General features: G+C 38.4%; 1 pseudogene; it reads left to right on the forward strand.

The window, feature by feature from the left end:
• The first annotated feature begins 26,027 nt into the window (after positions 1 to 26,027).
• LOC118238171 lies at positions 26,028 to 45,778 on the forward strand (annotated as a pseudogene).
• Positions 45,779 to 72,089: the final 26,311 nt, after the last annotated feature.

Here is a 72,089-nt window from a genome sequence, read left to right on the forward strand (position 1 = left end):
AACAAAATAACAGCAATCCACAAACACTGCTCACTGATATCTCTAAACATCATTGGTTTCACTATCATAAAAACACACAAACTAACAGAACGGATCTGAAAAACGGGATCCATCCTTCTGCTGTATCCAAGAAATACATTAACATCAAGGATATCAGAAGATGAAAAGTTCTCCCATGTTCATGGATTGGTAGGATGCCAGTAAAAATGACCATCCTACCAAACATAATTTGCAGATTCATTGCATTGTCCTTCAAAATTCCATTATAATTCTTCAAACATCTTGAAGGATGAATTTCAGCTTCATATGGAAACACAAGTAATCAAGGACAGCTAAAATAATCCTGAACAATAAAAGAACTGCTGGAGGTGTCACCATCCCTCACCTCAAATTGTACTATACAGGTATAGCAATAAAAATAGCATGATATTGAGAAAACACAGACATGCTGGTCAATGAATGATTGAAGACCCAGAAATAAGTTCACACATCTATATACGCATAATTTTTGATAAAAGCCACAAATATACACTGGAAAAAGATAGCATCTTCATGGTCAAAGTGGATGGCTGAATGTAGTAGATGAGTGCAAATAGATTGTTATGATAAATCTTTCGACAAAAGCCGCTGAGCCCCACTGCCATTTGTATGCTTTATGCCAGCTGCCTGCCTGAGTTAGGGCCCAAATGAATACACAGAAACTTGTATTAGGTTCAAAGCTGCTTGGCCAATGACTAGGATTCTCATCTGCTAACTCAGTCTTAACTATCATAAATCTATATATGTCATAAGACTTACCTTATCAAACGCCTTATTGGCATCCCTCCTTGCTGTGGATCACATCGTGCCGTTGGAGCAGGAGGGGAGGGGAAAAGAGGGCACTTCCTGTTTCTCCTTTGCTTAAATATGAGTCTCCTTGCTATGTCACTTCCTTCCTGGATCAGCACTTCTCTACTACATTTCCCAGAATCCTCTTTGACTCCTAGTCCCATCTACTTTCTGTCTCATTGGCCAAACAGCATTTTATTTAACAATGAAAAAGATAAACATACACAGAAGTACTTCCCCCATCAATAGATCTATATTTATCACACTCCACAAAACTCTACTCCAAATGGATCAATACCTCAACATAAAACCAGATCCACTGAATCTGATAGAAGGAAAAGTGGGAAATAGCCTTAAACTCATTGGTACAGGAAAAGACTTTCTTATCAGAGCAGTGCTTGCACATGCTCTAAGATGAACTATAAATGGGACCTCATGAACCTGAAAAGCAAAGTACACCATCATTCTGACAAAGCAGCAGGCTACAGAATGGAAAAAGATTTTCACTAACTACACATCTGGTAGAAAGCCAATATCAAAAATATATAAAAACTAGATATTAAGAAAATAAATAATCCAATTTAAAAATGGGGGTCAGATCTCAACAGAGAATTAATAGAGGAAACCCAAATAGAGGAAACACAAAATAGCTGAGAAGCACATAGAGAAATGTTCAATATTCTTAGCCACCAGGGAAATGCAAATCAAAACTCCTTTGAGATTTCATCTTATACCTGTCAGAATGGATAAGATTAATAAACTAAATGACTTCTCATGCTGGTGAGGATGTGGTGTAAGGGAACCACTCATCCATTGCTGGTAGGAATGGAAACTTTTATAGACACTATGGAAATCAGTGTGATGGATCCTCAGTAAGATGGGAATTTACTACCTCAAGATTTAGCCATACAATTCTTGGCCATACACACAAAAGACTTTCTATCCTACTATATAGACACTTGTTCACACATGATCATTGCTGCTCTATTCATAATACCCAGAAATTGGAAAAAGACTAAATGTCTGCCAATGAATGAATGGATAAAAATAGAATATTACTTAGCTCTTAAAAATTAAGTAATGAAATTCATAAGTAAATGGATGGAGCTAGAACAGAATCATCCAGAGTGAACTCAAATGACCAAAATGACAAATATGCTACAAATTTGCTTAAATGCGGAGATTATCTATTGAATATTTTATAAGCAGGCTACAACACACATGACCACAGAGGTTAGGTATAGAATAAGTAACTGGGGGCAGGGTTGGATCTCCCTAGGAAGGGGAAATAAAATAGATAATTTTGGATGGATGGGAGGAGAAGCACTGGGATGAGAGGTTCAAACAGGGAAGGGAAGGGAAAAAGGGGATGAAAGAAGGAAATTTGAGGAATGACAGGTAAAACTTAGGGCCATTTGAGAATTTGTATGGAAATTTAATATAGTAGAAGCTTCCTAAAATGTATGCATATGTGATCTAAAGGGAACTGATAAATCATAGGGGAGATAGAGGCCCAATTGAACATCTTTCATCACCAGATGAACCCTCTGGTTCTAGGAATGGGTTACAAATAGCACAGGGTCTTACTAAAACCATTGTTTGCTCTCCCCAAACTAATGGTAAGGCCCTTTTGCTTAATACAGCACCTACAAAACTCATTGAACACAGATCAATTGAGTTGGTGACTACCTAGAGCCTTCGCTTCTACTGACTAGGATTCATGGTACTGGAAGGTACTCTGCATGCTATCGGACGAGAAAGTTAAATACAAAGCCAACTACAAGTCCTTCATTCTACACTGGTGACCTGCCTGCAGGATACACTGGTACAATAATGTCACAACATTTATGTCACTAATCAACTGATAATTGGATTTAAGGCACATTCCACGAGATGGAACCCATATTTCATACTGCTTGGGTAGCTAAGAGCCTAAGACTAGCTAGGCCAGGAACATGGGGGCCAACCAAAATACTACTATTCTGCCAAAGGAATGTAGCAATAAAATGACTTGTAAAGCCATTCTGTTACACTCATAGATCAGGGTCTTGCTCAGCTGTTGTCAGATAAGCTTCCTTCTGCAATAGATGGGAACAAATATAGAAACGGTCAATGTGCAGAGTCAGACCTCAAAACACTCAATCCCAAATGGGATGTCTCCATCAACTCTCTCCCCTAAGGGCTCAGGGAACCCTTGCAGAAGAGGAGGCAAAAGAATGTAAGAGCCAGAGGGATAGAGGACACAAAAGAAACAAGGTCTTCAGAGCAAAGCAGGACAGATGAACATAGGGACTCACTGAGACTGTGACAGTGTGCAGAGTCTGCACCAGTCTGGGTGAGATGGGGTTGCAACACTGAGAGGGGAAGTGAACACAAGTGCATTTCATTAACCCAGGAGCTATATCCAACTGATAAGCACTAGGAAATACAAAATTAATTTTCTCCATAATTCCTCACCAGGTATACAGACTGCTATTGAGTGCAGGCTGTATGCGCAGCAGTTCATAGCCAGTACAAAACAAATTCAGTGGCATTTTTGGAGGTTCTTTGTCTCATAATGTTTTGGGATTTCTGTGAGAACATGGGTGTCTTTGTGTATATATGTGTATCTTGATTTCTCCCTTTGGTTCTCTTTCTTCTGTTTGCTTATTTTGTCCTATTCTTGTTTGTTTTTATGAATTATAATTATTATTTAGATGCCTGTTTGTATTCTAATAAGAAAGAGAAAGAAAGAGTGTGGGAAAGTGGGGAGGATTTGTGGGAAGGGAAACCATAATCAGAATTTATTGTATGAAAAACACATCTATTTTTAATGAAGAAAAAAAAACCTTATTAGGTCCTACATTACCGGATAATATAATTTACCTTTAATAATCTCTGAAGAAATGTCAAGTTTAAACTGCAGCTCCATAACAAAAATATTACATGCCTCTACTTTTACCTTTAATAAAATATATGAAATCATTTTGAAAGTGTACAATAAATTAGATTAAAATATTTATACCAATTGCCATTAAAATCTGAAGATTAAGCACTCATGCACAGTGTCAATCAGGAGAGAGTGCTTGATCACCTTCAGGAAACAATTTTCACATCGTGACCTTTGAGACAGTAAAAGGTCAGACATGATTACGGATGTATTATAGATTCAGGTATCTGCAAAATATGTTCTATGAGATGTGCCTTCTGAAATGAAGGCAGAATTATTTGTATTTCTTTTTCGGTTTTAAATATAAAGGACACATTTATTTTGTTAAATCATATTTGAAAGATAGAATGCCTGTATTCATGTTTAAAATAGCTTTTAAATAGGAATCTACCAAAGTATTTCCCCTTCACATACTATATGAAATGTATGGTATGCCAAAAGCATTTCCTGGGAGTGTAAGGTGCTGGTCTGGGCTGCACCTATACAGGTCTGTGATGGAATGCCTGATTTCAGGGTGAGGGTCCCTAGTTACCCTAACACTTAAGAATGTTTCCATGGAAGCAGTGATGAGTCTTCAGTGGTAGTAAATTAAAACTGCGTGATGTTAGCTATTTTGCCAATAGTAGTCACCAAAGTGTTTAAGCTTAAATTACTGTAAAAAATCAGGGACAATTTTTTATTACTTTAAAGGTACATATACCAATAATTTAAAATATTTAAATGTCTGAAGACATTTTCTAGTTGATCTTTTGGTAGCCTGGTAAGATAGCCCAGTAGTAAAGGCTCTCGCTTTCAAGCCTGACATGCTGAGTCTGATCCTTGGGGTCTCCAGGGTGGAAGGAGAGAAACTATTCCCTCTAGTTGTCCTCTGGCTTACACATCACACACATCCACACACACAGACTCAGACACATAAATGTAATAAAATTGTTTTTTGGTGATTTGTAATTATGATGAGCTATATAATGCATGCGTGGTTATCTCCTTTTTATTTTTTTATTTTTTCCACTTTTTATTTGAATTAGAAACAAGATTGGTTTTACATGTCAATCCCAGTTCCCTCTCCTTCTCCTCCTTCGCTGTCACTCTCCCCCCCCCAACTAAAACCCTATCTATCACATACCCTTTCTGCTCCCCCAGGGAGGGTGAGACCTTCTACAGGGAGTCTTCAGAGTCTGTCATATCCTTTGGGATAGGGCCTAGGCCCACCTCCTTGTGTCTAGGCTGAGAGAGTATCCATCCATGTGTTGTGGGCCCCCAAAGTCCATTCCTATGTTAGGGATAAGTACTGATCCACTACAATGGGCCCCATAGATTTCCAGGGTCTCCTCACTGACACCCACATTCATGGGGTCTGGATCACTTCCATGCTGGTTTTCCAGCTATCAGTCTGGGAACCAAGAGCTCCCCCTTGGTCAGGTCAGCAGTTTCTTTGGTTTTCCCAGCCTGGTATGGACCCCTTTGCTCAGCACTCCTCCTTCTTTGCAACAGGATTCCAGTTCAGTTCAGTGTTTAGCTGTGGGTGTGTGCTTCTACTTCCACCAGCTGCTGGATGAGGGCTATCAGGTGGCATATAAGTCAGTCATCAATCAATCTCATTATCAAGGGAGAGTATTTAAGGTAGCCTCTCCTCTGTTGCTTAGATTGTTAGTTGGTGTCATCTTTGTAGCTCTCCAGACATTTCTCTAGTGCCTGATTTCTCTTTAAACCTATAATGGCTCCCTCTATTATGGTACATCTTATCTTGCTCTCCTCTATTCTTCCCCTGATTCAACCTTCCTGCTCCCTCATGTCCTCCTCACCCCTCCTCTTCTCCCCTTCTCATTCTCCTAGCTCCCTCTCCCCCCTTTTACAGTATGAAAACTAAAGATCATTTTACCTGAACACCCCTCATGCCAACTATCTCCGTCCTCACTGCATGGACACCCTGCTGGCAACTCACCTTGTGAGCAGTCTTGGCCAAGTCTCCTGCTCACAAGAATTCAGTCCCTTTATACTTTAGCCTTTTCCTTATCATAGACATCCCTTGCTTCATACTCCTGAAGGAAGCCCCACTGCATGGAAGAGAGAGATAGCTCTGGCTTGAGTAGCTCCTCAGCCTGCCCAGCTATGCAGCTCCAGTCACATGATCTGCTCTGCTCCCAATTTCTCACTTACTCTTCTTCCTTGCCACAGGGAGCTTTAAATTTAGTGCCTCTCATCCACCTCTCAGTTCCTAGCTTAAGTCACATCTCTCCAATCTCCTCACTTTCATGTGATAGCATACAGTATTTGCACTCCTGAGTCTAGTATTTTCAAATCTATCTATTCTTCTGTACTGTGAACTCCATGAGGCTAAGGAGTAGAACTATTTTGAGTTTGACAAGACTTTGCATGTAGCTAGTGTTCAATAGATGCTTTCAAAATAAGCTAATGAATTGATAAAAATATAAATCAGTAAAATTATTAATTTTATGTTATCAATTTTTAAAGTTTCAATTTCAATTAATTAACAGAAAATTCCCTTCTGTTTTTTTTATCATTTTATCTCAGAAGGAAAAGAAAGGTAAATATTTAAGTTTCTCCTGATATAGAGAAGAAAACTGAAATTCATGAGAGGGCAACTGAAGCTGGTCTATTGTCGGGAGCCGAGAACAATTCCATGCCTGGCCACCACAGTCTATTTGGGCCTGCTCCCTGCCAAGTGATTTTGTGACATTTAATCATTTCTTTTCAGCCCCAGAAATCCACCATGAATGCTTGTGAAAGACAATGGCAAATATAGTGTGATCTATATTGAAATATGATACTTATTTATAAATGAAATTCTTACAGGAAACAAATTAAGATTCCTATATTAACACATAGGGAAAACATTGTGTCCTAAAAGTGATGTTTTACAGAAGACACATTTTTTAGATGTAAACACTTTCTCAGATCATATGTAATAGGCTTTTTAGGCCCAATCTCTGCTTTCATTAGTGCATGCTGAACATTGCCAATTAAGTCAGTCAGTTCCGTTCCAAATGCTTTCTAATTTGCTTTGGATTGATGTCTTAATTATACCTATTTCCAATTTCCTTAATGCTTAGATGGTGTTTGTGTATTTCCTTTAAAATGTATCACCTTTGTCCTGAAGTTTCAGAGATATTATATAAAGAACATGACTGTCTTACTGAATATGAGGTGACTTACGCTGAGGTATCCAGATAAAGGTGTTAGGTAGGAATGAATCTTTATCTTCTACAGTGGGGTACCACCTTGTCTGAACATCCTTCAGAATTGGTGCCTTTCTCCCCACCAAGAATCCCATGGCATCCATAACCTTCATGAGGGCAGACACACTTCCCCTTCAGTTCTATTGGCCATTTTCATCAACTCCATCTTCTGCAGCTAAATCTGACTCATGAATGCTATGAGGTTGGATTCATACCTAAAGAAGCTAGATTCTGACTGTTACTCATTTAACAGTTCTCAATTATCATTTAACCTAATAATTTCTCATATAGAAACCAAATTAATTCTCCATGCTATAGAAATGTGCCATAGACAAATCTACCATGAGCATTCTTTTAATAAATACTCTTAAGAAGGGAAAAGCAGCAACAGGATGTGCGGGAAGAGTCCTAGTGATGGCCCATTGTCGATGGTGTAGTAGACACCGGGAGCCTCCAACCAGAGCAATGATTCCTAGAGATGCACGCCTACATGTAAAAATCTAGGTTAAAGGGGTTTACTGTGGAGCCAGGTGTTGGTAGTGCACACCTTTAATCCCAGCACTCGGGAGGCAGAGCAGAGGCAGGTGGATCTCTGTGAGTTTGAGGCCAGCCTGGTCTCCAGAGCGAGTGCCAGGATAGGCTCCAAAGCTACACAGAGAAACTCTGTCTCAAAAAACCAAAAAAAAAAAAGGGTTTACTGCGTGACTCACTGTGCCACACTGCAGCTTCCATGACGAGATTCTCCCTTTCTCCCCTTTTACCCCATTTCTTCTCTTAAATTTTATTTTGTTTCATTTTGGGGGAGTATGGGTGAGAACAGGAGACATGATGTGAATGACACAAAGAATAAATAAAAAGATAGTTTTAAACGAGGGCACAGGAACATCTTGTGCTATGTGGTGATTAGACTTGAATTCAGTCCTACCCCTGAAGTTTCAGTGACACTGAACTTGTCAACAACCCTCTGAATCTTTACTAGCTATGATGCCAGAGAGTTGTTTTAAGCCACACTAAAAGAGGAAACTGCTTGCAATAGGTTCTCTTCTTTCATGTATCAATATCCTAATGTGTGAAATACAATGTGCTTCCAATTCTCACATTATGTTACCCAAGCTCAGCATTAAAGCTATTTAAAAGTGAAAAAAATATTCCCATCTCCACATTTAGCCACACCTCATTGGTATGGGATATATATTACAATCATTTTGTCTTATATCTTTGATGTGTGTTGTAACTGGCATGTCTGTGTATATTAATTTTTCCCTGTTGTCATAAAATGGTTATAGATATAATTTCCATGAGCTCTCAAAAGTGTTCATATTTCTGTGACAAATTAGAGTCCATTTCAAACATGAAATTATAGCTAAAAGAAGGGGTTGAGTTATTTAGTGTATAGTCTAGCATTTTTCTTTCCTGATAGTAGAGGGGAAATGTTGACTCATTGGCAAAGAGGCAGAATCTGGTGATTTGCTTGCCATTAGCAAGAATATTTTATACTCCCAGGCAGTGGTTCTCAACCTTCCTAATGCTGCATCCCCTTAATACAGCTCCTCATGCTGTGATGACCCACAACCAGAAAATTATTTTGTTGCTACTTCATGACTGCAATTTTGCTACTGTTATGAATAATAATGCATATGTCTGATAGGGACCCCCTGAGGGTCACAACCCACAGATTGAGAACCTTTGCTTTATGGGATCTGAGGAGAAGCAGGGAAGGCACAGAGGGCTGGTTGTTTGCTCAATGCCTTCCCTATGTCTGACTAGATCTGAGTACAAGTGATTGAGATCTCACACAAAACTCTCCTGGTTCCTTGAACATCCCAGATTGAGTATGAGGAAGGTAATGAAGGGAAGCATCAATTCTTCAAAGACTTACTTTCTGAATTTACCATGAACAGGGTCCTTTGCATCTTTGACGCAATTAGTTTTCTGTCAACTGTCTGGTCATGGGTATTTTGTTCATGTTGGTTTTCATCTTAGCTTAGAGGGACAATTTTTCCATGAGCAGTGACAACACACATAAGTAAAATAGCATTAGAGCACTTAATTTATTACTATGAGGTCTGCATGGGGGGATAAGATAAGGATGCTATTCATGTGTAAGTGGCCACACAGAAGAGCAGCTGCCTCCAAACACTAGGTATGGAATCATGCTAGGTACAAGGCTTCAGTTTCCTTTATATTTCTGAGAATGAGTGTTTTCCTTTCAGAGCTACAACTTGGCTTTTACAGAGGCACCATAATGGAATCATTCCATAAATGTATCTTGATTTGTGTACTCCACAGCATGTTGCTTCTATCAGAAAGACTTCACTACCACATTGGCCCATGTGTCTACTGGCCCATTATTGAATCATTACATCCTTTCTGAAGTCTCATATGGCTGCCCATATCCTATGGTCATGACTTACTGTAGCATCTTTCAAGTTGCATACCGCCTGTAGTTTTTTAAAATAATATTTATAAATAGGAAAGTTAGCACAACTCCACTAGAATGCCAGTTTCTTGTATAGATCCTGCACACAGTATTTACTTTCATATGTTAGTTCACATTAAATATTGAATATTCAGCCTTCATTAATATTTCACCTGTGTGAACATGGTCTACAATGATTTTTGTCTTGATGTACCCTCCTGTGTAAAGAGTAACACTTTGTAAAATTGTTCAGCATTTAGCCATATGCTCATAAAAACAAACAGATACAAAACTCTTTGGCTACATTGGCTGAAGAGACTTTTTACTTAATTGGAGTCTATTGAGATAAAGCAAAAAGAAATTCAGGTGCCTTTATGTTACTGTGCCTTTATGTTACTTTGTTTTATTTTCAATAAGGTTCACCCAAAGCTTAATTAACACTCTTTGGAGGAAAAAAGTAATTCCTGACATGATTCACCTTCTATCTGGAGCAAAATTAAAAAAGAAAAATGTAAGGTGTGAAGACATGGAGGCACTCAGAATGCATCAATTATTTATATTAACATTCATTATCTGACTAAAAGGCAGGATAAAGGCTTTGGGGAATTGTAGGATTCATGTATTTTCTCTCTAATTATTCTAATTTACTGTAATTAAGACACTAAAATAATCCTGAGGGAAAGCAGTAATGTCTTTTAATATCAACTAAGAGGGGAGAAAAGCTATTCTGTATTTTGGTCTTTATTTACCATAGCTTTTCTATGTGACAGAAAGATTGATCTTGACTTGTAAAAGTTTTCCAAATTATGGCTTTCAGAACTCCTGATGTGACTCTAGATAAACCAGAACTTGAAAAATCTAACATTTAAATCTATAAAGTATTTATGAGTTCATGACCTGTCACATCACTGCTGTATGTGAACTCAGCCAAGGTCATAACTTACGGAAAAGCATCTATGTTCTCAGGATTTCAACAGAAGAGAAAACAAAGGAAGGTGTCCCTCTTCTCTGTGGAAGTTATTTTCAAATGGTGAAAGAGCTTTGCTAGACACAGCCACAAGCATATAAAACAAGGAGTTTATTACTTAATAAATACAGAGATATCAATGTGATGCTATGCTGTACTTCCTCACATAATTAGGAACCAATTTCTAGTATAATTGTTTTATTTATTATTGTTTCTTTTATTAATAGTTTCATATTTTAGAGACAAAGTTTAGCTACTGATTCTAGGCTGGTCTTGAACTTGGTTTGGTAGTGTAGGCCAGCCTCCCCTTTTCAATGCTCCTGCCTTAGACTCTTGAATACAGTGATTGCAAATATGTCCCATCACACTTAGCTGACATATTATTTAGATAAAAAGAAAGAGTTCAAAATGAAAGTGAATACCATTATTACTAGATGTTGGCAACAACTCAAGAAGTTGCTTCTAGGACTCAAGATCTCAAAGGCCAGGAAAAGTTCAGGGGACCCACAAAGTGATGGAGACACAGCAAAGTAATATAACCTTCCAGAGAAAGGTATGTTTAGATTATGTCAGATTCCCAAGCGATTTAAAAAATAATTTCTTATTCACATATATAAGCTTGCAATTTTAGCAATTGTCCTAAACATACCCTCTTAATTGTTCCTAAAATACTCAAAGCAATACTGGAGAGATCAATGTCTACCTTTTGAATTTTTTAAGCTGAGAGTATAATACATATAAAAAATGTAAAACATAAAGGACAATACTGAAACAGTCAACCCCAATACACCTGCTACTTTTGAAATATCCAGTCATCTCCTCCAGTCCTTTACTCTTCAGAGTAGGCATTGTCTAGGATTTTGTGTAACCATTCACTTGCTTTTTCTTTTGTAAGTTCACCAGAAAAGTAGGCAGCCCTCGGTAATCTACTGCTTATAGAAAATGTTTTGAACTTTCAAAAATAGAGATGCAATGTGTATCCAGTGTTTGCTTTTCTTCACTCACCAATGTGGGTGATTTATTCTTATTAATGTGTGTAGCTCGACTTAATTCATTTCCCAGCAACCCACAGCATGAATATAAAAATTCTATCATGTGAACTGTTCACATCACATTATATACCTTTCATTGTGTGGATTTGTTACAGTTTGCTTATTTTATTGCTGCTGAGCATTTGAATTGTTTATGACTTGGAATATCTTTACAAGAATATGGTATCTATGAACATTTCTACATGCATCTCTGACATAGGCAAGTGAGAATTTTCTGGAGTTTAGAGTTGCCTTAGGCAGGAGTGGAATTTCTGAATGGCAAGGTACATGTGTGTTCCATTTTACCACATAATGCCACACTGGTTTTTTAATGCTTTAAAACCTGTTCCTACTGAACAAACAAACAAAAAATGAACTGAAAGCACAAGAAACACTTCCCACATACATACACAGATGCAGACTTACACACATACACACATAATCATACAAATACACACAGATATATAGTCATACACTCAGACACACAGGCACACACACACACACACACACACACACACCATAAAAACACAAAATCAGAGAGCCATGATATATAATCAAGGTAAAAAAGTCCCCCCAAAGCATTATGAGACAACCCCTCCCCAAACCAACAACAACAACAAACAAAGAAAAAAACCCTCTAAAAATACCATTGAATTCATTTTGAGTTGACCATCTACTGTTGGGCATAGGGCCTGCCCTTGAGTGTAGTTTGTATACCCAGTGAAACATTACTTACTCCTTTGCAAGCTTGTTGTATATTTTGCTGGTGACAGCTCTTCTTTCTGGGGTGAATCTTAAAACATGTATGTCTATTTTAATGCACCAATAATAAACTCAGTGTCACCAATAATGCATCAGTGTCACATTAAGGAAAGAAATCAAAGCACTCCCCTTTGGTGTCATTTAACCAAGAGGAAGCCCAGATTTGAATTCTCTATTTCACTCTTCCTTGTCTTCCTTCATCCTTGTCTGATATTGAGACTGAATCTATACCTGATTGAAGGGTGCCCTGTGAATCTGCCCCATCCTCGTCCCTGTGTCTGTCTGAGTTTGTGTGTCCTTAACAAAGAACTTTGATTTCCCATTATTGAAAAATTACAGAAAGTATCACATGGGGAAAGAATGAGGGATACTTGACAAAAAAAAAAAATCTTTGTTAGCAGAGTTTTACAAGGGATTACGTCACTGATTCTAGCTGACTCCAGCTGACCCAGATAACAAACATCATTGTTTATCAACATAAAACAGTATCTGTGTGTTGTGTTCAGTATTTATGGTGGATATTCATTTTATAAGGTCGCTTTCATCTTATGTTTTCTGTTCTCAGCAAATGATTATCATAACACATAATAAACAAATATAATATTTGGTCACTGCATGAAGGACACAACATTTAAGATTACAGCTGTGCATCATCTTAGTTTGTAAATATTGATTACATAGAAATCCTGGGCTAAAGACACACCGGGGTGGGCCGAGGCCCTATCCCAAAGGATATGATAGACTCTGATGACCCCCTATGGAAGGCTTCACCCTCCCTGGGGAACAGAAAGGATATGTGATAGGTAGGGTTTTAGTTGTGGGGGTGCTAGGGAAGGATGGGAGGGAGAGGGAACTGGGATTGACATGTAAAACAATCTTGTTTCTAATTCAAATAAAAAATCTGAGAACAAAAAAGAAACCTTGGGCTAGTAAAATTGTTGCATTGTTATCTTAAAGGCAAGCTAAACAAACCAGCTGAGTACATAATAGGACAGTACTCTTAAATCTTAGGTGACCTCAGGGCCTATTACTAACTCTGTCTTTGAAGTCCAACAAAAGTTATATATTAGAATGTAAGAGATATTTTTATAATAACATCTCATTGCCACATCAAAATAGTTTTAATTTACATTTCTCTGATGCATAATACTAATGCTAAATACTAAAAAAATACCCATTGGCCTTTTGTGTTGAGAATTCTCTGCTCATTTCATTACCACATTTGTTAGCAGCAATTTTTATTATTTGTGTGCTTAATTTGGACAGTTCTGGTGCTATGCAGAAACTTTAATTTTATGTAGTTCCAGTTGTTAATTTTGAGGTAATTTCCAAGTGAAGTACCCAGGAATAAACCTAACTAAAGGAGTAAAAGACCCCTCCAATAAAAACATTAAGATGATATAAAAACAAAATAAAGAGAATTACTAGATGATAGAGAAATCATTTCACGGTCCTAGGTTAGCAGGATTAATATTGTGAAAATGGCTGTATTACCAAAGGTAATGTGTAGATTAAATTCAACCCCATCAAAATTCCAATGACACATTTCATAGAACTAAACAAAACAATCTAAAAATTCATATGGAAATAGAAAAGGCCAGAAACTTTCCAAACAAGCCCAAGCAGACAGAATACTGCTGAAGATATTACAATAATTGACCTCAAATTATACCACAGAACTGTAGTGTTAAAACAGACTGGTACTGGCATGAAACAGACATGCTGACCAGTGAAACAGAGTGGAGAATGGAAAAATAAACCCACACAGCTATGGCTACCTAATTTTTGACAGAGGTCCAAAAAACTTAGAAGGGAATGCCCACCTCCACTGCAATGACCCTGCTCTCTCCCCACCCCCGCCACTTGGGTGGATAAATATTGCTCAGATGCAGGCCATGCTATTCATAAGAATAGGTAAGAGGCCTGTCTGTGGGTGGAACTCCTCTATGCACCCTTGCTTGGATCCCAAAGCCCCAAACTACCACCACCCATTCCTGCCCCACCACTCACTCCATCATTGTGTCCCCACCCCCTACTAAGGCAGGTCTTTGCTGCTCATGTGCAGGACACACCATTCAGAACAAGTGCAGGCCATGCCAGTCAGAAGAACAGGTTTAGAGCAAGTCACTCAAGAACAGCTGCAAGCCAGAAAAACAGGTTCAGGCCACACCAGCCAGTAAAACAGACCACACAGATAGGCAAACTCAGGCAGAGGCACACTGCTGGACCAGAGTCCACACTGGCAGCAAGAACTCCAGATAGGCAGCCCACTCACAGACCTCCTTGACTCTCTCAGTGCCTCCCCCCATGCCAGTGTCCAAATCCCCATTCCCCTCTGCAGCACACCAGTGTGTCCCATCCCCCAACTCCATCAGAGACTCCTTGCTGGACCAAAGGCCATGCTAGCCATAAGAAGTCCAGCCTCAACTTAGAACAAGACTCCCTGCTGAACTAGAAGTCATGGCAGCTGCCAGACTCCTACACTACAAAAAAACAAAACAAAACAAACAAACAAACAAACAAACAACAACAAAAAACCAGAAGACCAGAGAGGCAAAAGAAACCAAGGAAAAAAAATATCCATCTAAAAAAGACAAATTGAGAAACTGTCACCTAGACCTATAATCACCTCAAACCCAGATGACTAGTTGCTAGCATAAAAACACAGTCAACAACAGTCAGGTTAATATGTTACCACCAGAGCCCAGCTATTCTACTATAGCAAACCCTGAATATTCCAACATAGCTGAAGCACAAGAAAATGTCCTTAAAACCAACTTTATGAAGATGATGGAGGTCCTTAATGAGGAAATGAACAAATCTCTTAAAGAAATCAAGGAAAAGTCAAAAAGTTGGAAGAAATGAATAAATCCCTTAAAGCCAAGAAAGCCAAGATAAAAACAAACAGTTGAAGGAAATGAATAAAACTGGTCAAGACCTGAAAAATGTAAATAGAAGCACTAAAGAAAACACAAACAGAGGGAATCCTGGAAATGGAAAATTTATGTAAATGAACAGTAACTATAGATGCAAGCACCAACAGAATAAAAGAGATAGAGGAGAGAATCTTAGGCATTGGAGATATGTAGAAGAAATAGATAAGGTCAAAGAAAATGTTAAATATAAAAAATTCCTGACACAAAACATCTAGGATCTGGGATATTAGGAAAAAAGAAAAACTAAACCTAAGAATAATAAGAATGGAAGAAGGAGAATCCTAGCTCAAAGGCCCAGAAAATATTTTTAACAAAATCATCGAAGAAAATTTTCTTAACCTAAAGAATGACATGCCTACAAAGGTACAAGAAGTTTACAGAACATCAAATAGATTGGACCAGAAAAGAAAATCTGCTCACCACATAATAATCAAAGCACTAAACACATAGAACAAAGAAAAAATTACATGCTGCAAGAGATAAAGACCAAGTAACAAATAAAAGCAACAAATCAGAATTATACCTGACTTTTCATTGGAGACACTAAAAAGTCAGAGGGCCAGGACAGATGTCTTACAGACTCTGACAGTCCACAGATGCCAGCCCAGACTACTATACCCAGCAACACTTTTAATCATCATAAAAGGAGAAAACAGGATATTACATGACAAAATCAAATTTAAGCAATATTTATCCATAAATCTATTCCTAGTGTTTAGTTAGGGTTTCTATTGCTGTGAAGAGACATCATGACCATGACAACTCTTACAAAGAAAAAACATTTAGCTGGGGTGGCTATACTACTCTTGGGCATATACCCAAAGGATGCTCTATTCTTCAACAAGGACACTTGCTCAACCATGCTCATTACAGCATGAAATAGCCAGAAAGTGGAAATTACCTAGATGACCCTCAACTGAGGAATGGATAAAGAAAACATGGTTCATTTACACAACGGTGTATTACTCAGCTATTATAAACAAAGACATCATGAAATTTGCAGGAACATGGATGGAACTAGAAAATACAATCCTTAGTGAGGTAACCCAGACCCAGAAAGAAAAACATGGTATGTATTCAGTTATAAGTGGACATTAGATGTTAAGTAAAGGTCAAATCATGCTACAATTCACAGACCCAGAGAGACTAAATAACAAGGATGGCTCAAGGGGTAAAGCACGGATATGCCTGGGAAGGGAAAATAGATTTTGTGGGTGGACTGGGGGCAGGTGGTGATGGGAAGAGGAGAGATCAGGTGGGAGTGACATAAGATAGAGGGAGAGAGTACTGGGAGATCCCACTGGAATTAGAAACCTATCGCAGTGGAAACTCCCTGTTATCTACAAGGATGACCCTAGTGCAGAGTCCTAGTAATGGGGAATACAGAGACTCAACAAGGCAAGGCTTCCAGTGGAGGGACTGGGACATCAATCCAGTCACAAAACCTTCCACCGATAATTTGTCCTGTCTGCAGAGTGTATGGGGGTAACGATGGTGCAGAAGTTGTGGGAGTGGACAAGCAATGACTAGTCCAACTTGAGACCCAAGCCATGAGAGGGAGCCCATGCCTGATACTGCCTGGATGGTCCAGGACTAGAGACTGGATAGCACAGAGACCTAGGATATAACCAAACATGACTGACAAAAAAAAAACAAAACAAAACAATGAAGTGATTCCCAATGATATTCTGCTATATTCCTAAGCCGGAGCCTAGCATAACTGTCATCAGAGAGGCTCCATCCAACAACTGATAGTACAGATGCAGAAACTCACAGCCAAACATTAGGTGGAGCTTAGAGAATCCTATGGAAGAGGAGGAGAAAGGATGTAGAAGGAGAGAAAGGATAGTGAATGCCACTAGAACACGGCCCACAGAATCAACTAAGCAAGGCTTGTAGGGACTCACAGAGAATGAAGCAACAATCAGGGAGCCATATGGGTTTGATCTATGTCCTCTGCATATATACTATGGTTGTGTAACATGCTGTTCTTGTGAGACTCCTAACAATGGGAGTGGGGACTGTCTCTGACACTTTTGACTGCTTTTGTGAACATTTTCCTGTTACTGGGTTGCCTTGACCAGTATTGATAAGAGGGTATTTTCCTAGTCATATTGTAACTTGTTATTCCATGTTCTGTTGATATACCTGGGAGGCCTGCTCTTTTCTGAAGGGAAATGGAGGAGGAGTGGATCTGAGGAGAGGGGAGGTGGTGGTCAGGGCTGGAGGAGAGGAGGGAGGGAAAACTTTAACATGAGAGAGAAGAATAAATATATAACAAAATATATGGGGGAAAAGAAAACCTAACAAACAGTGCTGGCCAAACTGGATGTCTACCTGAAAAAGAATGAAATTAGATTCTTACCTCCTATTCTGCACAAAATCAACTCAAAGTGCACCACAGACCTTAATTAAAACCCCCAACCTGCTGGAGAAAATCACAGGAAATACACTTCCAAACACAGGTATAGGCAAGAATGTTTTGAACAGGACTCCAACAGCACAAGAAGTAGAGCAAAGGTTTCACTCTTTATCCATTTAGTTGTGGACGGGATCCCAGGCTGTTTTAAACAACTTACCTGTTGTGAATGGTATCACAATAAGCATGGATATGCAGCTAGCTTCATTGTTTTCTTTTTAATGCCATTAGGTCTATATGTAAGAGTGGTATAGCTAAAACATAGGTGAGTCTACTTGTTGTACGTTAGGGGCATCCATGTTTATTTTCCTTTGGACTAATAAGGGTCCCTTTGACACCCTCATGGTTTTTTTTTTTTTTTTTTTTTTTTTTTTTTTTTTACTTTGTTGGTGGAAGGTGTTCCAACTGGGGTGAGATGAATTTCAGTGGAGTTTTAAATTGGATTTCCTTGATAATTAGATGTTGGATGTGTTTTATTTGTCAAGTGTTTATGGTTATCTATACAACTTCATTTTAAATCTGTATTCAATTAATTTGCCTATTTATTGATTAAACTATTGGTTCTCTTAGTGCACATAATAGTGTTTATTGTGGATATTAATCCCCCATCAGATGAATAGCTGGAAAAAGACTTTCCTCCATTCTATAAACTCTATTTTCTGAACAATCTTAAGGGCACATTTCTCATCTTGAAATCTCAGACAGTGGCACTATAGCCAGTAGGGTTTGGTGTGATTTAGCAAGCTTTGTACAAAGTGGTGCTGGACCGTGATAACTGAATTACCCATGTACCCTCTGGGGCCTTCATGGCTCAGAACAACTTTTTCTCCTCGCTGCGAATAGACTTATTTCTATAGGGCAGCTTGGATGTCACCAGACTGTACTGTGCTGACCTCATTACTCTATGTTCCATTGAAAATGAATAGTTGAATTGGTTTCTTCCATCTTTATTTTTTTTGATGAATTACTATTAAAACATTGTATTCAATTGTTAAGTCCCAGTCATTCATATAAGGCCTTGTACTTTTTTTTGAGGTAACATTTTTTAGACTTGATCCTAGGTTTCAAATGAATTTTGTATGCTCCTTAGTTCTGAGACATTTTACTCTGTCAGAATATCTTTTCTGCATTAGAAATTTCACAGGGATATGTTGGATTATTTACCACAGAGCTACATCTCCAGCCTCCAAATTGGCATTTTACACATTATCTGTGCTTGTGCATGGTCACATATATTTTGTAAAATGACTTATCTACAGCAGATGCTCTATTTTAATCTAAAATGTCTGTATTATATATGTGACTGAAAATTTGGATTACTAAATAAAAACAAAACCAATTAGAAATAATAGAAACCTTAGGCCTGGGGTGTGGCTTTATGGTAAAACATTTGCTTAGCACATGTACTTGGTCCTGGGTTCAGTTTTCATAATCACTAGAAAACAAAACAGTAATTATAATTTCAAGAATTCTATCCTTACCAAAAAATAAATTCCCATATATCTAGGTTCCCCTGTGGTTATTGGTTATTTGAATAGTTATTTTGTAAAGTTAAGATGGTTAGGGTTAATATAATTTTGAGTCCTCTATTTTTGTTTTATTTCTATTCCATTGTGTCAAAATATTTCTAAACTGTGATATATTCTTATAATTATAATTTTAATGGTTGCATAATAATCCACAGAGAGAATTAAATGTCATAATTTACATAGCTATTTTTATATTTTCAGGCATTAAAGCTGTTTGTAGCTTTCAGTATTATAAAGAACATCACAATAAGTATCTTCATATTCATAGATTTTTATTTTTAGGTTATTGCTTTGGGATATATATGCAAAAGTATGAGTAAATTTTCATGCAATAGAATTGTGCCAGAATTGTGAAAGTTACTGTAAATGAGCAGAGAACAGGTTTCTCAATCAGAAGTAATGTGTATGCCTGCCTGGCGGACCTACCTCAGAATCATACTGGAGCTGGTGGCAAATAGACCCTCAAGAGGCCCTTTCCTTTGCTCTGCACTATAGAACTCTTGTAACATATTGTGAGCCTGTTACCTGAAGTAGTTCTGGCTCTGTGAAAGTAACATTTGGCTATAAAACCATAGCCTTGCCTGTGTAAAAATCTACGAAGATGAGAAATCTTGGTAGATTCATATACTTATATCTAAACATTGATTATTCTTTGCATGATGATTTTCTGGTGAATGTAAGTAAAATGTTTCCTGTCAGTTTCCATTGGGAAGCAGAGTGTTTTCTGAGTAGTAACATTTGACGGTGTTTAAACAAGGCCCTGGTGATGCCTGAGTGCTGTATTCAGTCACAATTCATCTTCTCACAAGGTCTTTGAGGTAAAGTGTCAGATGAACAAAGATGTAAAGAAAGACAGCATGCAGCAGGAGATTCATGTGTAAATTCCAAACTGCAGTTTTTGCAATCCAGGATGGCCAGTGAGGTACTTCCCAACTCAAACTGCATTGGAATTCTGGAGCCCCTGTTATAAGATGCCTGGTTACTGTCACTTAAGCCAGGTGTGTGCAGAAGAAAACATAGGTATCCACCAATACAGAAGACACCTTTTCCTATCATCACTCTCCCTCTAAAAATAGAAGTATTGATTACACCAGCCTTGGGAATTTAGAGAGCTTACACACACACACACACACACACACACACACACACACACACACACACACACACACACACTCAAGCACTATGGTCTTATTTTAAGTCTCTCTTAAATAAATTGTAGAGATTTTTGAATTTTAATCCATAAGATTTTTACATTATCCTTTTAAGAGTCTAAAAACATTTTGTTGATAGCTATGCTGTTTCTTTCTTTTTAAAAAATTTCCTCTGAGTGATTCATCAAGAAATACTGAAAAGGGGGGATTGGGTTATGTATTTTCTGAACCCTTGTGTGTCTGAAAATGCTATTCTTTTGCCAGTACACACAGATGAAACTTGTCTGAGTATAGCCCCATGGTCACATCATTTATATTTAATGAGGTGACATTGCTCTATTGTTTTCCAGCATTAATCCTGCAGACATAAAAGTAGAGACATCCTACTTCTTTTTATTTTGTAGACAACCCATTTTTTTTTTATTGAAGCTTATGGGATTTTTTTTATCATTGCAATTCATAGGATACAGCTAACTGAACCTTCTACCAATATTTATGACCTACATTCAGAGAAAACTATTTCTCTCTGAAGAGCCAAGCTTGGCATATTTCCCTTTATTGTTTTATTAACAGTAGATGTTCCTTTACATTATTTGTTTCTATTTTGTCTTATCATCTGGGAAACACCCTGTGATTATGAGAGACATAGTCAAGGCCACTGTACTTATTTATTTATTAATAATTTTGTGCTTCTTGGGCTTGTGCTAGGCAAAGACCATCACCAAGCTTTGCCCTAGGTCAATGTAGCTATTGAAATCATTTCTTCGTTCTCTTTGTGTTCATTCTAGCCTCAGATTTCAGGGGCCTTCAAGCACAGAAACAGTTGAAGAGAAATTTAAAAACAAGATTGTACTGAGTACCAGGAAAATTTATGAGGGTAATTTTTAGTTCACTATTTCATTATTTGATCAGTTTTGACCTACAACAAATCGGTAGCTGAATGAAGCAGCAATCTCTCCCTCTTACTTTAAACAAGTGATTATTGCTTCTGTCACTATCAGCAGAAGCTTTATGAGAAGTCACCGTGAGGATGGCAGATTTCTGAGTAAAATAAACCAGCTGCTTGGACAGTGGGTGCTGCTCTAACACTGTAGTGAGTACTTCAAGGCAATCTTTTATATTAGTACAATGATTTACATAAACATTTACTTCTGTGAAGTAATTAATATCTCCTTAGATTTAGTCCTCTCTTGGAGTATATTTTTGCTTTTGTTATTGAAAAGAACATGTTTCTAAGCATTGTCATGCACACTATTTTGTACACATTTTGGATCCATGATGCCCAATGTCCAATTTTTTTTTTTTGCTCAGTGGTCTTACTAGAACAGTTTTAAAGGTACCATTATCTGAGTCACCTCCTAAAACACCTTGGATCTTAGATGTCTCAATGCCTATCCTAGCTGACACTCACTACTGTGATGAAACAGGAAGAGAGTTATTTCTGTCCTTGTTTATCTGGTGATCTTTTGGTGTGATGCCTGGAACTGTTATGGTGGCTGTTTGTTACAGAAACAAATGGGAGATATGGTAAGCCCTGTAATGGATCAAACCATTTCCAAAAAATTGTCAAAAGTTGCCAGGCATTGGTGGAGCATGCCTTTAATCCCAGCACTCAGGAGGCAGAGGCAGGCAGATCTCTGTGTGTTCGAGACCAGCATGGTCTACAAGAGCTAGTTCCAGGACAGCCTCTAAAGCCACAGAGAAACCCTGTCTCGAAAAAACCAAAAAAAAAAAAAAATAGTCAAAAGTCATTCAGAACCATGCAGAGCCCTGAAGAACTATGCAGAACAGTGAAGAACCATGCAGAAGCATGCAAAATCATGTAGAACTGTACAGAGCCATGCATTACCCTGCAGTCATTCAAAATCATTCAAAGCTGTGCATATGAATGGCTAGGCACATTGTAAAATATATCTGAGAACTTGAGCCGCTGTTGTCATTCAGGTAACATGGTGCATTGGAAACCAATGATTACATGTAGTATTTTTCACATATGAAGGAAAATTTATTCTAGAGAACATATTAGACAGTCTGATCTGGTATCTTCAGAAGATCAACTCCTCTTACATATTTTAAGACTGTACAGTTTCTGGGCCTAACATTTTGAAGTCTAAATTAAGATAAGAGCAGTGTATTATTTGCTTAGAAAAGTTCTCATTATTTAATATCAAATGCTACTACTAGGAAAATCACTAGATTATAAACATTTCCAGATTGTATTATAGGATCATTCATGTTACTGCAATAAATTTTATTTCTTATATCTATGTTTTCTAGTATTTAATTCCTAGTACTACATGTAAATCTTTTCATTTCCTCTTCCATATTTATATTGATCTTTTAAGGAAAAGTTTTTGTTTAGCTTTATTATTTTTAATTGTGTGTATGTTAAGTGCCTGTGGGGCCCATGTGTGTTGGATCTTTGGAGCTAGATTGTGAGCCACCAGGTATGGGTGCTGGGACCTGAATTGGCTATCACTCTTAACTGTAGAGCCATCTCTCCAGCTCCCCTTTTAAATTTAGTCTTGTAGCAACTAGATAATAGAAGTAAATGGGAAAATATTATCAAGTTGATACATGCAGATTTCACACTTCAAATGATACTGTCTTAGGAGATAAAAATTCAACAAACACCACAAAGTGTTGGTTAATCTGTGTGGTCTATACATATGCCTTTGTTGCATTAGCACTCTACAGTTGTTCCCATTATCCATGGGGACATTTCTGCACACCAGTGGATTCCAGAACCCCAGATAGTATCAAACAATGCACAGCTATATTTTTCTATGCATATAAATTTATGATAAAACTTATAAATTATGCACAATTTAAAGTGGCTTATACAACAATAGAACAATTGAAACAATATTCTGTAAAAATGATGGGAACTTTTTTTATAAGGCTTTTATCTTAAAGTATACTCAGTGTTTTGGATGGTGAGAGATATTTAAAAGGAGCACTCTGTGCTTCTTTTAGATCTACCCAAATTGCCAACATTCTCATGACCCTCAAGGTCACTTTTAAATAGATTAAAGGTTAGTTGAACAGTGAGCCCAGTGACCCTAGATACAAGTTGATAACTGAGTTTGATACTGAGTGATAATGGGAGTGAATAAAAGGACTGGCAAAGGGATAGTTACAATCTAGAGGAATGGATCAGAATAGTGGAAAATTCACCACACTGTTAAAGATGAATCTCAGTTTGAAAATTGTGAATTGTTAATTTTTTGAGTTTTTTGTTTTATATACTTATTTGTGGTTGGCTGGAAGTAATGAAACTTCGGAAAGTGAAACCAAGGATGGGGTAAAGACAAGAATGTCCACAGACATTTCTTTTTCTTTCTTCTTTCTCATCACTAAAGCTTCCATTACACACTGGGTGTTGGTGGCGCACGCCTTTAATCCCAGCACTTGGGAGGCAGAGGCAGGTGGATCTCTGTGAGTTCGAGGCCAGCCTGGTCTCCAGAGCGAGTGCCAGGATAGGCTCCAAAGCTACACAGAGAAACCCTGTCACGAAATACCAAGATGACATGAACTGACAATCCAGGAAATGGTGGAGAGGATAACCTAAACACCCTTCCCCTAAAATGAGATTGATGACTACTTTCTATGCCATCCTAGAGCCCTCTTCCAGTGGCTGATTGAAGCAGAGGCAAACATCCACAGATATACCCTGAACTGAACTCTGGAACTTAGTTGCAGAGAGGGAGGAATGAAGATCGAAGGGATTGGTACCAGGGTGGTGAAACCCACACAAACAGCTGGCCTGAGCAAGGAGGAACACATGGACCCCAGATGCTGTCTGGGAGGCCAGTACAGGACTGATCCAGACCCCTGAAAATGGATGTCAATGAGGAGGCCTCTGCACTCTAGGGGGCCCCTGGTAGTAGATTAGTATTTTTCCCTGGTGTAAGAAGGGGCTTTGAGAGCCCATCCCACGTGAAGGGATGCATTTTTGGCCTGGACACATGGGGAAGGGCCCAGGCCCGGCCTAGGATGATGTGGTGGACTTTGGGGAGCCCCACGTTGAGGACCCTACACTGCCTGGGGAGTGGAGGGTGTATGGGGTGGGGGTAGGCTGGGGTGGGGGAGGAGGATGGGGGTAAGGGGAGGGAGATGGAGAGGGAGAAGGGATTGATATGTGAAATAAGCTTGTTCCTAATTTGAAATAATAAAAAAATAAAAAAATAGCTTCCATTACTTCTGACAATAAAAGAAACAGTAATGACAACAACAACAACAACAACAACAATAATAATAACAATAATAATAGCAATGCCTGTGTGAGAGACTTTCCTTGGGAAGACACAACACACAAACACATCTATTCACCCTAGAAAAGAAACCCAGGGCAGACTAAAGTAATAATTGCACTAAACTCCACTTTGGTGCCAATAAGCTTTTCCTGGGGTTACTAGCTGGAATATGGATGAGGGGTTTACTTACAGGAGCAGGGAAGACTCAAAGACAGCCGGACCACTGAAAAACCCACCACCATCAGTGGTGACTTACAGAGTCCAAGTCTGTAGCTCTCTGCACGTTTTCTCAGGCAGTTCAGTAGTCTGAGAACAGCTCCTGCAGTTCTCTGGCCAGTCTCTTCCCCCAGCAGTTGTTTACCATGGTGGAGGGACCTTCAAGAATCTTCCGAGTGCCCACTTTCCCATGTCTGTCACCTCTTGTTTACCTCCTGAGTCTCATGACCCTCCTCCTCCTTCCGGGATGGAATACTGTCTTCGGAAACCACTACATGGCACAGACAAAACCTTCTGGAGCACTTATTCTCTGTCAGACATTATTCTAAGCCCTTCGCATCTTAAACTCTCTTTTTTTTGCCTCCATTTTTTATTTAAATTAGAAACAAGATTGTTTTACATGTCAATCCCAGTTCCCTTGCACACACACCCCGCCCCCCAACTAACACCCTACCTTTCCCATACCCTTTTTGCGCCCCAGGGAGGGTGAGGCCTTCCATGGGGGGAGTTCTTCAAAGTCTGTCATATCCTTTGGGATAGGACCTAGGCCCTCTCCCCTGTGTCTAGGCTCAGGGAGTATCCCTCTATGTGGAATGGGCTCCCAAAGTCCATTCCTATGCTAGGGATACATCTTAAACTCTCTTAATCCTCACAATAACCCTATAGGATCGGCTCTTTACTCCCGTCCCTCCTCCCCCACCTCACCGCCCCCCCAGCCATTTTATACCAAAGGGAACAAAGTCATGAGGAGGTCAATGACTGCAAATGTTGAGCACTGGAGTTAGAGTTGAATCTGTACTCTTCATTCTCTGCTATATTTAATTTGTATCTAAGCATATAAAGCCTAGTTAGAAATATAAAATATGATATAATGACCTTGAGATACAGAGTGGAAAAATGTTCTCAAGAAATTTCAACCAAAGCAAATGAAAGAATGACTGCTTGGTGAGGTATGAACTTGAATTTTAAGAAACTAAATTAGATTGCAGCCAAACTCAATACTGGTACCTAGAGGGCAGGATGACAAAAATGCTTTGTTTATTGGATCATAGAATTCAGCAAAACAACTGGCTGAACAAGAAAGGCAACTTTGAATTCTAGGCTATATCTTTAGTATTCTTAACTACAATTAATGTGTTAGGTATTATGCTATAAACAGTAACTTATATAATTTACCACACTAAGTATGGTCAAGAGTGTGAACAAGATTTTCCCACAAACTGTTTTTTTTCAATGTATTACATTTTCCATGTCTACCATTTAATTCATACATTAAAAAATTCCCATCCATTTTTTCTTATGTTCATTTCATTTTACAGTAATTATCTCACTCTCTTTCATGGAACCTTCTAAGCAGTTGACTGTGTCAAGATGAGGTTGAATATCTTTCCCAGCCTCGGGCTGTCAGAAACTCATTGAAGTGGATAATGAATACAAGCTTCATACTTTGAATGAGAAACTCATGGCCACAGAAATAGCTGCTGATGCTCTGGGTGAAGAGTAGAAAGGTTGTGTGGTCCTAATCAGTGGTGGGAATGACAAACAAAGTTTTCTCATAGCAAGGTGTCTTGATCCACTACAGAGTGCACCTGCCATTGCAAAGGGGGCATTCTTGTTATAGAACAAGGAGAACTGGATAGAGGAAGTGCAAGTCTCTGCAGATGCATTCTGGTTGCCGATCTTAGCATTCTCAAATTGGTTATTGTAAGAAAAGGAGAGAAAGATATTCCTGGGTTGACAGACACTACTGTGCTTTGGTGGTTTGGGTCCAAAAGAAACTACCAGAGCCTGAAAGCTTTTTAGTCTTTCTAGGAAGATATTATCTGACAATATGTTGTCAGAAAGCCCTTAAAGAAGGCAAAAATCTTAGGACTAAAGCATCTAAGATTTGGTCTTATTACTCCACATCTCCTGCAATACTAACATCGATGAAATACGTTGAAGAAATAACACACAAAATAAAACAGGGAGGAGACTGCAGAAGATGCTGACCCTTTGGCCGAGTGATGAAGGAAGCTAAAGAAAAATACTAGGAACAGATTGCTAAGAGATGTAGGCTGACCTCTTCAAGAGCTTCTACTTCTAAGTCTCAGTTAGTAAAAAACAAGACTTCAAGAGTATCAAATAAATCTTCAAATGATCTCTGTGCCTTTGATATTGCACATTTAATATTTTCAGCCAGTTTTCAAAAATAATCTACCCCATACAACTGACCTCTTCAGTGGGCTCCTCCACCTCTGCTCACTGTTCTTCTCAAGTATAAATATAATATGAACTTCATCTCCATCATGTCCTTGACTTCCCAGGTACAAAGAAACACACAAATATCTACAGGGAAGAAATTCTTCATGAATTATTTTTATTTATAAAGTTCCGATAAATGGTATCATACTAGACACTCCTTCTGCATCTTGGCCTATTTTAGCTAACCGTGTGTTTTCAGAGATAATTCCAATTATGTATATGAAATGAGCTTGTTAATTTTCACTACTGTTCTGTATCATAGCATGGAAATACATCAAAATAATATGCCCATCCACTTTTCCTTTTTATGATCATTTGCCTTGTTTGTAGTTTCTCTGTATCAGCAACTTTTTTGTACATGTGAAGGAATTCCTACAGGTGGGAATGGTGGATGACAGCATATGTACGTTGTACACTTTGAACTTTGCAAGACAATGGAAACTTGCTTAACAGAGTCTTTGAAATATTTTAATAATGATGAAGAGTCCTATCAATCCCAAATCCTTACCAATACCAACAGCAATAGCATTGCCAGAATATTAATCCTTGACAAACAAATTAGTAGGAAAGTTGACATCACCAAGGTATTAATTTGCTTCCTCAGCAGCACTAAGCTTAGTGATTAGCTGTTTCTGCATTTTTTCAAACATCCTTTCTTGTTTTTGTCTCTTTTTTCTCCGAATTTTCTAGGAGTTCTTTACATGGCAGGATTGTATTTGTTTCAAGAGCTTCGCAATTTTACCTTGTTTTCATATCTTCTCTACAACTACTCAAAGAGAACAGTTTAAATTTATTACACTTAAATCTTTCAACCTATATGGTTAATAATTTTATGCCACATAAATATTTCTCATTATAAGAAGTAGTATGTTTCAGTACTTAAAATGGAGTAAGAACAGCACAAAGTGGAAAGGAGAATAAAGAAAAATAGGGGAAGCTGAAGAAACATTGTATAAACACCCAATTTTAGTCATCAGCAGAAACAGAAGTCTTGAGACATGTTCACAGGCTTATTGGTATTTGTACTGTCTCTTCACTTTCCCATGGAGGCCTCTGGAACACATTTGTATGGATCAGTGACAATTTTCTAAATAATGTATAGACTTGCATATATTAAGCCTATGTGTCTGCTGTTCATCCAATTTAAGACATTTCTTCCTATTTATTTGTTCTGATTCTGTGGGGTGTGATATAAAATTCTGTAAATAGTCAAGATTTGAATACATGGATCACATTTGATTTCTTAGCCTTTTCAAATTCTGAAGGTCCTGTATGAAGCCTAGAGACCAGTTAACCACTATTTATCCACCTCTTTCTCACTTCAAATGGTTGGAATTACTAACTTGAAATCTGGCCCTAAAACCTCATTTAACTACCCTTAGCATCCCCTAATGATTATTGTTCTTCATGTAATTAAGATCTTGTATGAACTAAAATATGTTTTAGGTCTATATTAGTGTCAGGGTTCCCTAGAGTAACAGAACTGATAAACTTATAAAATGAATCTCTCTTTCTTTCTAATTATTTATTGAAATGACTTACAAGTTGCAGTCCCCCTAATCCAAAAATAGCTGGCCATGCATGGAAAATCCAAAGATCCAGTAGTTGCTCAGTCCACAAGGCTGGATGTCTTGGTTAGTCTTTAGTATATACTGGAATGCCAAAGAAGTTGGTTCCAATGCAAATGAAGGTATGGATGGATGTGCTAGCAATGCAAGGCAAACAGGCAAAGAGCAAAAGTTTCCTCTTTCCATGCCCTTATATAGGCTTCTGGTAGAAGGTGTGGCCCAGATTAAAGGTGTGTCTTCCAGCTTCAAGATCTGGATCAATAGTATGTATCTTCCTACCTCAAAGGTTTGGACTAGAAGTGGATTCACCCACTTCAAATCAAGTGAAAATAATCCTTCACAGGTGTGCCATCCATTTCTGGATTGTAGTTCATTCCAGATTCACTCAGGTTGACAACCAAGAATAGCCATCACAAGGTCTATGGAATTCATTACATGAGTCTGCCATTTCTGATTTTTGAATAAGGACCATATTATATTATTTTACTTGTTGAGTTTGTACATCATTGATGTCTTTAAACTTAAGACCTTTAAACACAATATTAGTTTTTCATCTAATTAGGGCCCATAACACTTAAAATGGAAATGGTTTAAAGGAGAAAAAAAAAGCTTGCTTCATTGGCATGTAAACTGTATTTTCTGTCATTTGTATTCCTAATGACTGGTAATTGAAATTTATTCTTAGCCAAAGCCACTAGAAGTGTGAACATATGAAGGATTCTCTCACAAATGTATTGAAACATTCTTTCTCTCTCTGAATGCCTTTGGGCAAAAAGATGTCTTTAAGGCATATCATGGCAAGCCCTAGAGTATAGAAAGAGAACATCTCTGGGGATAATTAATGCTTTCAATTTTTCTCTCAAAAGCTCTCTTTCTGCCAAATATGACCTATTTCCCTTCCACTTTGTGTTTTTCAACTAAGGGTTTAAATACCATGTTCAAGGCTTCATTAATCTGGGTTTTCTAGAGAAACAATCAACAAGACCATTGTACAACATTCACATTTACAACATACATGTGTGTATGTGTGTTTAGGCAGGCTATAAAGAACTGAGTCATGTGATTTTCCTGGTTGAGTAGTCAATAAGCTGGGGGCCTGGAAGAGCTAATGGTAAAATTCCAGCCTGATAGAGTAAGCACCAATCTGGAAGCTGGCAGGCTTGATATTTAAGAGACACCAATGTCAAGTTCAAGTCTGAAAGCATAAAAGGCCAGTACTGTGTCAATCAGTTGGGCAGGTGGTATACCCTTCTACTCATGGTAAAGTAGCTGTTTTGTTCTTTTCAAGTCTTCAACTAATTGGATAACAACCACTAAATATTGGACAGAGAATTTTGCTTAACCAATTTCAGTGATTCATATCCTAAAACACACATGTAGAACACAACTATAATGCTTGGCCAGCAATTGGCCACCACAAGGCCCAGTCAAATTGACATATAAAATTTACTACCAATAAACATAATCATTTTTCCATTTTCTACCCATTAGGAGAAGGTTACACAAAGTCTTGCATCTTACTACTTTTTTTCCAGACTGGATTTCTCTGAGTAACAGTCCTGAATGTCCTGGAGCTTGCTTTGCAGACCAGGCTGGCCTCTGAGATCTACCTGAACTCACTGAGATCTACCTGCCACTGCCTCCCAAATGCTGGGATTAAAGGTGTGCTCCACCACCACCTGGCCTACTTACTAACTTTCTTAGTTTATTGTGATATTTCTATTTATTATCCCCACTGAAAATTGAAAATGAAAGTCAATTTATAAGATGTTTCAAAATGCTAGACAAGTTTCTACATTTAAGCCATGGGTGTGTGCCTGAATTCTTGGATATTCTCAAGTGAAAGGAAATATAAACAGTAGTACCACAGAAGCAATAAGGCTGTCAAACCATTCAGAAAGATACAGTTGCGAACAAGAAGTGCCAGAGAAGAAATGGGGAAGCAATCATGTTTCTGCTAGTACAGTTGACATTTTGAAATCTATATTTCTCCTCAGAGTGGTCCACACAACTTCTGTAACTGAAATTGTCTGAATGGAGGAATGAAGAGGGAAAAATGAAACATTAAAATCTTTGTTGCAGTTGATCGAAGGTAAGTGTTATTCATAGAGAGAACTCAATGTATGACCAGACACAGATACTTTAAAAGTCTGTAACATTTTACATGTTGAAGTAATGAGTGTCTACTTACTCTCAATGAAGTTTAATTTAAATATTTGCCATCAAAGTTTGTTTTTATAGAAAAGCAAATATTAGAATATTAAAATTCACCTCAGATGTATCAGTTTAATTAAAAAGAAAAATCAGGTTCCAATTCATTTGAATTCATTCATCTGCTAAAAAATATTTATTTCTCACATGCAAAGTATTATTTCATGAACAGAGTACATGTCTGTGAGAATGTTCTTATAAAAGAGGCCCCAGAGGTCTGCTTCACACCCCACACATGAACACACAGCTAGATCGCACAACAAAAAACAGATATTGATACAGCAATGATTAGTGTATAGAACTGTAGCTAATGAATCTATGTTGTTTATAAGTTACCCAGTCTAGTGGAATTTGTTATAGCAGCCTGAATGGGCTAAAACAGTGGTCAAGAAGAATACAATTGTAGTTTTGTAAAATATGTGCTAAATGTCGACTAAAGAAACCTTTGATAACTCCAGGATTTTTATGTAGCTCTTATGATAAACACAAATATAAAGCTTCTGGTAGATACACAGTGGATCAAGAGACAAGAATCAATGCATTCCATGATAAAAATCTAAGAGATTACAAAGAAAGTAAAAGACAAATACAAGAATGCAGTATAAGAGGAATAAAAAATTAACTAAATGCCAATTTTATGTCATTACTGATCAGTAATTACACAAAGTTTAAATATATTGAGCTCTCTCATAAAAAGGCAGAGTAGGTTATAAAGTGAAATCTAGCAATCTTGCTTACTAATAACCCAATTTACCTTTAAGGGCAAATTGAATAGAAGGGATAGAAAAAGGAATTGAAGCTTGGAGATGGCCCAGTCAGTAAGGTTCTTGCCATTGAAGGCATAAGTTCACACCCCAAGGCCCATGCAAAAGCTGCATGTGGCAGGCACATCTGCAATCTCAGTATGGGGACGTGCAAACAGGAAAGTCAATGGAACTTGTTGGACAGCATCTTGGCTGGTGAGGAAGATACTCAGTGGTGATTGCTAGCTTCTACATGCCTGTGCACAATCCACTACCACACCCCTACACAAAAGAAGAAGGTAGCTCATACAAATAGTTACTAAAAGAGAATAATTTTGGTAACATTTAAATGTGAAAAAAATAGTTTCAATCAGGACCTGTCCCAAAAGACAAAAAGGTAATTAGACAGTGGTAAAGGGGTTAATTAACCCAGAGTGCATAATAACTATAAATATCTGCTCAGCCAATACTGGAACACCTTTGGAAAATAGTTAATAGTCAATAATACAATGGTAGTTAAATTGAACCAATAGTTATATCACACAAATGGAAGGTAAAAGCCAACCATAGCACTATTAACCAAATCAACCTAATAGCTGTACTAACCTACCCCCTCCCCCCACCCCAACCCGGTCTCCATCAGACTTTTCAGATGCACACAAAACAGTCACCACAATAGTCCACTGTTAGATGGAAAACAAATATTAACAGATATGACTAAAATTATCCCAAGTATTTTTTCTGACCACAGTAGTGTAAAATTAAAAGTCAATAACAGATGTAATTTTGGAAACTTTGGGCAAGTATGGAAATTAAACAATGCCCCCCTGGGCCACGTGTTACCTTTGACCTGGGATTCATCATGCCCTCTTTGTGTTTCTTTCCAAGCTAAGTTATAGCATTTACAAGTAAAATCAGGGAGGATAGCTATTTTACTTTTCTAGGACAAAGAAGAGTATAAATTCGGTATTACTGTGAATAGTGACATAGAATTAACAGTGGGAAGGACAGGATGGAAATCAGATACATTTTGCAATGCAAAACACTGGTCAAACCCGGTGCAACATTGCAAAGAATTGTGATAGGTTTGACCTAAACCACAAACATCAGGAACCTCCCTTTTCAGCCTCTCCATTCCTTATGTTCTTTTTCTGATAGGCAGGTGCATATCTTCCTTCTGTTCTGCCTCTGGCATTTCAGAAGCGAAAGTCTCCCCAGCTGAGTTTCCCGACTGATGGTACAGGGGATGCATTCTGTGTAACCTGACCCTCTTAGTATCCACTTGTTTAGCTGTATCTGACCTGGGTGCTGATGTTTAGGATTCCACCAACAGTGTTTAATCATGGGTGAACCCATTTCTATATATGAATAGCCTCAAAAGCAGGGAGTTTAGATCAGCTTGAGATCCTCTGTCTCAGAAAGTGTGGGTTTTGTATTTCTCATGGCTTCTGTTTCGGAGTCACTTCATAGTCCTCTACCTGCTCAGGTGTTGCTGTGTCAGTGTGTCTGGCACATGAAAGGAAGAAGATGGAGTGAGAATTCCCCCTCGTTGAAGAAGACATCTGGTAAAAATCCTTGACACATTCTGATTTATTTCAGCCAGATTTCCTTGGTTGAAACTTGGGCAAGTGGCCACACCTGGCTTCAAAACAAACACAAGAACAAATATAAAAACCCAATATAAATTGCAATTTCTCTGCTGGAGGCAAGATGTCTTTTAACTCTAGTCAGAATAGGCATGGCATTTCTGAAACTAACTTTAGACATTGTGCTTTGAATGTGGCATCCCCCAGTCTGATGTGTATGAACATTTGGTCCTTAGCTGGTGGTGCTGCTGGGGGAGGCTGTGGAAGCCCTTAGGAGGCTGAGAATTGCTGGAGGAAGTGGTCACCAGGGGATAGACCTTGAAGACACATAGCCTGATTCCCCTTCCTGTTCCTCTCCGCATTCCTGGTCCTTGGAGATAAGAACAAGCAGCCTCCCTCTCCAGTTGCTACCAACTGGAGCCACTGCTACAGCATCTTCCTGCCACGAGGGATGAAACTCTTCAAACTGTGAGCCAAAATGATTCCTAGTCCCTAAGTCACTGTCTGCCAGTTACTTGGCACAATGACAAGAAAAGTAGCATAACCCACTTCCCAAGTAATTAAGAGTTAGAGATGAGACCAGGCGTGTTCAGAGTGGGATGGTTAGATCTAGACAAGGTGCAGTGGCCCCTGAGCTGAAACTGACCTGAAGACTTCCTTCCTGGGACTAGTTTTGTGGTACCATATGGTGCCATGCAAAGTTCAAAAGGAGGGAAGGAACCAATAGTCCCACCCTGCTATGACACCCATGAGCCACATAAATGAACAAGGCATTATAAGCCAAAGGATGAAGTGATGGCATCTGTTCTTTGATGGTAACCAACAGCTCTCTAGTTGGACTTAAGACCTGCTCAGAACACGGACACCATGCCTGGCACTGGAAACCTAGACAACTAGCTAGGGATAGTGAGGTCAAGTATACTGGAGGGGAACCTACAATTGCCACTTTACTAAAGCAGCACAATCCTTAACTATACTCTAAACATTTGTTTTTACACTCATAGATAACTGTAGTCCTCACCCCTCATCCCAATAACTTCACTTTGCAACAGAGACCACTACAGAAAACAACCAATCAAAATACAGAGTTGCAGAGCCCAGTCCCAATGGATACATCTATAATGCAACAAACAGCTTGGCTTAGGGAATAATGCAGAAAAGGGGGCAGAAAGATTGTAAGAGCCAGCAGAACATGAAATTTATTGTTTATCAGAAGATACACTTATAAAATCTCACCAACATGACTGTCTAAGCATGGCTGAACAATGACAACAGGCAATAGACATATTAACATGGGCACAAGGAAGCTCAGGGGGCCTCAGCCCTGCATAATGAACTATAGGCAACTAAGGAGTGTTGAGAGTAGGAGAAATAATCTTCTTCTGCAAAGGGCACACCAATTGGATATCCAATTCCAAATGGTCAGTCTTAAAACGGAATCACATGTAACATGCAGACTGTAACAGGTTGTACTGATGTATTTAGGAATGTGTGTGTGTGTGTGTGTGTGTGTGTGTGTGTGTGTGTGTGTGTGCGCGCGCGCGCGCTCGTGTTTGTGTAGTATATATGTATGCATACACAATGTATGTATGCACAAATATGTATGTAGAAATATATAGAGGAGAGGGAGGTAAATAAGAAGAAGAAAGGAAGAGGGTAAAATAACAATCAGGATGTCTGAAAAAGCCATCATGAATTATGCAATTAATTAGGTGCCTAAAAAGACCTATAATATACCCAATTCTCTGTATAAATATACATAACATAGTTTTAAAGGACTTTTCTCATCTGGGATGACAACTTATTTATCAAGCCATGGTCAGTCAGAATTTGACCATATGTTATTTTCCTGTAAGTCCCACCACAGTCCTTTCCCCAGTTTCTATAAGGTCACTGTTCCCTGGGATCTGCTCTTGTGGGACTAATGCAGCATGTTAGCATGTCATCCCAGTGCTCTCACAGTGGTTCAACAGAAAATGCCATTAAATTATCCCAGTGACCTAAAGGAAGACATTTCAGACCTTATTCTCTACATCATCTCAGGTGTGTGCAGACACTGACTAAGCTATGATATGGAGAATGAGAGTCAAAGTAGAAACACTGTCATCATCAGAATGCCTGCCTTAGACTCTCCTTTTTGTCTCCTGTGTCTAATAAATCCCTTAGGAGGAATTAAATTTAAAAATGGAATCTCTCCTGTATTAAAAGCCAAACAAGATAATTCCAAAGGAATCCAACCTGAAATGGAATGACCCTACTTTCACGAATAAATGCTCAAAAAGCAAAACTCTTAGGTTAAAGTTCAAATTATTTCTGCTTCATCCACTTTTGTGTTTACTCTTATCTAAAAGTATGTGAGTGTGTGCCTGTGAAGTTTTTACTGTAGATTCTTACTATGCAGCACAGGTTGTCTCAAACTCATGATTCTCCTGCCTCAGCATCTCAAGTGCTAGGATTTCAACACATGCTTGGCCAGCTAGAAGTTCTTGAGGTCTAGATAAACTCCGGATTCTGTTTGAAACCACATCTTGGATTGTATCTCTTTAGTGTAAACATTGTTTTACAGCCTTGGAAACCATGTTAATGCAGTGACCCCAAGATTAGACCTCCACAGTTTAGTTCACTATCTTGGGTTATGCCAATGAGTGTGTTTCTGATTGCTTGATCAATAACCATTAAAACTAGAACCTCATTAAAGTCTGCTGAGACACTGGGAATACAGTCTCTGGCTTTGCAATCATCTCAGATGGCAATGGACCTGCAGTCAGCTTTCCTGGTTGCATCTCTCAGCAGACTCCTTCCATCTCAGGCCTAACAGAGCCTTTCCTAATCCTCATCGAAAATCACCCAAAAGATCTTTTATCATGCATCACATGCATGCCTCATTGTACTTTCTGCCAGCTTAAATGAAGGTCAGGGAGATTGCTTTCTTCAGCTGCATCCCAGTGGTGAGAGATGCTTCCTGAACATGAGTCAGCCTATCTGTGTGCGGAATAAATGTTTGTAATAAAGAGCAAAACTCCCTCAATGTCTCATCTCCCTTCCTGAGTCTGAATTGCCTTCAATTTTCTTTGTTCACAATTTTTGTTTATTACCTTTATTTCTTCATAGATCAGCGTAGGAATTCTTGATTCCCTGCTGTACAGAATGGGGCTTTTGAGCTCACTTTGTTGCTCCCACAATCTGCCCATTGTTAGCATTATTACTTCAAAGATGACAAATTATATACTCAATCTTTGTTCCTCATTATGGCAGATGTTAGGAAGTGACTCACTCATATCCTCTTTTCAACAGCTTTGGCTATGCTCCTTCTTCCTGCCTGGAATGTAAGCAGGAAGCTGAGGGAGGCAGCAGCCATTTTGAAGTTGTACAATTTAAGAAAAAAACACGAAGATATCATATCCTCATTAAGACATTGACAAGGTTATCCACCTAGGTTTGAGCCTGACACTCTCATGCCCTTCTCATTCTTAATGCCTATTTTCTTGTTACTTGCAATTGAAAGTGCTGCTAATTGATGCATTATTTGGGCAATTTGTTGTCACTGTCCATGACTCTCCATTATATGCAACAAGCAACTTAGGGTCGCTATGTTTCTCCTCAGTTCTCTGGCAATTTCTCTTTGCTGCATCATTGTCTTACCACCAGGATTTATAACTCTTACATTCTGTTCTGTTATGATAATTAACCTCTCACAGGTTTAGCCTTCAGATTAATCTAAAATTTGATAAATAATGAACAGCAATAAAATTATGTCACTATCAGTCACAATTAGAACCTCAGATTGTGATTGGATTCTGAGATACATCAAAGGGGAATCTTGAATTGGAGTGGACTGTAGTTTCATGGATCACTAAATTGTGTTTGGTTGGTTTGCTTCATGTTTTCACCATGACTTTCTTGTATAGCTGTTTTCTAAAGCGTGCGTGCGTGCGTGCGTGCGTGCGTGCGTGCGTGCGTGCGTGCGTGTGTGTGTGTGTGTGTGTGTGTGTGTGTGTGTGTGTGTGTTTGCCTCTCAATGAGTATAATACTCATATGTATGCATGTGAATGTGTCTGTCAGTCTTTCAGTGTGTATAGTACAAATATGTGTGCACATGTGTGTCTGTCTCTCAGTGTATGTAGTATATGTGTGTGTGTGTGTGTGTGTGTGTGTGTGTGTGTGTGTCTCAGTGTGTGAGGTGTGCATACGTATGCATGTGTATGTGGCACTCAGGTTGACATTAGGTGTCCTCCTCAGTTATTCTTTACCTAAATGAGTCACGAGATCTTACTGAATCTGAACCTTGCCATCTGGGCTAGACTGGCTAGCTACTGAACACCCTGGATCTGTCTGTCTCCTCTCTGTAGGGCTGGGGTTACAGGTGCGCTTCATGCTCAGCATTTGCATGGGTGGTGGGAATCTGACCTCAGGTTCAAATGCTTGGTCAGGAAGTCCCCCACCTTTTTTCTTTTAAAGTTGAACTTGAAAGTTAACTTTTCAGGTTGTGTGCTAGTATTATTTAAGGATTCTTTAATAAATATTTATTGTGTCCCCAATACATACTAAGATGTTTTAGATACTGAAAAAAGAAGTATAAACATGTGTTCTGTGCTGTCATGAAGCATATATTCTAACTAATTTCTCATAAAATTTCTCCGTTTGTTTATGAGTGCCCAATGATATTAGCAGCCTTTGCTGTTAGGCCTGTGATCATTCTCCAGACAGAAGCACTGTGCTCCCCAGCACTCCCATGTCAGTTCCTGACAACTCTCTTGTTTCTGTTACTAGAATTAACTCAGCATGCAAGCACTTTCTTAGTGCAAACAGGTATTACAATTGCAAATCAAAATGGCTGGTTTCCTTTCCCCTTTCCCAAATAATGAATAATGCAAACATATATTCTCAAGACACTCTTTGCTCTACCTCTCTTATTCTCCTCCAACCCCACTAGCCCCCTGCTCCTCCAACCCAAGTCCCCATCCCACCTTCAGGTCTTTGGTTTTGATTTTTAATCAAGTGCATTTACCAGGTCCACTCACATGGGCATGGGTGTGAAGCTATCCATGAGATGATGAATAACTCACTAGTGGTTACAACAACAAAGACAATGATTTCCATTCTCTCGACACCAGCTTGCCATTAACTCCTCTGGGCAAGGCAGGGCACTATGAACCCTTCCCATTTATAATTTAATAATTACAGGCTCAGTGTCATACAGACCCTATGTAGACAAACTCAGGTGTTGTGAATTCATGAGTGACACAGGCATATAATGTCCATAAGGAAACATTTCACAGCCCTCTTCTGTATTATCCAGCTCTTACATTCCTTTTACTCCCCATTCTGTGATGTTCCCCAAACACCAGAAGGGGTGATTCAGGCATCCTGTTGAAGGCTGAGCACTCAACACCCACTTGTTTTAGGTACATTGATCAGTTTCAAGTCTCTGCATTAACTGCTGTTTACAAAGAGAAACTTCTTTGAGAAAGGGTTTGATAAATGTTTAGGAGGCATTTTGACATCATGTGGTTGACCCATAATGCCTATGACTTTTCCAGTCATGATGAGCCTTGGACCAGTTCACAATATTGGTCATGAACCCCATCTTATTTTTATTACTGCTTCAATTTCACTTCTTGTCATAAATCTGTTTAAATTATTATTTTGATGATCATTGTCTTTTCTAATTTTGATATGTCACATGCATCTAGAACTTTATCCATTTTTACTTAGATTTTCCTGGAAGGGGTGATTCAGGCATCCTGTTGAAGGCATGTACTGATTGATGGTTTTCTGACTTACAGTGGTGTCTGCTATAATGTTTTCCTTTTTTCTCTAGTTTTATTAATATGGATTTTTCTCTCTTTTGATTAATTTGACTAAAGTGTTTTCAATCTAACTTATCTTTCCAAGAAGTAATTCTTCAATTTATTGATTCATTGTATTTTTTTCACTTCAATTTTATTGATTTTTGACATCATCTTAATTATTTTTCCTGGTCTACTGCTTTTGGATTTGGTTTGTTCTCCCCCATCCCAAGTCCTTAAAGTGAATAAGTTATTTATTTTAAGTTTTTATTTATTTTAAAGTTTATCTTAAGTAAAAATTAAGGTAACTTTAAGTTATCTGAATTTTTGATTTAGGCATACGGAGCTATGGACTGCCTCCATTCTATTCTCTAGAGTTTGGTATGTTATATGTTCATTTTCATTCTGTTCTGGGTATATTTTCATACCTACCTTGAGTCCCTAGTGAGTTCCTTGAGTTCATAGTGAGCTTTTTGATTTCCGTGAGTTTATGCTTTGTGTACTCATAATTTTTCTTCTTAATATTTAGCTTATTCCATTGTGCTCAGATAGAATACAAAATGCAATTTCAGTTTTTCTGTATTTTTGAGACTTGCTTTGTGTCTTAAAATGTGATATATTTTTGAGGAAGTTCTGTGGGCTGCTGAGAGGAATGCATACAGTGAGAGTGCAATATTGAAGTCTCACTATTACTGTGCTGGAATTAATTTGTCATTTTACATTATGTTTTGTGTATATGTTTTTAAAGTTTCAATAGCCATTTAATAGATTATTCCCTTAATGCATATGGAGAAGTTTTCTTTATTTTGCTTGACTAATTTTTGTTTGAAGCCTATTTCTTAGGAATAGTAGCAAGGCTGCACATGCTTGTTTCCTATTTCCATTTGCTTAGAATACTTTTTTCCCCTATACTTTTAACCAGAAAATAGTGTGTATTATTGATGGTGAGACATATTTCTTGCAGTCAGCATAAGAATAGCTATACTTTTCTAATCCAATCTGCTAGTATTTTTCTTTTATTTGGGAAACCAAGATATTAATGTTTATATTTTATTAAAATAGTGTATTTTTATTGATTTTTGTATTTTATTCCCACCTTAGGCCTCTTCTGATTAACTGTCCTGATATTCACTTTTTCCCGCCCCACCCCTCCTCAGTCTCTTATGGTGTGTTTCTTTTTCTTCAGTCTGAAGTATTCCTATTTCATCTTCTGTTGAGCTGGTACAGTGGTCATTAGAACATGATGTGGGGACTTTCTCTTCTGGTCCTATGTAATTGGTGTTATGTACACCTCTTGTAATTAGATGGATATCTCTTTCTTTAGATTTGTGGAGCCCAATTCTGTGCTTTTATTGAAAATATATTCTGTGCCCTTGACATTGAATTCTTTTTTTTCTGTATAAATAAAACCTATAAATCATATATTTAATCATTTCATGATGTCCCAAAGGTTTTGCTTGCTTGCCTGCACACATTTAAGCACATACATAAGCACACACACACACAAAAAAAAAAACCAAAAAAAAACAAAAAAAACAAAAAAAAACAAACCAAAACAACAACAACAAAAAAACTTATCACTCACCTTGACTGTGTGGTCCTAATGCTCTGTCTTGTGTTCAGGCTTTGCTATTCTGTTGTTCATGTGATCTAATTTATTGGTGAGCCTTTCCAATGAACTTTATATTTGACTTATTATGTTTTTCATTTCTAGTATTATTTCAGTTTTTATCTCAGTATTTCTATTTCTTTGTGAAATTCTATTTTCATATTCTAAATTGCCTTACTTTTTCATTCAGGTCTTTGTTTGTGTTTCCTAGGACACATTTCCATTTGTGTCCTTCTTAAGTTCTGTGATTATATTTGTAATTGTTCTTTGTAGTTCTTTGTCTGGGATTTCACTTATGTCACTTAGTGGCCATAAGTATGCTATTGGTAACTTTCAGAGGATGCATGCTGTCCTTTTTCCTCATTGTTTTGCTTCTGTGTGGGGACTTATATATTTGAAGTGAGTTTGTTGACTGAGAGTTTCTTTCTTTACTTCAATTTTTTAAATTCATGTCATCTTCTTTTAGTTGAAGCTTTTGCAATATTCAGAAGAGGAATATATTATAATGTCATTGAGGCATTGTTTCTTCTGTGGCACTGCTATTGAGGGCCATGGATTCTATTCATAGTTCTCTTTTTTTTTTTCTTTTCAGATATTTTATTTGAATTAGGAACAAGATTGTTTTACATGCTAATCCCAGTTCCCTTTTCCCTCCCATCCTCCCCTACCATCCCCCCAACTAAAACCCTACCTATCACATATTCTTTCTTCTATTCTTAGTTTTCATCTGTGAATCTGCTCTTGTTAGCAGTAACTGTTACTCTACAGGATCAACATATCCTTGCTTGGAATGGCTCTTTGCTCTTGGCTAATCTACCTTCTATCAGGTCTGGTCCTCTCCTTCAGCTTCTGTTTTATTTTGTGAGTCCATGTGTTCCTGGATTCCCTACCCTTACTCAATTATGACCTGATCCCTATTTCCACAGCCTCTGTTGGTTGTTAGTCCTCTTCATCTTTGCGTGTGTGTGTGTGTGTGTGTGTGTGTGTGTGTGTGTGTATGTGTGTGTGTGTATGTGTGTGTGTGTGTGTGTATGTGTGTGTACATATGTGTGTGTGTGTCTGTATGTGTGTGTGTCTGTATGTGTGAGTATGTGTGTGTACATATGTGTGTATGAGTTCTGAGAGTTGACCTTGCTTCTTTGTGCTTGCATCATAAATACTCTACTTACTGAAGTTATCTAAACCTTTGTAATGTTTTAAAAAGTTAGATTGTAATGAAAACACTATGTTTTAATCAATAAATTTATAACATATTTAAGTTTTTATTTGAGTTTGAAATTCCAACTCCTTAGAAACATCAGAAAATATACAATATAGTTGACAAGTGTTATAATAGGGTAGAACAAACAGGTTTCTCTCCTGATTGCCACTTTACTTGCTTGGTTAATTTTCTTTTCTCCTTTAATAGTGAAGTAAAATTTTAATGTGTTTATTATATGTAAAATAGAAATAGCTATGATATCTATGTTATAAATGTTTTGTGTAGCTTAAGTTGAAGGAAGTGTTAAGTGTTTGTACAAACACTTGAAAATATTAAAATGTATGTATTTGTTCTGTTATTGTAAATTATTAATTAGAAGAGAAAGTTGTGAAATAGGTCTCATTACAATTACACCTGGTTAACATAAAATTCTTCATAAGCATGATATCATATATTAAATTACTTATGATTTTAATATATTACATCACTAATTAAATTGGACCAAGAATGGGAAAAGGCATTAATCTGCAATTTCAGCAAATAACTTTTCCACCTATATCCATATTTACCATTCCTTTGGATATTTCTCATAAACCAAAAATGACATAAACACCCCCATAACTGCAAGTGAAGAATAATTTCCAAATAGTGTGTGAACTGGTGTGATGACTGGAGTTAGCACTGAACTTTCATATTGGTATTTTTTACAGAGCTAAACACAATCCAAGTATGCTTCTTCTTGCATTTACTTGTCATTAGTAAGTCTAGCAAACACAGAAGTTACTGAACCACTCTGAAAAAATTGTCTTAATTTTCTTATTTATGCTTTCACAGATTCCTTAATGCTTTTCTCAATTGATAATCTTAAAAATTCTCCCAGTAAATGAAAGATGTGCTCAAATAAAATATGTCAGAGGATCTAGTTCTAACAGAGTAAAATTGGAGTCTGTCATGGTAGCCAGAATCATGTGAGGGGGATTTCAATTTTAAGAACAACTTTGAATGAATTCAGAAACAAAGAAACTTTTTTGACATTTTGTTGCTTTAAATTTATAACTGCCTGTTCTTAAGAATTGAGATGATATAGAAGATTAAAATGCATATTAATTTATTAATTTCTGCCATGTGCTGCTAATAAACAACAAATCTTTTAAAACTGTGCAGCTTGATTTAATGATTAAGGAAATATTTTACATTTGGTTGTGAGCCTAGCTGAGCCATCTCTTGAGCCCAAGTAAATATTTTAATGTTTATAAATAAGATACATAGTATGCAAACAAGAATACTGGTCTTGGGATTTTGTCTTGCCAGCTGGCCTTTGACCTCTATCTAGAGGCTTCTATTCTTCACATTTTTGTGAATAAAGGAAAAAAATTGGTATATAGTCTCTCTGTGCAGTCCTGGCTGTAGACCAGGCTGGCTTCAAACTCACAGAGATCTACCTACTTCTGCCTCCTCAGCACTGTAATTAAAAGTAAGTGTCACTACATGAGACAGAAACTTATTTTGAGACATATGTTTAGAATAGTTGAGTATTGTGTATTGATTTTAAATCACAGGTAGATAATTTTAGATATAGAAATTTTAAGGATAGTTGCACACACACGCGCGCACACACACACACACACACACACACACACACATATGTACACATATATATTTCTATAGACATCATGGTACTTGTGAGGAAAGTGTATGAAGGCACACAGAGTACATTCTTATAATTCTGTGTATCTGGAGGAAGTACCCAAGATCAAGGAACAATCAAATAGATAAATGAAACCCAGTGTGGTATTCTAGTTGAGTAGAGAACATTCTGCTAACCATTTTCTTTATGATAATTTAATCATAAGTGAATGCTGTCATGGTCACTTCATTACTTCACAGATTCTGTGAGTTTGGACAGGACATACTGTGGGTGTGGCTGGTTTCTCTTCTATCATGCTTGGAGTCTCCAAGGCTGTGTTGAAATCATTTGAAGACTTTCATTTGTGCAGCTGGTTGCTGGTTTGGGATGACTGGAAGTCCCTATATGGCCTCTCCATCTGTCTTGCTTCCTCACAGTGTGGCCACTCTAGTCAGTGACATACACAGTAACTTCGAGCTCCCAGAAAGAGCATCCTGGGTGGAGGAGAAACATTGCTTCACATTTTATGATGAAACCTTGCAGGTTACACAGTCACTGCTTCTGTGTTGGATTGATTGAAGCAGCTGTAGGTGTGAAGGAAAATGTCCCTTCTTCCGATGTTCCCTGGAATAAAGTCAGAGCAGTTAAATTAGAGGGACACACACATGCACACACGCACGCACGCATGCATGCACACACCTGCTAATTATACAAATCAGCAAAGTGGGGCTCACAGGAGAGTGATTGATTGATTGCTCAATAACCCAGTGAGGTTCATTCCATAGATTTCTTTTTAGAGGAGAGGGGAAGAAGAAAGGGAAGGTGCCCCTTCTCTAGGAAGGTTAAGGAATAAAATGATGGGTGTGTAAGTATGCAAATAAAACCCCAAATGATCTTGAGGTGACCTGAATGGAACACTTGAAAAGCTTGGGAGTGAGAGGACTTGACTTTTAGTCTCTGATCATTAATTTTTCCTGAATGTTTGTTGAGGTTACAGGGAAAGACTTTTTTTGTCTTTTGTAAGACACTTTCTCAGATAAGGGACTTTGAGTGCCCTGCAAGCCTGGAGAAGAAAGAGAATAATTGGAGAGTCCTTGACTCTGAGACCATCCCCAGCTCAGCATGTAAAAGAACCCACACTCTGAGCTCTTGCTTTCTGACCCTACTACAGTAATAGAGGAATTACAAGTTGTGGGATGGGGAATGTTGCAGGAGGGGAAACTTTAGAATGCTTTTCATTATTGTATTGTTTCAAAGCTACAGAATTTTACTCCTGGTCCTCTAACAGATCAACATAAAGTAAGATTTTAAGCACATGCAGCTAAAAAATGGCAACATTTAAATTAAATTAATAACAAGATGTTTTCCAAAAAAGAAGAGATTCGGTCAAGGTTAATGAATGCTTGTCATTTCTACTATAAAATAACTGAAAAAGAAGTGTGGCGAGATTTCCTAAGAGTGAAATGTTCAAAGAGTGTGGGAGGTTGACTCCAGCTCAAGGAGTCTGCAGAGTCTGTTGTGTGTCGCCTTGAGCACAGCTCTTTTCCAACTTGAAACTGCTGTCCAAGGGGAGGGCAGCCCTAAGCCATCTATCTTACAAGTAATGTCCTCACTTCTGTCATCAAACAAGCAAGAAGAGGCATTATTTCACTTCTATGGGCAAAAGAGAAAACACATTTTTCTGTACCTTTTCTAGATGATAAATTCTAAAAACGATTTAGTTTCTGCCTTTCTTGCAGCTGCTCCTGAAAGGCACGAGAGCAGACAGCATCCCTCCAGGGCTCTTGCTTAACTCCACTTTCCAGGTGAGGTAGTGAGTAGCATGCAGCAAACAAGCAAATAAAATGGCTGCAGCTTTCATCCTATTTCAGGGAGATCAAGCTCTTGCTCTCTGGACTTCTAGGAATGGACAGTAGAACTTGTTCCTGAAGTATATGTTGAGGAAGGGAGTGATATAGGATTAAGCTTAGGATCATATTAATGGGACCAACTCTTTTCAACCTATGGATCATGACCCCCTTTGAAAATGAATAACCCTTTCACATGGGTCACATATCAGCTATCTTGCATATTAGATATTTACATTACAATTCATAACAGTAGCAAAATTACAGTTATGAAGGATCAACAAAAATTAATTTGTGGTTGGGGGTCACCACAACATGAGAAACTGTATTAAAGGTTGCAGCATTAAGAAAGTTGAGAACTGAGAGTCATCTGACACCAGGGACCTGCTCGCCTGATCCAAACTCAGTGGCAGGTTCCCACACACTGAGGCCCCGGTGGCAGTTCTGCTTCCATCCACTGGCCAAGGTAGGCTAGGGGCTGTTTCCGGTTTCCATTTGGTGACACCTCTCAGAGTCATCTGACCCCAGGGACCTGCTCGCCTGATCCAAACTCAGTGGCAGAATCTGACACACCAGACACTCCTGAGATCCCGGTAGCAGTTCTGACTACATTCACCCCCCACCCCCAGCAGGACCCAGCACACCCGGACACTGCCGAGGCAACGGTAACACTTCTGCCTCCATCCACAAGAAGAGATCAGACGTCAGAGTAGTGGATCTGTTTGCATCTACCAGAAGGGAACCTTGGTCCCATACTCACCAGGAGAGGAAGAGACTCCTGCTACAGACACCAGAAGAAAGGATGAGAAGAGGACAGGGTAAAAGCAAACTCAAAAACAGAAAACCCAATATGACACCACCGGAGACTAGGAACCATACACCAGAAAGACCTGACCATCACAATGCAGATGAAGCAGAAGAGAATGACCTTAAAAACATCTTCAGGAAAATGATAGAGGACCTCAAAGAGGACATGAGAAAATCCCTTAAAGAAATGGAAGAAAAAACAAACCAAAAAATACAAGATATCAACAAATCTCTCAAGGAAACAGTTCAAGACCTAAAAACTGAAATAGAGACAATAAAGAAAGCACAATCTGAGGGAATGCTGGAAATAGAAAAGCTAGATAAATGATCAGGAACTACAGATGTAAGCATAACCAACAGAATACAAGAGATGGAAGAGAGAATCTCAGGAGCTGAAGACACAATAGCAGAAATAGATTCATCAATCAAAGAAAATCTTAAGTCTAACAAATCCCTAACACAAAATATCCAGGAAATATGGGATACTGTGAAAAGACCAAACCTAAGAATAATAGGTATAGAAGAAGGTGAAGAAATCCAACTCAAAGGTGCAGAAAACATATTCAACAAAATAATAGAAGAAAACTTTCCCAATCTAAAGAAAGACATGCCAATGAAAATACAAGAAGCCTAGAACACCAAATAGACTGAACCAAAAAAAAAAAAAGGTCTCGCCCCATAAATCAAAACACCAAACATACAGAATAAAGAGAAAATATGAAGAGAAAAGGAAAAAGGTCAAGTAACCTATAAAGGCAAACCTATCAGAATCATACCCTACTTTTCCATGGAAACTCTGAAAGCCAGAAGGTTCTGGATAGATATTCTACCTACACTAAGAGACCATGGATGCCAGCCCAGACTACTATACCCAGCAAAGCTTTCAATCAATATAGATGGGGAAAACAAGATATTCCATAACAAAACCAGATTCAGACAATACATATCCACCAATCCAGCCCTACAGAAAGTACTGGAAGGAAAACTGAAACCAAAGGAAGTTAACTACAACCAGAAAAATATAGACAATAGATAATCCTACTTTACCAACAGCCAAAAGGAAAAAGGAATAGAATCTCATGCATAATTTTGCCACCATCACCAAATCAAAAACAAACAACAATGAACAATTATCAATGGTCATTAATATCCATCAAAATTAATGGTCTCAACTCGCCTATAAAGAGACACAGATTAGCAGAATGGATAAAAAGACAGAATCCTTCCTTCTGCTGCATACAAGAAGCACACCTCAACTTCAAAGACAGACGGTGCCTAAGAATTAAAGTTGGGGAAAGATCTTCAAATCAAATGGACCCAAGAAACAAGCTGGGGTAGCAATCCTAATATCCAACAAATTGGATTTAAACTAAAATCAATCAAAAGAGATGAAGGAGCTTACTTCCTACTCATCACAGGAGAAATCCATCAGGATGAAGTCTCAATTCTGAACATATATGCCCCACATACAAAGGCATACATGTTTGTAAAAGAAACATTACTAAAACTCAAATCACACATAAAACTGCACACACTTATAGTAGGAGGCTTCACCACCCCATTCTCACCACTGGACAGGAACACCAGACAGAAACTTAACAAAGAAACAAAGCAACTAATAGAAGTTATGGTGTAATTGGACTTAACAGATATCTATAGAGCATTCCATCCAAATACAAAACAATTTACCTTTTCTCAGCGCCACATGGAAACTTCTCTAAAATTGACCACATACTTGGCAACATAGCAAACCTCAACATGTACAAAAAAATTGAAATAACCCCTGTATCTTATCAGTCCACCATGCTTTAAAATTAGAATTCAACAAGAACTACAGAAAACTTACAAACTCATGTAAATTAAGTAACACCCAATTGCACAATTCATGGGTTCAGGAAGAAATAAAAAAAGAAATTAAAGATTTCCTAGAATTCAATGAGAATGTGGACACAACATATCCAAACCCATGTGATACTTTGAAAGCAGTGCTAAGAGGAAAGTTCATAGTGCTAAATGCCCACATGAAGAAACAGGAGAGTAGTCACACTAGAGAATTAACAGCACAACTGAAAGCTTTAGAAAACAAATAAGCCAATACTCCCCAGAGGAACAGATGTTAGGAAATAATCAAATTGAGGGCTGAAATCAATAAAATGGAAAGTAGGAGAACAATACCAAGAATCAATATAACAAATAGTTGGTTCCTTGAGAAAATCAACAAAATAGACAAACCTTTGTCCAAACTTACCAAACAACAAAAAGTGAACATGCAAATTAATAAAATCAGGAATGAAAAGGGGACATAACAACAGACACAGAGGAAATCCAGAGAATCATCAGGTCATACTTCCAAAATTTATATTTCTCAAAACTCGAAAATCTAAAAGAAATGGACAATCTTCTGAGCATATTTAACTTACCAAAATTAAATCAAGAACAGATAAGCAACTTAAATAGACCTATATCCCCTATTGAAATTGAAGCAGTCCTCAGAAGTCTTCCCACCAAAAAAAGCTCAGGGTCAGATGGCTTCAGTGCAGAATTCTACCAGAAATTCAAGATACAGCTAATACCAGTTCTCCTCAAAGTATTCCACACAATAGAAGCATAAGGGTCATGGTCAAACCCTTTTTATGAGGCATCAATAACCTTGATACTCCAAGCCACACAAAGACACAAATAAGAAAGAGAACTACAGACCAATATCACTCATGAACATTGATGCAAAAATTCTCAATAAAATACTGGCATTTCGAATCCAAGAACACATCAGAGAAATCATCCACCATGATCAAGTAGGCTTCATCCCAGGGATGCAAGGATGGTTCAACATACAAAAATCCATCAATGTAATCACCATATAAACAGACTGAGGAAAAAAAACACATGATCATCTCACTAGACGCTGAAAAAGCCTTTGACAAAATCCAACACCCTTCATGATAAAGGTCTTGGAGAAATCAGGGATAACAGGAACATATCAACATGTAATAAAAGCAATATACAGCAAGCCAACAGCCAACATCAAATTAAATGGAGAGAAACTCAATGCAATTCCTCTAAAATCAGGGACAAGACAAGGCTGTCCACTCTCTCCATATCTCTTCAATATTGTCCTTGAAGTTCTAGCTAGAGCAATAAGACAACAAAAGGAGATCAAGGGAATACAAATTGGAAAGGAAGAAGTCAAACTCTCACTATTTGCAGATAATATGATAGTCTACATAAGTGACCAGAAAAACTCTACCAGGGAACTCCTATAGCTGATGAACACCTTCAGTAAAGTGACAGGATACAATATTAACTTAAAACAATCTGTAGCCCTACCTGATGACACATTGGTGGAGAAAGAAATCAGAGATACACCCTTTACAATTGCAACAAACAACATAAAATACCTTGGGGTAACACTAACCAAAGAAGTGAAAGACCTGTACCGTAAGAATTTTGAGTCTGTAAAGAAAGAAATTAAAGAACATACCAGAAAATGTAAAGATCTCTCATGCTCTTGCATAGGTATGATCAACATAGTAAAAATGGCAATCTTCCCAAAAGCAATCTACAGATTCAATGCAATCCCTATAAAAATCCCAACACAATTCTTCACTGACCTTGGAATTCTCAACTTTATATGGAGAAACAAATACCCAGGATAGCCAAAACAACCCTGTACAATAGAGGAACTTCTGGAGGCATCACCATCCCTAACTTTAAGCTCTATTACAGAGAAATAGTCCTGAAAACAGCTTGGTATTGGCACAAAAATAGACAGGTAGAACAATAGAATAGAGGTGAAAACCCTGATATTAAACGAAACGCTTATGAACACCTGATTTTTGACAAACAATCCAAATTCATATGCTGGAACAAAGAGAACATCTTCAACAAATGGTGTTGGCATAATTGGATGCAGACATGTAGAAGACTACAGATAGACCCAAGCCTATGTCCCTACACAAAACTTAAGTCAAAATGGATCAAAGACCTTAACATAAACCCATCCACACTGAACTTATTAGAAGATAAAGTGGAAAATACCCTTGAATTAATTGGTACAGGAGACTGCTTTCTGGACATAACACCAGTAGCACAGGCACTGAGATCTTCAATTAATAAATGGGACCTCCTGAAACTGAGAAGCTTCTGTAAGGCAAAGGACACAGTCAGCAAGACAAAATGACAGCCTACAGACTGGAAAAAGATATTCACCAACCCCACATCCGACAGAGGGCTGATCTCCAAAATATACAAAAAACTCAAGAAGCTAGTCTCCAAATCACCAAACAATCCAATTAAAAAGTGGGGTACAGAACTAAATAGACAATTCTCAATAGAGGAATCTAAAATGGCTGAAAGACACCTAAGAAAGTGTTCAACATCCTTAGCCATCAGGGAAATGCAAATCAAAACAACTCTGAGATACCATCTTACTCCTGTCAGAATGGCCAAAATCAAAAACACCAATGACAGTTTATGCTGGAGAGGATGTGGAGAAAGGGCAACACTCCTCCACTGCTGGTGGGAGTGCCAAACTTTACAGCCACTTTGGAAATCAGTATGGTGACTCCTCAAGAAAATGGGAATCAGTCTACCACAAGATCCAGCAATTCCACTCTTAGGCATATACCCAAAAGAAGAGCATTCATACAACAAGGACATCTGTTCAGTGATGTTCATAGCAGCACTATTTGTAATAACTAGAAATTGGAAACAACCTAGATGCCCCTCAACCAAAGAATGGATAGGGAAAATGTGGTAGAGTTACACAATGGAGTACTACTCAGCAGAAAATAACAATGGAATCTTGAAATTTGCAGGAAAGTGGATGGAAATAGAAGAAACCATTCTGAGCGAGGTAACCTAATCACAAAAAGACAAACATGATATGTACTTACTCATACGTGGATTTTAGACATAAAGGATTACCAGCCTACAATCCACACTGTCAGAGAAACTAGCAAACAAGAGGACCCTAAAAGAGACAAACATTGTCCCCTGGAGAAAGGGAAAGGGTCACAATCCCCTCAGCAAATTGCAAGCATGAGAAGAGATGGGAGGGAGGTATGAGAATGAGAAGGGAAGAAGAGGAAGGATGCAGAGGTTGTGAGGGAACAGAAAGTTTGAGTCAGGTGAAGAATAGAAGAAAGGATATGTGATAAGTAGGGTTTTAGTTGGGGTGTGGTAGGGGATGCTGGGAGGGAGAAGGGAACTGGGATTGTCATGTAAATCAATTTGTTTCTAATTCAAAAAAAAAAAAAGAAAAAAAAAAAGAAAGTTGAGAACCACTGAATAGGACCACATTGGGACACAAGAAGTTCTGACACTGTTAGGTGTACATGATAGGAAAATCAAAGCCTATTGTAGGGCTGGGTTTCTCTCTCCTATAAAAGGCCATCATCCTCCCTAGGATCGGGGACTAGCTCAAAAAGACATGGGAATTCCATCTGCTTGATGATTAAATATATCACCTGCCATCCTTGAGTCTCAAGATGGGAAGAATAGTGTGGACTATGCTGCTGCATGCCAGAGTATGTATTCCTGACTACCATGTGACCACAATGGAGCCACGACTTTTGCTTTCATTGACAGAAGTCTATAAAGATATCCGAAGCCCAGTGTGGTGGCCCACGCCTTTAATCCCAGCACGTGGAAGGCAGAGACAGGTGTATCTCTGTAAGTTCAAGACTAGGCTGGTGCCTAGTCTACAGGATGAGTTCCAGGACAGGCAGGGCTGCCCCTGGAGAAACCTGTCTCAAACTGCCCTCCCCACCCCCAAAAGATATTCAAGCCAAAACAGAGATATGTGGTGTAGAAAAAAGATATTTCAGTATTAGATTTATTTTGTATCCTCCCCTGCCATTTACCAGCTGTACAACTTTGAGAAATTCACTGCTAAAGAAAAACAATATTTGTGGCACTTGTTGGAGATGGTATAACAGGCATTACTGAAGGTGTTGCCTTGGTATCGGGCACATGGACCACCTCAACAGGGTCTTGCAAAAGAGGAGAGTGACTGGATTACATTTACTCTCACAAGCTCAACCCACTAGTAGGATGGTGGGCCAAGGATGAAGAAGTCTAGGCAGGACTGGAAGAGTAAGTCTCTGCCTAATGTGTCCATGATAAGGTTGTTGTTGAGGAAGGCTAGGCTGACAACAGACCAGTGCAATTAGGTCTCAGAGATTCATACTCAAACTGTCTTCAACAAGGTCATCCAAGATGACCAAGCTTTACCAAGATGGGGCCTAGGGAAGTTTGAGTCAAAGAAGAAGGGTCTTGTTTCCTGACCCCCAGCTTCCTCTTTGTGAATTCACAGAGGGCTATGATATGGTCTATGTTCAAGTGTATGGGAAGGGCTTGTCCCATCATGATGGAAACAACACTATGTATACTGCTCACTTTATTATTCCATGCATCCAATGCCTTCCTATTGAGTTTTGAAAGAATTAGCTTGGTAACTATCACAGAAATGAAAATTAAATCAAATCCATTAAGAATTGGATTCCCTTGTTCAAAAGAGCAAGTGAATTATCCTAAATAATCCTAAATTTAACTGAAAAGTTATTTTTATTTCTTTTCTTGAAGAGTTTTATGGCATTTATTAATTTATTGTGTGCCTGTGTGCATGTGAGTGCAACGGTGCATATGCAGAGGCCAGAGAATGACTTTTTGGAATGAGTTCTCTTTTTACCATGTGGGTCCTGGACACCAAACTCTGTCAGGATTTTTTGGCAAGCATCTTTGCCTCTTTTTACCATTTTGCTGTTGGTTTTTATTTCTTGCAGGTTTCATTTAGACTCATGGCTTTGATATAATTTATCCATATTGGTATTTTTATTTCAAATATATTACAAATTCAAATCAATAGCAGAGGACCCATAATGACTTTTGCATATTATTTTAGCAGTTTTTATCCTAACTATAAAAATAATCAATAGGAATAAAACATTGTTTTTCCATCTTCTTATTTAAATATGTCTTAGCAGAAATAATTTTTAAATATACATGTCTTTAACACATTCTAAGAATTATTTTCAAAAAGTCTCCTAAAATTATGTGGTTTGTTGTTTTCTTTTTTCCTGTGTGTGTAGGAGAAAGGGAGAGTTTCATGTGTGTGGGAGTGCATGTTTGCGTGTGTGTGTGTGTGTGTGTGTGTGTGTGTGTGTGTGTGTGTGTGTTTGTATATAGATATGGTTGTGCAAGGAACACTTGTCTGTATATGTATGTGAGGGCTAGAAGTCAACACTGATCATTTTCCTGTATTACTTCTGATGTATTCCAAGATGGGTCTTTAACTGGGCCTGGAGTTCACAGTTTTGGCCAGTCTGGCTGCCCAGGAGTTCCCAGAATCATCCTGTCTCACCATACAGTATTAGATTAATAGATGATTACTGTCATATCTGACATTTACATGTGTGTTAGGATCCTAATGCAGCCCCCTGAACCATTTCCCTGGTACTTTTCCTTTGACAAATATAGACCATGACTTTAATTTTCCTTGTTATTCCTGAATTGTCACACTGCCATGACTTTGATAAAGATTAAAACTCTGTCCTTGGACAAAGAAGCATTTTAATTGAGCTTTCTTAAGGATAAAAATTCTATTAAGTGCCTTTAAATTCATGTAATGATAAGTTTAACAATATATGCTATAATTTTCTCACTCAGATTTAAAGACATTGAAAATTTGAAAAAGGATGAATTTTAATAGGCTACAAGAAGAGTTTCTTTGGTGTGATGAGAAAATGTTCTGTGAAGATTCAGATTCTAAGTGTTTATACCTTTCTTTCATTTTTTCCTGTTACAGTTTTTTTTCAATGTGAATATATTATCAATCTTTAAATAGATGTAAAATACGCAGACAAAATATCAATGGACTTAGTAGCTGGAATAAAGGCACATTGTTGGAAGCATGTCCTATAAAACCATGGTGCAAAGTTTTATTCCTGAATCATAAAACTGCATTAAACACACAAGAAAGAAGCCAAAGTCTCACTAGCATGTTCATGAAGGGAAGTAGGTATAGTGATATATTATTTATGATTTATTAAAGATTGACTGTGGGCGCAGAAAAACAAAACAGCTACAAGCCATAGAAGCCAGGTACACAACTTTTATCCCAGCAGCCAGAAGATAGGAGGTGGTGGTATACACCTTTAATCCTAGGACTCAGGATTAAGAGATAGATGGATCTCAGTGAGTCCAAGGCCACACAGATCTACAGAAGAGTTAATCAGTCTAAAAGAGAATTATGGCTCACATCCTTAATCCCAACATTAGGGAAGTATATAAGACAGAAGCAAGGTCTCAGAGTGGCAATCATTCTCTAGCCACACTGAGGCTGAGGAGAGGTTACATTCTGAGGCTTCCTGAGAGTTTCTGGAGACAGGACCAGCCCATTCAGGCTAAGGTAGAGGTAAGCTAGTGGCCAGCTGCTTTGCTTTTCTGATATTCAGCTTGAAGCTTGAACCCCAATATCAGTCTCTAGGTCATTTATTTATTTGTGTTTCAAGACAGCCTCCACAAGGAGCACAGGGAAGAAAACTCTAAATAAAACCAGGATAAGAAAACTAGCAGGTTACTGCCGGGAGCCATGTGACTTCTTTGGGGCACAGGCCTGAGAATAGCACAAATAAGTCCTCCTTTTGGCAAGGCCTGGGAAAATCTAACCAACTTCTGGGAAGGCTGATGGATAGTTTGAGTATAATTCTGGATGTGACCCCAGAAACATATGTGCTACCTGTTGTGAACCTTGCTCCTAATAGGTTCGATGACCTGGGACAGATGTGTGATGTTAGTGAAACAAAGAAAACTCTGACCACCTGTTTCAAATAAGTGGTCCCAGATAGCCTGAGCCATTTTTATTTATACAGTTTCAATAGTTTGCATGGACAGTTTTACAATCATATTTGTTTCCTTAAGTTTCTAATTATAATAATCACAATTGCTAGTTTGCTCCCTTTCCTCACTCCCTTTCCATCTTCCAACTTTCCTACTGGTAATCATTACTTACTTAACTCATAGCTCTAATGTTAAAAGCATAAGCAGTATTGCAATCAACTGATGGGGAATGTACTTCTGTGTATGTTCATCTTATTGATTGTTGAATAAAGTACTGTTTGGTTAATGAGGCAGCAAGTTAGGTGGGACTAGGAGTCAAGGAGGATTCTGGGAAATGTAGTAAAAAAGTGGTGATCCAGGCAGGAAGTGACATAACAAGGAGACTCATATATAAGCAAGGGCAAGAAGGAAGTCGTTCCCTTCTCTCTTCCTCCTAGTCTCTGCTCTGGAGTCGCCACGTGGTGGCAGGGCTCAGGCTGTTTGGTGTAAAGACTTAATGTTATTATCAACCAAGGAAGTTTTCTAACTAGGTACACCTACAGGTAGAAAAGTGTGCCCAGCTGGCAGCATTTGCAGTTATAGCACAATGCAAAGTGAAAGAGAATTTTGCCTCGAATGGTTAATGCTTACCACTAGTCAAACCTAAGCTCTCACAATCAACTCCTCAGTCAAGGCTGAATCAATTCATTCTGCATTCTATACTACTCTATCTCCTATAGGAAATATACCAGGTTTTTTTCCCTATCATCCTGTAAACTTATGCAACTAAAAGCTCACTCTTAATAGTTGGCACTGTTTATGCCTTGTTCTAATGTCCCTTTCCTCTCAGTTCCCTATAGTACTGGCACAGCTATAGAAATGAGGGCATTGTGGGTTTCTATGATTTTGCTTCATTCCATCCATGTTCTTAGGTTGTTCCCATAAATTCTTGATATCATCTATTCACTTGCATTACTCTTAGACGCTAGTGGTTAGAATAATTCCTTCTAGGACTATTATGCAGATTTGTAATGTCTTGAACTACTGTGACTCTTTTAGACTAGTCATAAGTTGCATTGGAAAGGCAACATCCTGTTCTTGAGAATCCTGAATTTATGGTCACACTTGAAACATCAAAAGGCTTTAGAAGCTGAATCAGATCCACTGTATGTCATTAAGGGAAAGTTTTTCTAATGGAATAGGTATTTTATCAACAGCTCTCAGAAAGTGAAACTAGAAGTAGCCAGCAATATGATTTGTGTAAGGAAAGCAAGGAGACCAGGTAGCAATATGCTCCTGGGGTCACACCCAGAAGTATACAGCAAACTATCCATTGGTCTTGCCCAAAATGGGTTAAATTCTCAAAGGCCTTGCTAAAAGGAGAACCTGTTCTTGCTGTTCTCAGGCCTTGTCCCCTGAAGAAGTCACATGCTCCCTGCAAGTTACTGTCTTCTTTGCACTGTTCTAACAAACTTGAAGCTGGGCATTCTGTAAAGCAAAAGGAATTATTTAGCTCACAATTCTAGAGTTGTAGAATGTGGTCCTGTTATCCACTAGGATGTGGTAAAGGCTTCAGGGCAGGTGGTGTCACAGTGGTATGAGCGGTGGGGGTGTGGTCATTTGGAAGAAAGACAGCAAGCAAGAGGTGAGGAACATGCAGGCTTATTCTTTTAATGACATCTTGCTCTTGCAGAGATTAGTGTACTCCTACTTGATGTAACTCACCCTGTAAATCTAGCATTCGTGCATTCATTAGATTGGGCCCTGTAATCTAGTTACTTTCCAGTAGGCTCATCCTCTTGAAGTTCTGATGCTTGAATTCCACACTCTGGGGTCTCACCTTCCAGCACATGATCCTTTGACAGATAAATCATATCAGGTGAGAGAGTACATTGACAAGAACAAGAGGAGTTCTTCAAGAATTCTAGGAAGAGCCCAGTTCTCAGAGAAGAAAGTCATCTTCAAGTTAGAGGAGGGACAAAAAACTCTAAGTATGAAACAGGATGACTCTAATGGAGCTTCAGTGTCTGCAAAACACAGGCTTCTTATGTGGATTCAGATAAAACATCATGAAAAATGCTTAACACAAGAAGGTAGACACCTAATAGCATCAAGGTTAAAGAAAGTAAAACCACAAAGTTACCACACAGAAGAGGCAGATTATCTGTAAAGTAATGACTATTGAAGTTAGAACAGACCTGTCAATAAGAGAGAGGTTAAAAGGAAACAGACAGGCACATTAAGTGGGTCTAAATCTAGTTGATGTATCGCTTTCTACTCATCTAAACTGGAACAGAATAGGTTAAAGGGGAGGTTTCCAGACAGAAGAAATTTTTTTCAAGAAATTATTTTTTTATTAGTTCAAATTAGAAACAAGCCTGCTTCACATGTCAATCCTTTCTCCCTCTCCCTCCCCTCATTCCCCAACTCCACTCCATCCCCATCAGCTGCCCAAGGAGGATAAGGCCCCCAAAGTCTGTCATATCATCCTGGGCCAGGCCTAGGCCCTTCCCCATTTGTCCTGGCAGAGAGAGCATCCCTCCATGTGGAATGAGTTCCCAAAGTCATTTCTTACACCAGTATAAATACTGATCTACTACCAGAGTCCCCATAATGTGCCCAGGCCTCCTTATTTACATCTACATTCAGGGGTCTGGATCAGTCCCATGCTGTCCTCCCAGACATCAGTCTGGGGTCCATGTGCTCCCCCTTGTTCAGGTCAGCTGTTTCTGTGGGTTTCACCAGCCCAGTCTTGACCCGTTTCCTCATCACTCCTCCCTCTCCGCAACTGGGTTCCTGAGTTCAGTTCAGTGTATATCTGTGGGTGTCTGCCTCTGCTTCCATCAGCCACAGGATGAAGGCTCTAGGCTGGTTCCTCAGTCTCATTATAGGGGAAGGGCATTTAGGGTAGCCTCTCCACTATTGCTTAGATTGCCAGTTGGTGTCATCCTTGTAAATTTCTGGAAATCTCCCTAGTGCCAGATCTCTCTTTGAACCTATTATGATATCTCTCATCTTGCTCTCTTCTATTCTTCCTCCAACTCAACCTTCCTGCTCCCCCATTTCCTTCTCTCCCCTCCTCTTCTCTCCCTCTCTTTCTCCCTACTCCCTCTCCTAGTAATCCTTTGCTCTATGTCTAAAGTCCATAAATGAGTGAGTACATACCATGTTTATCTTTTTGTGACTGGGTTACCTTACTCAGGATGGTTTCTTCTAGTTCCATCCATTTGCTTTCAAATTTCAAGATTCCATTGCTTTTCTCCACTGAGTAGTAAGTACTCCATTGTATAAGTGTACCACATTTTCTCTATCCATTCTTCAGTTGAGTGGCATCTAGGTTGCTTCCAGGTTCTGGCTATTACAAACAATGCTGCTATGAACATGGTTCAACATATGTCCTTATTGTATGAACATGCATTATTTGGATATATGCCCAAGAGAGGAATTGCTGGATCATGAGGTAGACTGATTCCCATTTTTCTGAGCAACTGCCATACTGATTTCCAAAGTGGTCTTACAAGTTTGCATTTCCACCAGCAATGGAAGAGTGTTGTTCCTTTTTCTCCACATCCTCTCCAGCATAGATTGTCATTGATGTTTTTCATTTTAGCCATTCTGGCTGGTGTAAGATGGTATCTAAGAGTTGTTTTGAGTTGCATTTCCCTGATGGCTAGAGATTTTGAGCACTTTCTTAAGTGTCTTTCAGCCATTTCAGATTCCTCTGTTGAGAATTCTCTATTTAGTTCTGTACCCCACTTTTTAATTAGATTATTTGGTGTTTTGGTGACTAGATTCTTGATTTCATTGTATATTTTGGTGATCAGCCCTCTGTCAGATGTTGGGTTAGTGAAGATTTTTTCCCATTCTGTGGGCTGGAGTTTTGTCTTGCTGACTCTGTCCTTTGCCTTTGCCTTCTCAGTTTCAGAAGGCCCCATTTATTAATTGTAGATCTCAATGTCTGTGCTACTGGTTTTATGTTCAGGAAGCAGTCTCCTGTACAACATAAGAAAATTAAGAGGATGTTTGTGAGATTTCACCCTAGCCTAGATAGAGCACAGAGAGAAGACATGTGGCATATATAACAGTTATGGATGTGGAGAATAGTCATAAGATATCAATTATTACATTATTTGCAATTCACTGAAAGTATAGTAATTAAAGATTTTTGTTTTAGTTATGATTTCTATTGTTCTGATAAAACACCATGACTAAAAGCAACTTTGGGAAGAAAGGGTTCATTTCCCCCAATGACTCTCTGGTTATTCTCCATCCCTGAGGGAAGTCATGGCAGGAACTCCAATCAGGAATCCTCCTAGAGGCAGGAGCAGAAGCAGAGGACATGGGGAGGGGAGCATGCTGCTAATTGGCTTGCTCTCCCTGGCTTGCTCAGCCTGCTGTCTTATACAACCCAGGAGCACCTTCCCAGGAGTGGCAGTGCCAACAGTGAACTGGGTCCACTCATATTAATCATTAATCAAGAAAATGCCCTACAGACATAGGCCAATCTTATGGAAGACATTCCATTTTCTCAGCTATGTCTTGGTTTGTATGAAGCTGACAACAACAACAACAACAACAACCAGCACAATTATGGATGATCAAGAAGACTTATAATTGAATGACACACAATTTCAAAGCTATTAGGTAACTAAATATACAAGACAAAGGAAAATGAAAATGGAAACCAGATCTTACCACAGGGCCTGATATTGAGCATGTGGAGACAACAGAGCTTTCCTTAGTGCCACTGAAGGCTGATAGAGATATGTTGTTTGTACACTCTGCAAAGCAGTTTGTTACTATTTGGTAAAGTTGCAAATGAGTATATACTTTCACCATTATAACCCTAAGGAAAATTTGACTTAGATGTCAGAGTCTTTTACAAGAATATTTGCATTATTGTTTAAAATAGCACAAACTGAAAGCAGTATCTGTATTAAACAATCTGAGAACGAAGAAGAAAGCTAACACAGTAAATTGTACATCCTGCAAATGAATTAATATTGGCTTTAAGCTATCACTGGAAAACTTACACAGGCTTTATTCTGAATGTAACATGTTTCTGCAAAATAGTAAAGGTGGGACAAGAGTAATATACCACTGTATCTATGTAATAAGAGTTACAGGATAGGTCATTGTCAAAATCTCATGTATTGTCATTTATGAAGAATGAGAGTATAGGTTAGAATGGAGTGGACATGCTCAATGGGCTTTAATTCAAACTATGTATAAGAAATGATTTGCTTAAGTTAAGCTTATGCTAACAGAACATTTTTTTTCAATAAAAATACAGAAAATAAACAATCCCTTAAAATATAGCTGGTATTTAAAACTTAACTTCATTCTAACAATAATCAAGGTGATTGAAATTTAAAATAAAAACATCAGCATCATCCATCATAGGGACATTTTTAGGTGCAATGTCTTTTTGCAGTAGTTTAGAGAATTAAATTTTTTCATGGACTGAACTTTGTAGATATAGTGACTAACAGGTTAGCAAATTTTTAATTCAAATTCATCATAAAGTAAATTGACATACTGCGGTGAAGACATCCTTTCCTGACCCAAAGAAGTCCTTGGTACTTCTTTGACACATCTCTGTCCACCAGAACAGTGCAAATGCTGACATGTCAAACTGAAGATTTCTGATGAAGCAGTTAACAGTCTTTTAAAAAGGTGTATTTCTTAGAATAAAAAATCATGATGGGCTGTTCATATAGAGAGGCTGCAGCAATTAATATGATCATTGCCTTTGGCACTGTACTTGCCTTGAATTTTCTGTGGCTCATCTTAGTCTTTGGCCTCTTTTTCATGGTTGCATGGAAATAGAGGTTTCCCTGGAGAAATTTCTGTCTTTTTCAGGGCATTTCCAGTTTTAACTTGTCTCTCTAGGCTTTTATCTTTATCACAACACATTAGTAAACACTGGTTTTCCTGTGGAAGTGACACTGCCCAATTGGTTGCTTTTCATACTTAAGAGAAGTCACTAGAACAGCAGTGTAAAGACTCAAAAATTTCATTATTTTAATATTATTATGGAATTTATGTATTTATAATATATTTAAGTTCTGTTAAAAGTAATTTCTGTTTTGTTAGGTGGGTTGCATTTAAGATTGGTTTTCCATGGTACTAGTTTTTATTTCAATGGCTTTCTGTGAAGTCTGTGCTTATGATTCATATGTTTAAAACCCAGGAAGGTCTAAGTGCTTTCACAGTATAGTCTTCCAATTTCATGTGAAATATTTGGGTATTTCAAACATAATTATGGAGAGATACACATATGTGTTCATCTTTACTGTTATCTATCTCAATATATATTGCTTACATGCTAAATCAATACAAAAGCTGAAAATCTAGAACTGCAATTAGTTATTGTGAAGCTAGATGCAATTGCTGAATGTGAAGTGGTTTGAACAGGGAAAGAAATATGACAATATGGCCAAAGATGGACCATTCAGAGATGGGACAATTTTATAGTACTCCAAGTGTGGAAATGACAGAAGCAATCTGAAACAGTAACATTTGGGCTGCAATAGGAAGATTCAGTTGGGTTATAACATCCCCCAATACTCTCCTTTTGGGGAAAGTGCCAGTAACAAAGATGTCTGCTACTAGACATGGATACCATCTGTGGGGATTGGAGTAAGAGGTATACTGGGAGCAGGTTAACTGAATGTGATGTCAGAAAGGTCTGAGAGAAATCAAACTGAAAGAGCAGATGCCTGAACCCCTAGCCAAGAACGAAACCACAAGAAATCACAGAAACAAAGGCCTACTATGAGATGACTAGACTTCAAGTGCGTTTAGTCCTACTTTGATACTAAAACACATCTATCCACAAAAGAAATTCATCAGAAGCTGCAACTGATGGCTTGAGGTTCTCCTTAGAGACAGATGCTTTTTGTCTCACATCCACAATCACTTCATCCTCAGTGAGGATTGCTTTTAGGGAAGGTGGAAGATTCACTTGGTTCATCTCTCATTAATTCCAACACTTGAGTTAGCTGAGCACCAGGCATGTCAGAGTCCTGCCTGTGTCTTTAAACTGAAACCCAACAACAGCTGCCTCTGCCAGATGAGGAAACAGCCATTCACAAGTAGAACTGAGACGTAACACAGTCACTCTCAGCCCAGAGTACTCCTTCTGAACACCAAGGAACCACTCAGTATCAACACAAAGAGTAGCTCAAGGTCAGGAGATTGGAAGGCTTTTGAATTTGTATGCAGTTTTCTCTGCCAAGAGTGACATGGGCACAGATTTAACTACTACCCTGGGAAGGAACTGATAATCTGGGTCAGGTACCGGATATATGATTGTACTATGAATAGAAGTTAATTATTTGGTTTTATTGTTTCAAGAATATTCAAATTAGTTTATCTTGAATTTATTTTGGCTAAGAAAACGCTCTGATGACCCAAACAAATATTTTTTTTCTTTCAGATTTTTTAATTTGAATTAGAATCAAGATTGTTTTACATGACAATCCCAGTCCCGTTCTCCCTCCCTCTTCCCCTACCACCCCTGGAAACTAAAACACTACCTATCACATATCCTTTCTGCTCCCCCTGGATGGTGAGGCATTCCATTTGATGTCATCAGAGTCTATTGTATACTTTGGGATAGGGCCTTGGCCCACCCCTGTGTGTCTTGGCTCAGGGAGTATACCTGTATGTGGATTGGGCTCCCAAAGTCCACACCTATGCTAGGGATGAGTACTTAACTACTACAGGAGGTCCAGTAGATTTCTGAGGTTTCCTCATTGAAACCCATGTTTCTGGGGTCTGGATCAGTCCCACGCTGGCATCCCAGCTGTCAGTCTGGGGATGAAGAGCTCCCCCTTGTTCCTATCAGCTATATCTGTGTGTTTCACTAGCCTGGTCTGGACCCCTTTGCTCTTCACTTGTCCTTCTCTGCATCTGGATTCCAGTTCAGTTCAGTGATTAGTTGTGGGTGTCTGCTTCTACTTCCACCAGCTGCTGGATGAGGGCTATAGGATAGCATATAAGTTAGTCATCAATCTCATTATCAGGAGAGGACATTTAAGGTAGCCTCTCCTCTGTTGCTTAGATTGTTAGCTGGTGTCATCTTTGTAGATCTCCAGACATTTCCCTAGTTCCTGGTTTCTCTGTAAACCTAAAATGTCTCCCTCTATTATGGTATCTCCATTCTTTTTATCTTTTATTCTTCCCCTGACTCAACCTTTCTGCTCCTTAATGTTCTCCGCATCCCTCCTCTTCTCCCCTTCTCATTCTCCTAGCTCCCTCCTCCCACCTCCCTTGCTCCCAATTTGCTCAGGAGATCTTGAACCTCTGCCCTTCTCCAGGGGACCTCGTTATGTCTCTCTTAGGGTCCTCCTTGTTTACTAGCTTCTCTGGCAGTGTGGATTGTAGGCTGGCAATCCTTTACTCCATGTCTAAAATCCACGTATGAGTGAGTACATTCCATGTTTGTCTTCTTGTGATTGGGTTATCTTGCTCAGAATGGTTTCTTCTAGTTCCATCCATTTTCCTGCAAATTTCAAGATTCCATTGTTTTTTTTCTGCTGAGTAATACTCCATTGTGTAAATGTACCACATTTTCTGTATCCATTCTTCAGTTGAGGGGCATCTAGGTTGCTTCCAGGTTCTGGCTATTACAAATAATGCTGCTATGAACATGGTTGAACAGATGTCCTTGTTATATGAATGTGCTTCTTTTGGGTATATGCCTAGGAGTGGAATTGCTGGATCTTGTGGTAGACTGATTCCCATTTTCTTGAGGAGTCACCATACTGATTTCCAAAGTGGCTGTACAAATTGGCACTCCCACCAGCAGTAGAGGAGTGTTCTTCTTTCTCCGCATCCTCTCCAGCATAAGCTGTCATTGGTCTTCTTTGTTTACTAGTATCTCTGGCAGTGTGGATTATAGGATGGTAATCCCTTACTCTATGTCTGAAATCCACAAATGAGTGAGTACATATAATGTTAGTCTTTTTGTGATTGGGTTACCTCGCTCAGAATAGTTTCTTCAAGTTCCATCCATTTTTCTGCAAATTTCAAGATTACATTGTTTTTTCCAATAAGTAGTACTCCATTGTGCAAATGTACCACATTTTCTCTGTTCATTCTTTGGTTGAGGGGCATCTAGGCTGCTTCCAGTTTCTGGCTATTAACAAATAGTGCTGCTATGAACATCGTTGAACAGATGTCCTTGCCAAACAAATATTTTTATGGCTATATTTCACAGTAAGAGTGTGACTTGTCCCTCATAAGGATCCCAGGTTTCAGATTCTCCTGTGTGTGTGTGTGTGTGTGTGTGTGTGTGTGTGTCTGTCTGTCTGTCTGTCTGTCTGTCTGTCTGTCTACGTATATGTGTCTGTGTGAATGACAGTGTTTATATGTGAGAGAAAGAGCTCCCTCCCCCCCACCCCAATGAAAACCTGAAGTGGCTGGCAAGCTGTTCACCTTCAGCATCTCTCAGTCAGTTGACATGTATATTTAACTATGTACTTTGACCATAAGTAGCACTGAGTTCCTCTTTTTTTGCTATCTGGATTCATTCTTATGCCTTATATTTGGAATTCTTCCTTAAGACACCAGAAACCTTCCTTCCCCCTCTGCTGGCATGACCCCTACCGAGGTGAGTGAACTCTCTGCTCCTGCCCTACTCCTGCCCAATGTCCCATTCACTCCAGATCTCTCTGGGCCTGCGCCTGCGCCTGCAGAGAGTGGATCTGCCCAGACAGGGAGAATTGCCCTGAGTCTGGATAAACCTCACTCTTCCTTCTCCGTATGCCGGCCTGACCTCTACTGAGTAAGGAGACTACCAGGAGAGGCAAGACCATCCAGAGCTGCAGACATTGAAGTCTTGGCCCACACATACCACTGGGTGACAAAGAGGAGATAGAGAGACCCTACCTGCACCCACTGGAAGGAGAGATGGGAAGAAGACAGAATAAGAACACACACTCAACAACAGAAAGCCCAGTATGACACCACCAGAATCTAGGGACTCCACAACAGCAAGATCTGTAAAGCACAACACAGTGCATGAAGAAGAGATGGACCTCAAAAATTATCTTAGGAAGATAATAGAGACCTTTAAAAAGGAAACAAGAAAAATTCCTTAAAGAAATAGAAGAAAAAACAAGCAAAAATTACATTAAATGGAGGAAAAGACAAACTAAAAAATTCTAGAAATAAATAAATCTCTTAAAGAATCTAAAGAAAGCCAAGAAAAAACAACCAAACTACTGAAGGAAGCACTCAAAACAGTTCAAGGAATGAAAGCTGAGATAGACACAATAAAGAAAACACAGAATGCTGGAAATAGGAAGGCTGGATAAACGATCAGAAACTAAAGATGTGAGTATAACCAATAGAATAGAGATGGAAGAGAGAATCTCAGTTGTTGAAGACTTGCTAGAGGATATGTAGTCATCAACCAAAGAAAATCTCAAGTCCAACAAATCCCTAACACAAAATATCCAGGAAATATGGGACACTGTGAAAAGGCCAAACCTAAGAATAATAGGTATCAAAGAAGGTGACAAAATACACCTCAAAGGTACAGAAAACATATTCAACAAAATTATAGAAGAAAACTTCCCCAGCCTACAGAAGGATATGCCTGTGAAAGTACAAGAATCTTACAGAACACCAAACAAACTGGACCACAAAAAGAAGTCCCCTTGACACATAATAATCAAAACACCAAACCTACAGAATAAATAGAAAATATTAAGAGCACCAAAAGAAAAAGGTCAAGTAACATATAAAGACAGACCTATCAGAATCACACTCGACTTCACAATGGAAACTTTAAAGCCAGAAGATCCTGGATAGATATCCTACAAACACTAAGGGAGCATGGATGCCAACCCAGCAAAACTTTCAATCACTATAGATGGAGACAACAAGATATTCCATGACAGAATCAGATTTAATATATATCCACAAATGCACCATTACAGACAGTTCTGGAAGGAAAACTCCAACCCAACAAAGATAACTACACTCACAAAACATAGGCAATAGATAATACAATTTTACCAAACACCAAAAGATACAGGAAGGCATAATCCACACACAATGACACTACCAACAATAAATCCAATGCAAACAAGAACCAACAATCAATGGACATTGATATCCCTCAATGTCAATGGTCTTAACCTGCCTATACAGGCTAACAGAATGGATATGAAGACAGAATCCATCCTTCTGCTGTATACAAGAAACACACCTCAACTTCAAAGACAGGCATTACCTCAGAGTAAAGGGTTGGGAAAAGATTTTCCAATCAAATGGGCCCAAGAAACAAGCTGGTGTAGCAATTGTAATATCTTACAAATTAGACTTCAAACTAAAATCAATCAAAAGAGATGAAGAAGGGCATTTCATACTCATCACAGGAAAAGTCCATCAAGATGAAGTCTCAATCCTGAACATCTCTGCCCCAAATATGAAGGTACCCACATTTGTAAAAGAAACATTACTAAAGCTCAAACCACACTTAAAACCCCACCCACTTATGGTAGAAGACTTCAACACCCACCTTTCACCACTAGACATGACCACCAGACAGAAACTAAACAGAGAAACAAAGGATCTAACAGAAGTTATGACCCAACTGGGTTTAACATATATTTATAGAACATTCCACTCAAACATAAAAGAAGATACCTTCTCATCGCCACATGGAACCGTCTCTAAAATTGACCACATAGTTGGCAACAAAGGAAACCTCCACAGATACAAAATAAATGAAATTACCCCCTGTATCTTATCAGATCATAATGCTTTAAAGTTAGAATTCAACAGCAATATAAATTGCACAAAACCTACAAACTCGTGGAGATTGAATAACACAAAATTACACCATTCCTGGATTGAGGAAGAAATAAAAAAAGAAATTAAAGATTTCCTAAAATTTAATGAGAGTGTAGACACAAAATACCCAAACTTATGGGACACTCTGAAAGCCGTACTAAGAGGAAAATTCATAGCACTAAGTGCCCACATGAAGAAACTTGAGAATAGTCACACTAGAGAATTGACAGAACAACTGAAAGCCTTAGAGCAAATAAGAAGCAAACTCACCATGGAGGAGTAGATGACAGGAAATAATCAAACTGAAGGCTGAAATCAATAAAGTAGAAACTAGGAAAACATTACAAAGAATCAATGAAACAAAGAGTTGGTTCTTTGAGAAGATCAACAAGATAGACAAACCTCTATCCAAACTAACCAAAATGCAGAGAAAGAGAGAGCATGCTATTTAACAAAATCAGAAATGAAAAGGGGGATGATATAACAACAGACACTGAGGAAATCCAGAGAATCATCAGGTCATACTTTGAAAACCTGTACTCCACAAAATTCAAAAATCTAAAGGAAATGGGCAATTTTCTGCATAGATATCACTTAACAAAATTAAACCAAGAACAGATACACAGTTTAAATTGAGCTATAACCCCCAATGAAATAGAAGAAGTCATCAAAAGCCTCCCAACCAAAAAAAAAGCCCAGGGCCAAATGGTTTTACTGCAGAATTCTACCAGAAATTCAAGCACGAGCTAATACCAGTACTCCTCAAATTGTTTACACAATAGAAGCAGGAGGGACATTGTCAAACTCTTTTTACGAGGTTACAATCACTTTGATACCCACGCCACACAAAGATACAACTAAAAAATAGAACTACAGACCAATATCTCTCATGAACATTGATGCAAAAATACTCAACAATATATTGGCAAATCGAATCCAAGAACACATCAGAAAAATCATCCACTATGATCAAGTAGGCTTCATCCCAGGGATGCAAGGATGGTTCAACATATGAAAATCCATCAATGTAATCCACAATATAAACAAACTGAAAAAGAAAAACCACATGATCATCTCACTAGAAGCTTTAAAAGCCATTGACAAAATCCAACATCCCTTCATGATAAAGATCTTGGAGAGAACATGAATAACAGGAACATATCTAAACATGATGAAAGCAAACCAACAGCCAACATCAAACTAAATGGAGAGAAAATCTAGGTGATTCCTTTAAAATCAGGAACATGACAAGGCTGTCCACTCTCTCCATATCTCTTCAATATTTTCTTTGAAGTTCTAGCTAGAGCAATAAGACAAGAAAAGTAGATCAAAGGGATACAAATTGGAAGGGAAGAAGTTAACCTTTTTCACTATTTGCAGATGATATGATAGTCTACATAAGTGAATCAAAAACCTCTACCAGGGAAATCCTACAGCTGATAAACACCTTTAGCAAGGTAGCAGGATACAAAATTAACTAAAAAAATCAGAAGTGCTACTATACACAGATGATAAATGCAATGAGAAATAAATAAGGGAAACATTACCCTTTACAATATCCGAAAGCAATATAAAATATCTTGGTGTAGCATTAACCAAAAACTGAAAGACCTGTACAGTAAAAACATATTTAAGAAAAGAATTTAAAGAAGATACCAGAAAATGGAAAAATCTTCCATGCTCTTGGATAACTAGAATCAACATAGTAAAAATGGCAATCTTGCCAAAAGCAATCTACAGATTCAATGCAATCCCCATCAAAATCCCAACACAGTTCTTCACAGACCTTGAAAGAACAATACTCAACTTTATATTGAAAAACAAAAAACCCAGGATAGCCAAAACAATGCTGTACAATAAAGGATCTTCTGGAGACATCACCATTCCTGACTTCAAGCTCTATTATAGAGCCATAGTTCTGAAAACAGCTTGGTATTGGCAAAAAAATAGATAGACCAATGGAATCAAATTGAAAACCCTGATATTAACCCATACATATTTGAACACCCAAGTTTTGACAAAGATGCTAAATCTATACAATGGAAAAAGGAAAGCATCTTCAACAAATGGTGCTGATACAAGTGGATTTGGACATGCAGACAATTGCAAATAGAACCATATCTGTCACCAAGCACAAAGCTTAAGTGCAAATGGATCAAAGATCTCAACATAAATCCACCCACACTGAATCTTCTAAAAGAGAAAGTGGGAATTACCCTTGAACAAATTGGCCCAGGCGACCACTTCCTGAACATTACACCAGTAGCACAGTCATTAAGGTCTGCAATTAATAAATGTGACCTCTTGAAACTGAGAAGCTTCTGCAAGGCAAAGGAAACAGTCAGTAGGACAAAATGACCACCCACAGAATGGGAAAAGATCTTCACCGATCCCACATCTGACAGATGGCTGATTTCCAAAATATATAAGTAGCTCAAGAAGCTAGCCACCAAAACACCAAACAATGAAATGAAAAAGTGGGGTGCAGAACTACATAGAGAATTCTCCACAGAGGAATCTGAAATGGCTGAAAGACACTTAAGAAAGTGCTCAAAATCCTTGGCCATCAAAGAAATGCAACTCAAAACAACTCTGAGATACCACCTCACACCTGACAAAATGGCTAAAATCAAAAATACCAATGACAATCTATGCTGGAGAGGATGTGGAGAAAAAGGAACACTCCTCCATTGCTGGTGGGAGTGGGAACTTGTAAGACCACTCTGGAAATCAGTATGGCAGTTGCTCAGAAAAATGGGAATCAGTCTACCTCAAGATCCAGCTATCCATCTCTTGGGTATATACCCAAATAATGCATGTTCATACAATAAGGACATATATTGAACCATGTTCATAGCAGCATTGTTTGTAATAGCCAGAACCTAGAAGCAACCTAGATGCCCCTCAACTGAAGAATGGATAGAGAAAATATGGTACACTTATACAATGGAATACTTACTACTCAGTGGAAAAAACAATGGAATCTTGAAATTTGCAGGCAAATGGATGGAACTAGAAGAAACCATCCTGAGTAAGGTAACCCAGTCACAAAAAAATAAACATGATATGTACTCACTCATTTATGGACTTTAGACATAGAGCAAAGGATTACCAGCCTATAATCCTCTTCACCAAAGAAACTAGGAAACATAAAGGACTCTGAGGGATAAATGGACCCCAGGAATGGGAAGTTGAATGAACTCCTGAGCTAATTGGGAGCATGAGGGTAGGGGAGAGGGAGCTGCCACAATAAGAGCAGGAGAAGAGGAGTATAGGAAAGGAAATGGAGGAGCAAAAATATTGAGTTGGGGGAAGAATAGAGGAGAGAGAGCAGGATGAAAGATACCATATTAGAGGCAGCCACTATAGGTCTGAGAAGAGATCTGGAACCAGGGAGTTCTCCAGAGACCTACAAGGATGACACGATTTGACAATCCAGGTAATGGTGGAGAGGATAACCTAAAAGCCCTTCCCCTAAAAAGAGATTGATGACTACTCTTTATGCCATCCTAGAGCCCTCATCCAGTGGCTGATGGAAGCAGAGACAGACATCCACAGATATACACTGAGCTGAAATAGGGAATTTAGTTGAAGAGAGGGAGGAATGAAGAGTGAAGGGTTCTGTACCAGATTGGAGAAACCCACAGGAACCATTGGCCTGAACAAGGGAGAGCACATTGACCCCAGATGCTGTCGGGGAGGCCAGTACAAGACAGATCCAGACCTATGAACCTGAACATGGACGTCAATAAGGAGGCCTCTGCACTCCAGGGAGCCTCTGGTGGTAGATTAGTATTTTTCCCTGGTGCAAGAAGGGACTTTGAGAGCCCATCCCATGGATGGGATGAACGGTTACACTCTGGCCCTGAACACATGGGGAAGGGCCCAGAACCAGCACAGGAAGATTTGGTGGACTTTGCAGCGCCCCTGTCGAGGACCCTATCCTGCCTGGGGAGTGGTGGGTGGATGGGGTGGGGGGTATGTTGGGGGTGGGGAGGAGGGATGGGGGTGAGGAGAGGGAGAGGGAGAAGGAGAAGGGACTTACATGTGAAACAAGCTTGTTTCCTAACTAGAACTAATAAAAACAAAACAAAACAAAACAAATAAATAACCTCAATATTCCTTCTAAGATTAGAATCAATAATATTGGATTTATTCAGGCTGCTAACTTTTAATTTTTGTGAACATGTGTGAGCATGTGTGAGTGTGTGTATTTGTGTGAGAGAGACAGTGTCTAATATTAAATAAATAAAAATTATAAATTTTAGGTGAATAGTCACACTCAAAGCACAAAATATATATGACTGTTTCAATAAATTTGTATCAATTCAACCTTAAAAAAGAATTTATATTTTAATATTTGATAAAGGGATACAACGTGAATTTCCTTTTGTTCTGGATAAGTTGGAAGTTATACAATTTTACTGTTGTAGTGACTGGTATATATATTTATAGTTTAGATTTATTTTTGACATCAAATTTAAGCACATCTCATTTCCTATTGTAATTACATTTCCAAACTAAAATATATTTTCAAAATGGGATGTTATATTTGAAAACATTTTCCTTTTCTACTCTGAAATTTAGGACATCTAATGTAATCCCTCTTTACATTCTTTTCTTTTTAGTATCATGCACATGGGGGAAGCAAAGCACAAGATTTTGCTTCAGCTTCAGTATCATGTGTACTTGATCATAGGTCTTATTTGTATGCCTAAATTGAAATCACTCGAGTTTATTTGAGTGGTATTTAGAATACAGCATCTTTAGATAAACAAATGTCACAATCATCTTCCCAAAGAGGAGGCAAATTGGTTTGCTAAATAGAGACAAACCAGTGTGCCAGGACTGTAACTTGGTTCTTGGCTCTGCTGCTGATGGACTGTGTGTCCCTAGAGCATATGATCATGTTTGAAGTGATGGAGCACATCTTCCCCATTAATTCTCCTTTATGTCACTACACACATCAGGTGCACTCTCTGCTAGTTTGCTGTGAGATGTATGTGCTGAATTTAAATAGCTAAGGGCCTGTTCTTCCAGAAGACATTAAGAATCTCACTGCTGGTAATTGAAATTGCACAGTGAAGGTCAACTTTTCTATTCCCTAGTTTTTTGTGTTTAAATATCTGGCTATTCTTACTTTTTGAAATTTTCTTAATTTTATAATGTGTTTTTGTGTGCATGCACATGTATGTATGTGCAGATTTCGCAGTGAGCATGTGGGGGTCAGAGGACAGCTTGTAGGAGTCAGCTCTCTTTTTGAATTTGGGTGACAGGATCAGAAGCAAGCATCTTTACTCACTGAGCCATATTGCCAGGTCTAACATCTTGTAATTATTGATGAACAGGCTGCGATATTGCATATGCTGCCATACTCTGAAATCAGAAACAACAAAGTAAGGAATAGAAGCATGGACTCATTGTTGGGGTGCAAACATGGTATCTCCAGGATTTCAAGTGTTTGAGGAAAGGAGATACTTAGGGATAGGAATGGTTACACCAAATTTTTGATCACTTATTTTATAGATACGTATTGAGTTCCTATTTTGAACTACTGCTGAGTTAGTCACTGAAATATAGAAATGA

This window comes from Cricetulus griseus, chromosome 2 (genome assembly GCF_003668045.3).
Source record: "Cricetulus griseus strain 17A/GY chromosome 2, alternate assembly CriGri-PICRH-1.0, whole genome shotgun sequence".
In the NCBI taxonomy this organism is placed as follows: domain Eukaryota; kingdom Metazoa; phylum Chordata; class Mammalia; order Rodentia; family Cricetidae; genus Cricetulus; species Cricetulus griseus.